We start from the raw sequence: 72,089 nt of genomic DNA on the forward strand, positions 1-72,089 counted from the left end.
TTGTACGATGTTATTACACTTGTGTGCATGGTTGGTTTGGAGCCCGAGGAGCTCGGGTGAGTTTCAGATGAGTTTTTCTAGTGTGAAGATTGCTGGTGCAATACTAGCTCTAGTGTTTGCTGCAGATCTCGTATTTGCAAGGTCTGGCTCGCAATTGTGAGCCTCACGTTTGCGAACAAGAGTCTCATTTGCGAGCAGGTCCTGGGATTGGGTAACCTCGTATTTGCGAGGAAATGGTTTGCAATTGCGACAAACTCAGGATTGCATTGTGATCACTTGGTTGCATTTACGATGCCTGGCAAAACAGTATTCCTTCGCAATTGGGAGGATGCTGGTCACATTTGCGAAGGTGGGAACTTCGTATTTGCGATCCTTGTCTCACATTTGTGGTGTTCACAATTGCTAACATGACTTCGCAATTGCAACACCTGCAGCTGGGTAAAAGAGGAAAAAAATGGGACTTAGCTTATTTTATACCATTTCTCAATCCTAAACACTCTAGAGACTATTTTTCAAGAGACTTGTCACGACCCAATTTCACCTAAAGGTCATGATGACGCCCAACACTACAGCTAGGCAAGCCAATTTAATAAATTAAACATATAGCAATCATTCTTTAATAATTTTCTAGATAATTTATTATTTTTCTAGCAATATTAATGAAAGTAGAAAAGGTACTGATTGATTTGAATCCAAGGAAAATAATACAAATCCAAATTCAACCAGTGTATGTGCCAAGACTTGGTGTCACGAGTGTATGAACATCTAGTAAGTTATACAAAACTCCAAATACTGTCTAAAATAAAATAGACAGAATGCAAATACAAGAAGAGGTACTGGTAGCTGTAGAACGGTTAAGAAAGACAGCTCACCACTACGCCTCTGGATAACGTGGTTGTGCGATAATAGGTCCTCCACAAGTGTTTGTCTCAGATCCTGCACAAAAAGTGCAGCAAGTGTAGCATGAGTACGTAAGCAACGTGTACCCAATAAGTGTCAAGTCTAATCTCGAATAGGTAGAGACGAGAGGTCGACTTTGATACTCACTAAGGGGTCAATAAGAATAATTAAAATAAAAATAAAATATTTAAATCAACATGATTCATAGAATTTACGATAATTTTTATTTAACCAACAGAAATAAATAAATTCCTTCAAATGCAATAAATTCCAATCTATTAATTAAATTCACAAGTTGTCATTAAAACATCAAAGTATCGTGTAATTATTATTATTATTAGGCATGATTTCTGTCGAGGTCGTACGGCCCATTCCAGAGTGTCGCGTACACTGCCGAGGTACGTACAGCGCGATCCATAGATGTATTTATACTGCCGAGGTGTTCGGCCCGCTCCACAAGAAAGGAGGGTATTTTCTTATGTACCTACAGAATGAGAGTGTATTTATTATATGATTAATTCGAGAGGATGAACAATTCCTTTTAAAAATTAATTAATTTAAACAGAAAATTTAAGTATATGAGATTCCCTTCTTTTACTATATTTTCCTAACAATTCACAATATATTTCAAATAATTTAATTAAATAAAGAATAAAATTTGCATACATAATTCATGCTTTGAGCCCGAAACTACCTGTACTTAGCATAGATAGTAGCTACGTACGGACTCTCGTCACCTCGTGCGTACGTAGCCCCCACAATTAGTAACAATTATTAGTTTAATCACCTATGGGGTAATTTCTCCCTCACAAGATTAAACAAGAGACTTACCTTGTCTTGCTCCAATTTAATTTACTAGTAGACCCTTTCCTCAATTATCCAACTCTGAATGGCTCGAATCTAACCAAAAATAATTCGATACAGTCACCAAAAATTATAGAATCAATTTCATAAGAAAATACTACATTTTCAATAAAAATCCGAAATTAACTAAACATTCGTCCATTGGGCCCACGTCTCGAAATCAGGCAAAAGTTACGAAATCTGACAACTCATTCAATTACGAGTCCAACCATACCAGTTTCACTCAAATCCGACTCAGAATCGACACCGAAATCTCAAAAATTCGTTTCTATGAGATTTCTAAAATTTTCCAAAATTTCAATCTCAAAACACTAATTAAATGGTGAAAACAATGATATATTCGTATATATTGACCAAATCCGAGTTAGAATCACTTACCCTAATGTCTTTCCTTGAAAATCTATCAAACATCGCCTCTGCTCAAGCTCCAATTTGTCAAAAATGGAGAATGGGACGAAGTCCCCTCCTTTATAGTTCTTCCCAGGCAGCCCTCGGTCCTGCCTCGGTCATGGCCTCGATCGTGGCTTCGATCATGGCCCTTGAGCCTGGTCCTTCAATCATGACCCTCGAGCTTGGGCCTTCGATCGTGACCCTCGAGCCCTGCCTTCGATCATGACCCTCGAGCATGGGCCTTCGATCATGACCCTCGATCATGGGCCTTCGATCATGACCCTCGAGTATGGCCTCGATCTTGGGTCTCGATCCTAAGCTCGACCATGACTTCGATTTCAGCCCCGAATTTCCAGCAGAAAAGAAAAATTGCAACAACTGTTTTAAGTCCAACTTTTGATCCGTTAACCATCTGAAACTCACCCGAGGCCCTTGGGACCTCAGCCAAATATATCAGCAAGTCCTAAAATATTATACGAACTTATTTGAAACCTCAAATCACATAAAACGACACTAAAACCACGAATCATGCTCCAATTCAAGCTTAATGAAACATAAAATTTCCAACTTCTACATTCGATGTCGAAACCTATTAAATCAAGTCCGATTGACCTCAAATTTTGCACACAAGTCATAAATGACTTAACGGAGCTATGAAAATTTTCAGAACTATATTCCGACTCCGATATCAAAAATCAACTCCACGGTCAAACTTCCAAACTTAAATTCATATTTTAGCCATTTCAAGCCTAATTTAACTACGGACTTCCAAATAAAAAATCAAACACGCTCCTAAGTCCAAAATCACCATGCTGAGCTCTTAGAATCATCAAAATTCTTTTCCGGGGTCATTTTCTAAAAATGTTGACCGAAATCAAACTTAGCATTTTAAGGCCAACTTAAGGAACCAAGTGTTCTGATTTCAACCCCGAACACTTCCATATCCTGAATCCACCATCCCTGCAAGTCATAAATTAATGAAAGCACATAAAACGAGTTTTATTTAGGGGAACGGGATTCTAAAAGTCAAAATGACCGGTTGGGTCATTACATTCTCCACCTCTTAAACAAACGTTTGTCCTTGAACGAGCTTAGAATTGTACCTGGAGTGCTGAATAAGTGTGGATATCTGGTCTGCATGTTTTCCTCGGCCTCCCAAGTCGCTTCTTCGACTGGTTGGCCTCTCCACTGAACGTTTACTGCAGAAATCCTCTTGGACCTCAACTGGCAAACCTGTTTATCAACAATGGCAACCGGTTCTTCTTCATAGCCCAAACTATTATCTAGCTGAACTGTGCTGAAGTCTAACACATGTGATAGGTCGGTATGTTACATCCGAAACATAGATACATGGAAAACTGGATGAACTCTTGATAGACTGTGAGGCAAAGCAAGCTCGTAAGCAATCTCCCTAACTCGTCTCAACACCTCAAATGGGCCTATAAACCTTGGGCTCAACTTCCCCTTTTCCCCAAATCTAATGATTCCCTTCATCGGCGAAACTTTCACGAGAACTTTTTCACCCACCATAAACGATAAATCATGCATTTTTTGATCTGCGTATGAAAGGCTGTACTGAGCTCTACACGGGTCCCCAATTTACTCTGTACTTCTCTCTAGAAATGTGAAGTAAACTGAGGGCCTCTATCTGATATGATGGAAATTGGCACACCGTGCAACCGAACTATCTCCTGAATATAAATCTAGGCTAACCTCTCTGAAGTATATGTAGTGACAAACGGAATAAAGTGTGCCGACTTGGTCCACCTATCAACAATCACCCAAACTACATCAAACTTCCACAAGGTCCACGACAACCCAACTACAAAGTCCATAGTAATGCATTCCCATTTCTACTATGGTATAGTCATCTACTAAAGTAGGCCACCTGGCCTCTGGTGCTCATATTTAACTTGCTCGCAATTTAGACACCTATCTACATAGTTAACTATGTCCTTTTTCATTCGTCGCCACCAAAAATGCTGCCTCAGGTCACGGTACATCTTCGTATCACTTGGGTGAATAGAATACCGAAAACTGTGTGCTTCCTCTAGGATCGTTTTCCTCAGTACATCCACATTAGGAACACATAGACGATCCTGGAGTCGCAGAATACCATCCGCGCCAATAGCAACTTCCTTGGCACCACCCCATAGAATCGTTTCTCGAAGAACCATTAAGTGTGGATCATCATACTAGAGAGCCTTGATCTGCTCAAAAAGTGAAGACTGGGCCACAACACAATGCAAGAACTCGGCTGGGCTCTGAAATATCCAGTCGCACAAATCTGTTAGCCAAGGACTGAATATCCAAAGCTAATGGCCTCTCCTCTACTGAAATGAAAGCCAAACTAGCCATACTCTCCGCTTTCCTACTCAAGCGTCTGCAACCACGTTTGATATTCTCGGATGATACATGATAGTAATATCATATTCTTTTAGTGACTCAAGTCATCTGCATTGCCTCAAATTTAGGTATCTATGCTTGAACAAATGCTGCAAACTACGATGATCAGTTTAAACTTCACAAGACACCCCATAAAGATAATGCCTCCAAATCTTAAGAGAGTGAACAATCGCAGCTAACTCCAAATCATGCGCCGGATAATTCTTCTCGTGGGGCTTCAGCTGACGTCAAGAATATGCAATAACTCGCCCTTCCTGCATCGATACACAACCCAAGCCAACACGTGAAGCGTCACAATATACTATATACATTCCTGAACCGGAAGGCAACGCTAACACTGGTGTTGTAGTCAATACTGTCTTGAGCTTCTGAAAGCTCACTTCACAATCATCGGATCATCAGAACGGAGTACCCTTCTGGATTAATTTGGTCAAAGATGCTGCAATAGATGAAAATCCCTCCATGAACCGACGATAATAACCTGCTAAACTTAGGAAACTCCTGATCTCAGTCGCCGAAGTGGGACGATGCCAATTCTGAACTACTTCAATATATTTGGGATCAACCTTAATACCCTTGCCCGATACAATATTCCCCAAAAATGCTACAGACTCTAGCCAGAATTCACATTAGGAGAACTTAGCATATAGCTTTTGTTCCCGCAACGTCTGAAGTACCACTCTCATATGTTGCTCGTGTTCCTTGTTGCGCGAGTAAATCAAAACATCATCAATGAAGAGAATGACAAATGAATCAATATATGGTCTGAATACCCTATTCATCCAATCCATAAATGTTGTCGGGGCGTTAGTTAAATCGAATGACATCACCAGAAACTCATAATGACCATATCTAGTCCGAAAAGCAGTCTTCAGAACATCCGAATCCCGAATCTTCAACTGATGGTACCCCGACCTCAAGTCGATCTTAGAGAACACCCTAGCACCCTGCAACTGGTCAAAAAGATCATCAATACGCGACAACGAGTACTTGTTCTTAATAGTGACTTTGTTCAATTGAAGATAATCAATACACATTCGCATCGTTCCATCCTTCTTCTTCACAAATAATATCGGTGCACCCCAAGGCGATACACTCGGTCTGACGAACCCTTTGGCTAGCAACTCCTCAAGCTACTCTTTCAACTCCTTCAATTCTTTTGGAGCCATGCGATACAGTGGGATAGATATAGGCTGGGTATCCGGAGCCAAATCAATATAGAAATTAATATCACGATCAGGTTGAATGCCTGGAAGATCAGAAGGAAATACATCGGAGAACTCCCGAACTACAGGCACTGAATCAATAGTCGGAGTCTCTACATTAGTATCCCAAACATAGGATATATAAGCTAAACAACCCTTCTCAACCATGTGTTGAGCCTTCATAAAAGAAATAACTCGATTAGATGCACTAACAGACGAACCTTTCCACTCCAACCTAGGAAATTCTGGAATAGCCAAGGTAACAATCTTGGCATGGCAATCTAGGATTTCATGATATGGAAATAACCAGTCCATGCCCAGGATGATTTCAAAGTTGGTCATCTCAAGCAATAGGAGATCTGCTCTAGTTTCATTACCACAGAATGTAATAATACAGGACCGGAAGATCCAATTCACAACAACAGAATCACCCACGGGAGTGGACACATAAACATGAGTACTCAAGGACTCATGAGAAACACCCAGGAAATGAGCAAATAGAGATGACACATAGGAATATGTAGACCCTGGATCAAATAATACGGAGGCATCTTTGCCACAAACAGAAATAATACCTGTAATCATGGCATCTGTGGCCTCTGCATCTGGTCTGGCCGAAAAAGCATAGAACCGAGATGGAGCGCCAATTGGCTGACCTCCACCTCTAGGATGACCCCTACCCACCTGTCCTTCACCTCTTGGTGGTCAAACGACTGGTGGAGCAACTGGTGCGGTAATCATAGGCAGCTGACCCTGCTGCACTGGTCTACCCCGAAGCCTGGGGCAGAATCTCTGCATGTGACTAGGATCCCCGCACTCGTAACAACTCTTCGGTGCAATGGGCTGTTGACTAAGAATCTGGTCCTGGTGACCTGAATACCCACTGGAAGAACCGTAAATAGCTGGTGGGCGATAAGAACTCTCTAGTATAACACTGAAATAAGTCGCGTTGGAGCACCCCGAGGAGGCGGTGGTGCTGGATATGGGGGTCTGCTGGACTGCCATCTCACGAACTGACCTCTGCCCCTAGAAGGAGCACCTCTGAACTCTCCAGAATATCTAAACCGCTTATCTCTCATAATCTGCTCTCGGCTATGCTGACGCACACCCTCAATCCTCCGTTCTATCTCCACGACTAGCTCATAAGAAGTACCCATCTCAACCTCTCGAGCCATAGTGGCCTGAATGCCAGTATGTAAACCCGCAAAAAACCTCCGCACTCTTTCCGCCTCAGTAGGGAGTATCATAAGTGCATAGCGAGATAACTCAGAGAACCTCGCCTCGTAATCGGTCACTGACATCTGACCCTGCTGGAGCTGCTCAAACTAAAACCGCAACTCTTCCATCTGGGAGGGTGGAATATACCTGTCCAAGAAAATACGGGTGAATCTGTCCCAAGTCATGGGAGGAGAATCTGTTGGTCTGCCAAGAAGATAAGACTTCCACCATCTACGGGCCTTGCCCTCTAGCTGAAAAGTAGCAAAGTCTATTCCATGAGACTCCAATATTCTCATTTTGTGCAGTCTGTCCCTACACCGATCAATTAAGTCCTGGGGATCCTTATGTCGCTCACCCCCAAAGACGGGAGGATGTAGTATAGTCCATCTGTCCAATAGAGTCTGTTGATCAGCGGTTGCAGCTGGCCTGGGCTCAGGTGTCGCTGCTGCCACTGGCATACAGCAACTGCCTGCCCATGAGCCTGTGCGGTAGGGGTCTGTGCTCCCCCGTCCCGCCTGAGATGTGGCTGGGTCTGCCGGAAATAAACTGGCCTGAGTCATAGTGTCTATGAACCGCAGCATACAACCCATGACATCCTAGAATCCCGGTGCAGATGTGAAATCCACCGGAGCTGGTTCTGCCACAGGCACCTCACCCTATACCTCAATGATGGGATCCTCTGCTGGACCCACTGGCGGCCTAATTGGAAGAGTCTTGGGACGTCCTCGTCCCCTACCACAGGCTGGAGTCCTCCCTCAGCCTCAGCCTCTGCCTCTAAAAACTGGGGGAGTAACTCTTCCCTGGTCTGGAGCCTCGTTAGAGTGCGTTCTCGCCATCTGTGAGAGAATAAGAGAAAGATATTTAGTACTACATAAATCGCACGATGGAATATGAAGAAAGATAGTTTCCTAACATCATATAGCCTCTCGATAATAAGTACAGATATCTCTGTACCGATCCGCAAGACTTTATTAGGTCTGCTCATAACTTGTGAGACATACGTGAACCTAGTGCTCTGATACCATGTTGTCACGATCCAATTTCACCTAAAGGTCGTGATAGCACCCAACACTACAGCTAGGCAAGCCAAACTAATAAATTAAACATATACCAATCATTCTTTAATAATTTTCTAGATAATTTATTCTTTTTCCTAGCAATATTAATGAAAGTGGAAAAGGTACTGATTAATTTGAATCCAAGGAAAATAATACAAATCCAAATTCTACCAGTGTGTGTGCCAAGACCTAGTGTCACAAGTATATGAGCATCTAGTAAGTTATACAAAACTCCAAATACTGTCTGAAATAAAATAGACATAGTGCAAATACAAGAAGAAGCATGGGTAGCTGCAAAACGGCTCAGAAAGACAGCCCACCACTACGCCTCTGGATAACGTGGGTGTGCGATAATAGGTCCTCCACTAGTGCATGTCTCAGATCCTGCACAAAAAGTGCAGCAAGTGTAGTATGAGTACGTAAGCAACGTGTACCCAGTAAGTATCAAGCCTAATCTCGAAGAGGTAGAGACGAGAGGTCGACTTTGACACTCACTAAGGGGTCAATAATAATAATTGAAATAAAAATAGAATATTTAAATCAACATGATTCATAGAATTTACGATAATTCTCATTTAACCAACAGAAATAAATAAATTCCATCAAATGCAACAAATTCCAATCTATTAATTAAATTCACAAGCTACCAATAAAACATCAAGGTATCGTATAATTATTATTTTTATTAAGCACGATTTCTGCCGCGGTCGTACGGCCCCTTCCAAAGTATCTTGTACACTGTCGAGGGACGTGCGGCGCGATCCATAGATGTATCTATACTGCCAAGGTGTTCAGCCCGCTCCACAAGAAAGGAGGACATTTTGTTATGTACCTTCGGAATGAGAGTGTATTTATTATAAGATTAATTCGAGAGGATGAACATTCCTTTTAACAATTAATTAATTTAAACGGAAAATTTAAGTGTATGAGATTCCCTTCTTTTAATATCTTTCCATAACAATTAACAATATATTTCAAATAATTTAATTAAATAAAGAATACAATTTACACACATAATTCATGCTTTGATTCCTAAACTACCCGGACTTAGCATAGATAGTAGCTACGTACGGACTTTCGTCACCTCGTGCGTACAAAGCCCCCACAATTAGCAATAATTATTAATTTAATCACCTATGGGATAATTTTTCCCTCACAAGATTAGGCAAGAGACTTACCTCGTCTTGCTCCAATTTAGTCTACTAGTAGACCCTTTCCTCAATTATCCAACTTTGAATGGCTCGAATCTAACCAAAAATAATTCGATACAGTCACCAAAAATTATAGAATCAATTTCATAAGAAAATACTACATTTTCAATAAAAATCCTAAATTAATTAAAAATTCGTTCGTGTGGCCCACATCTCGAATTCGGGGAAAGTTACAAAATCCGACAACTCATTCAATTACGAGTCTAACCATACCAGTTTCACTCAAATCCAACTCAGAATCGATACCGAAATCTCAAAATTTCGTTTCTATGAGATTACTAAATTTTTTTAAAATTTCAATCTCAAAACACTAATTAAATGGTGAAAACAATGATATATTCGTGTATATTGACCAAATCCGAGTTAGAATCACTTACCCCAATGTCTTTCTTTGAAAATCTATCAAACATCGCCTCTGCTCAAACTCCAATTTGTCAAAAATGGAGAATGGGACGAAGTCCCCTCCTTTATAGTTCTGCCTAGGAAGCCCTCGGTCCTGCTTCGGTCATGGCCTCGACCGTGGCCCTCGAGCCTGGGCCTTCGATCGTGACCCTCGAGCTTGGGCCGTGACCCTCGAGCCCTGCCTTCGATCATGACCCTCGAGCATGGGCCTTCGATCATGACCCTCGATCATGGGCCTTCGATCATGACCCTCGAGTATGGCCTCGATCTTGGGTCTCGATCCTAAGCTCGACCATGACTTCGATTTCAGCCCCGAATTTTCAGCATAAAAGAAAAAATGCAGCAATTGTTTTAAGTCCAACTTTTAATCCATTAACCATCTGAAACTCACCCGAGGCCCTCGGGACATCACCCAAATATACCAACAAATCCTAAAATATCATACGAACTTATTTGAAACCTTAAATAATATAAAATCACGCTAAAACCATGAATCATGCTGCAATTCTAGCTTAATGAAACTTAAAATTTCCAACTTCTACATTCGATGTCGAAACCTATCAAATCAAGTCTGATTGACCTCAAATTTTGTACACAAGTCATAAATGACATAACAGAGCTAGAAAAATTTTCAGAAGTGGATTCCGACTCCGATATCAAAATGTCAACTCCCCAGTCAAACTTCCAAACTTAAATTCATATTTTAGCCATTTCAAGCCTAATTTAACTACGGACTTTTAAATAAAATTTCGAACACGCTCCTATGTCCAAAATTACCATACAAAGCTGTTGGAATCATCAAAATTCTTTTCTGGTGTCGTTTTCTAAAAAAATTGACCGAAGTTAAACTTAGCATTTTAAGGCCAACTTAAGGAACCAAGTGTTCCGATTTCAATCCGAACACTTTCAAATCCCGAACCCACCATCCCCGCAAGTCATAAATTAATGAAAGTACATACAAGGAGTTTTATTTAGGGGAACGAGGTTCTAAAAGTCAAATAACCGATTGGGTTATTACAAGACTTTTCTTCCCAAATTCATTGGTTAGTGACTTTAATCCATTTCCTTTCAATTACCATTACATTTTATGAGATTCAACATCAAATTTAAGATTTTCATGGTTGAAATTAGGGATTTGGGTAGAATTGAGAGTTTTTGTAAAATTGAGATTTAGACCTCGAATTGAGGTCGGATTTTTAAACAAATCACATCAACGGGCTCAGGGTTAAATGGGTAATCGGGTTTTGGTTCTAACTCGAGTTTTGGCCAAGTGGGCCCACGATTGACCTTTGTTGACTTTTTTCAAAAATAATCAAAATTGAACCTCTTTCATTTGTGGGTAGTTTCTAAAGTTTATTTTGAATTATTTGGTCAATAATTTGCTAGATTTGGTTTGTTTAAAGGCTTATTCAAAAGGCAATGTCATGGTTAATTAATTGCTTGAGTTACGGAGGGAGGTAATGTCAGTGTTGGGTCTAACCTTGATTTGAAAGAATTTGGAAACCTTGAATTACGCGTTATATGAATTATATGGGAAACAAAATATATGCGAGGTGACAAGTATATATACGCCGTTATGATACTTGCTTCCACGTTTTCATTACTTTATGATATATCTTGTTTCATGCCTTAATCGCAACATGATTTATTGACTTCTATGCCATAATGGTTACTTGTCATTTAGCTATTCTTGTATTAAATTGTCCATCCATGATTCCATGCTTGTTTGCTACTTGTCTCTACTTGCTTTACTTGCATATCTAAATTGTCATATCTCTTACTTGCCTTATAGTTTTATAATATTTGTTGTTTTCGGGAATGTGGTTTCACTTGTACAAGTTGTCTAATTGATAGATACCGATGAATTGGTAAGGTTGAGACAATCGAGTTGTTAGAGATTCTTTGATTATTATGTGATTCTCCATTGCCTCGTACACTTACTCTCTTAACGTAGAAATTCTTGTAAATTTTGGTTGTTGAATTGCTATTGTTGATTGAAATTATTTGGGGAGCGGGTTGCACGCCGCAACGAAAATGGAAAGGTCATGAATTGAAATGGAGAATAAGGACGGATTATGATATTGACAGATGATGATTTGGTGGGATCAGGTTGCGCTCCGCAATGGATTGTATATGTTGTAATTGTTTGTGACTTTTGGATCTGCCTCGATATTTTGAGATTAGTTTATGAGACTTGGGCTTTCTAGTAGTTGGATTTCGAGTTTGTTTTTATGATTTAACGTATTTACTTCCATTTCCTACCTTTCATATTATAATTAATACTAGTTCCTTTGCAAGTGTGTTGTACGTGTATTCTCATTTCTTACATAATATATACATACATTCAAAAAATATTTGATTTAGCTGTAAACTACAACAAATATCAACATTGTGGCCTAACCATAAGAACCTTGATAAATAAAGTCAAAAGACATACTCTCCGACCAATTCTATCTTGATATGTTCTTCTAGTCATCACGCTATCAAGTAAACTTCGGTAATATCTCATTTTGAAATTTGAATGCTCCAGTAGACAATGCAACAAGAAGCACTCTTTGATCTACTTTATTTTTTTTTATCTTCGACCATAACAATATCAATTGTGCCTCAGTATAATTGTCTTCTCAAGGTTGATTGCTCTTTTCTAAAATATTCTAGCCTTGCTTTTACTATTTTAATGTACATGCCCATGCACAGAATCTTCAGCTACATCATATACACCGATAAGTAATATTTATACATCATTAAGTGTTAAGAATTCAAATGTGATTGGTGATTATGAAAGGTTGAATTGCATAATGCATCCTTTTAATATACTAATATATAAATTCGGTAATCAAGATAAAATAAAGAAAAAGGGTCCAAATGTACCCATGTACTATTAAAAATTACTTGATGTCTTATGTTAATAAGATCTTAGAGCTTGATATCTTCCTCGGATGACCATGGCCCTTTTTCACATTAACATTATCACAACAATGAGCTCTTCTTTCTCTTTCCATTTTACTAAATAGAACTTAGATAAATGGAACTGAAATTTAATAATGAAACATTTATAAGATGCGGGAACAAATTAAGATATGACTTAAATAAAGAGAAGGAGTAGAAATAACTGATACATTCATCAAAATGATATACTTTATTGTTGCGTTGTCTCTCTAGTTTCCTGAAAAGGTAGAGATGTAGTAAAAATATATTACCACAATTTGTAGCAAGTAATATTGCCAATATGTAACTTAAAATTGCAATAAAATAAAGGAATGCAGTAGAACGACGACTTATATATATATATATAGGATCTTGTTCGCCAGAGCAAGAAGCAGATAATAGGACAGTTATAAAAGTAAAATAGAACTCTATAGCTGCAATCGGACTCAAAGTTTTAAATAGAATAAAGGCACATAGACTACAACATGAGCAAAGTACAAAAACGATTCTATCATAATAGCCGCAAAACTTTAAGAATAATACAAACCAAATAATTCATAAAAAACATTCATATTTTCGTGATAACGAATAAAAAAAAGTTATTCACTCTTCAACATATCAATGCCATGCGTAATAGGATTATTCTATGCTAAGAGTAGATGCTATAAATATCTGAAATAATATCATAAAACATGATTCTTGGTAGTTCTTAGTCACATGGTTTAAAGAATAAAGAAGGAAGAAGAAAGAAAAAAAGGAGAAGAAGAAAAATTACCTGGAGGAAGTTGAAACCCTAGCAGCAGCAATGGTCGATCAATTTGGGAAGAAGATAGAAATGGTCAATTTGGTCTTAGGGGTCTGTTTTGTATAATAAAAAAAATAGAACCAAACTTTTTTTTAAAAAAAAGGCCCCTCTGAACAGAAGCGAGCGCTTCTGCGCTTCACGATCGCTTCGTCGCTTTGCGCTTCTTCGACTGAAGCGAGCGCTTTATCTGGTCGAGTCGCCTCAGGCATGGAAAAGTGAGAAACCATCGCTTCGCGTTGCTTTTCGCTTAAAGTGACGAAGCGATCGCCTTTTAAAACACTGGTATCACAGAGTGATTTTGTTGTGAAACTTGTGTTAGAACGGCTTGATTAATTGGTTGTTCTTTGTGTTCCTTGTTTGGTTTTAATGATACTTCACGGTGTTCTTATTGCTTTACTATTTATATCACTTGTTGATTCTTGTTGCCATTTACTGATTTCTGCTTTCATTATTAGCTTTATACTTCTATACTGCATATGTTATTTTGTCTAGTGAGTGTCTTGACTTGTACCTCGTCACTATCGAGGTGATGATTTCTATTATACATCCATCTACGATGCACAAATTCCATCTACACAAATAAAATCCTTACTTATCAACTCCCTCAAACTTAAGCTTTTGCTTGTCCTCGAGCAAATAAGGTAATTCCCACCTCCACTAGAAAAAAGGATATTTCAGCTGGCCTAAGGTGAATCAAACATACATCAATTGGGACTAACAATTACCCTCAACACAAATGAATTATCAATAACACCATGTTTTGACCTTTTGAGTACCATAGTTCTAATGTGACACTAGAGCATCAAGAGTTGACTTAATTCACCAAGGAAGATCGCTCTATCACGTAGGTCATTGTGGAACCCAAACTCCTCCTCCTCTACTCCCCATGAGCAAATCTCACTTTAGAATGTAACACTCAGAATCAGGATTGTGAAGAAGTGCGCTCATCTATCTCAAAAGAATGCCACAAGTCCGGCTCTAAGTACCATAAGCTTGTCCCTTATGTAAATCACCACTAAGGTAAGCTCACTCAACTTGAATCATGTATGGATTTTGTGGGAATGTAATGAAGGCTTTTGGATCAAGGTAGGACTTATCGGCATATGATGGTTTCATCTTTCCTTAAGCGCTTCATTTCCTCTTTTTGGCTCATACTTTCTTGAATCTTTGAGTCATTTTCTTCTTCCTTAGGGGAACTAGAGAGACGTAATGTCACTCTTTCTTGCTCATGACAATCATTTTTCTCCTTTTCTAATCACTCCATGCCTTTCATCATTGCTTTCTTTGAATCCCTTCAACTTTCTACTTTATTCACTTTCTTTTTGACATATTTCTTTTTGGCCTTTCTTTCTTTTCTTTGCCTTCCCTTTTCTTTATTTCCTTTTTTTTGTTCTTTGTACATTTTATCACTTTCACATTCCTTTTCTCTCCCCCAAACTTATGCTTTTGCCAATTGTAAAGATCGGGTACCAAGAGAGGGTCATTATAAAACGGATAAAGGCTTGTAATATGGCTATTGAATGAAAAAAGGCTTCGACTCAAAGGGGTTGACTAGGGATATCACATTGGTAGGTTACGGAAGCTTTCAAGTTTCAAATTGGATCAAGGAGAGCCTACAATTATTTCTCAAGTCGAGCTACACTTAGAATTTCACCTAGACAAACATTCAGGGCAAGTTCTAGACTTATTGGCATGGAACTTGGACTTGCAACTCAATACCTCACCTCTCAAGCTGCTGGATTGTTAAAGAGAACAGAGTCAAGGGCCCACAACAACCCTAGCTAAGATTGAAAATCACAAATGGCTCAAAGAAACCACTCGATTCTTTGCCAATCAACTTGTTTCTAACCATAAGGTCGAAGGTCAATGTGTTAGTACCAAGTGAAGCCTGCTTGAGATACTTTTATTCATTACTATTATATATACAAAAACATAAAAAACCGGACTCAATCCCTTAAGAAGGTTGTCACGCCATCTATCGTTGGAAAATGTAAAAAGAAGCTAACAACTTAAAAGGAAGTTACTAAAGTAAATAAGAAGCTATGCTACTAAGAAAAAACAACGAAAGAAGTTATGAAGTAAACCACGAAAAGTAGACTGAATATGTACAAAATGAATTAAAGCGAATATATACATAATGGAAATGAATATATACATCGAATGGGAAGAATATATACATACCAAAAGTGAAAATAAAGATAAATAAAGATAAAGAAAAATAGTATAATGGTTATTACATACCAAATGTCATCAAATCAAAATGGATCACCCCCCAAATGAAAAATAGCATTGTCCTCAATGCTCATAACAAATAAGAACAGGGAAAAGGGGTAGAGAGTATAGAAAACTCCCTATGTGGTCTCTATTTGCATCAGGTCCTCAACATGGACGGGGTCCTCAGCATGCATGGGATCATCAGCATCCTCCGTATCCTCTAACTGGATCTCCACATCCTCTGACTGGGGGACTACGGGGTTGCTGAGCATCTGAATCAGCTCCTCAGCAGTGCGTGAAGTGGCAGTCGGCTCCTTAGAATGGCCGGTCGCTGCCTCTGATGCCTCGGGCACTGCTGCATGTGCTACTGGGACTGTCTCCTCCATGAGCAGGTCTAGTAGAATATCACCAGTCGAAGCAATCTTCTCAACCTCTTTACCCAACTTCTCCACCGACTCCTTAGATGCCTGAGTCTTCCGCATCTTCTTCACCTGCTTCCCTAAATCGTTGATAATCCTCTCATCTGTATCAAGAGTCTCCCGAATCTTCTTCTGGTCATCTAGAATCTTCTTCTGGTTGTCCAAAATCTTCTTCAAAGAGTCCTTCACTGATGGAGTTATCTGAAGCTCTGATGGGGATGAAGACTGTGCTGCCACTGCACTGGATATGGCAGTCAACTTTTTAGTAGCTGCATGCATCCAGTTGTTGAGACTGGATAGCGTCTGTGAAACCCACAATACAGTCTGAGGGTAGGTAGGAGATACGGGCACTGACAGTGGCACTGAGAGGGTTGGTCCGGAGGAAGGAGGAAGCATGGCAGCAGCTCCGGTAGAAGTACCGACTGCTGTGGAGGGCTCGGCAACTGACCTGGTGGCCACTACCCCTGGCTCTTCAGACTGGCCAGTAGAGGTAGTGGCTTTACCCTTGAATTTAGGGTTGTCCTCTCCCTATAGGTGGTACCATAAGAAAGGCTTTTTAGTCTTCACCTCCACGTCAAAATGTCTCATCTCTACCCCTTGGTCTTGGAAATACTATGTGAGGAAGTTGGGGTAGGGATACGATCTTTCTTCTTTCTGGACTGCATTGGAGATGTTGTAGGAAATCAAGTTTCCTACATTAATAGGATAGCCTGCCATGATGGAAGCTACCACTACTGCCCGGGGGAGTGGAAGTATATTCTCATGCTGGCACGAGTCAAGAAGGTTGCACACGAATGTTTGCCACCCTTTTGCTTCAAAGTTAAGGGTGGCTCTAACAATTTGAACTCCTGTTGTGAGCCATGCAGGTGTTGTCCCCGGAATAGTAGGTATCTCAGCTAGCCATGGACGAACTGCATCACCCAAGGCTAGCTTTTCCAGGCATTGCACTGCCTCGACCTTCTCAAACCCTACATATATGCTCAGTTCGTGGCCATCAAACCGTATTTTCAAGTTCCAGACCTTCATCACCTTTGTACCCTTTTTTATGTGGGCAACATTGGCATAAAATTCCTTGACGAGGTATTCATTGGCATCTTGCAACCGGTCGGTGGACCATTTCCATCCATCCTTGTCTCTCCGTAAATTGCTTTAGGACATTCGGATTATGCTGGCTTAGGTCTTTGGTTATGAATTGTCGCTCAAGAGTGAGCGACCTTTGGGGCCACCATTCCCGAAATTTTGCATATGCATTCTCACTTACAAATCTATCAGCCCACACCTTCGACTTCCTTGATCTATCCTGGCCTCCCACAATTGTGTCACTCCATCTCTCGTCATCCAGGACCTCATCATCATCATCATCTAAATTGATTGGGGTAGTTGTTGTGGCAGGTGTTGTAGCAGGTGGGGAAGATGGTTCAGATACCTGACTACCTCCCTCTGAGCTATCAGAAGAACTAGAGGAGGAGGTAGGTTCATTGATTAAATGGAGTCTATCGGGGAATTGTTGTGATTGTACCCCCGGTTGTGGTTGTACAGAATCCCCCTCAGAAGTTTCCCGGGATGGGAGGTATTCACTGGTGTCTGAGGAGTCCAGAGGTGGTCTACTGAGAGTAGTCTTTTTGCCCAAGACTTTCTGGACTAATAGTGGCATGTTAGGTTTTCCTCTACCCCGGCCTCGGGAGGATTCTGCCCTCCCTTTGGAAGTATCACCTCGACCACGAGAACGCACCATTGTCTGCAACACACAAGAAGTGAAAATCAGTTTAGAATTGGGGTTCAACATGTGTTATTGAATTACAATTGAAAAGAAAGACACTGCTTCTCAGAACAGGGCAACACAGACAACACAAAAGTGAGTGCGGCCACAGACTGCCCATCGCGGACCGCACAAAAATAAGTGCGACCGCATAATACCCATCGCGAACCACATAAAATTGAGTGTGGTCGCGGAGATACCAGGTTCAGACTACTGGTTCTCTGAAGTTACCTCAGTGCGGACCGCATACTTTTGAGTGCGGCCGCTGCAAAAACCCATCACGGACCGCACAAAATTGAGTGCGGCCGCATAATCGATTCGTTGGGTCTCTGAAATTTAATTGTGCGGACCGCACAAAATTGAGTGCGGACGCACAAACTTAGCAATGACAAGTGTTTTCAGCCTGGGGTATCACGTACCGCACAATTTTGTATGCGGCTGCATACCCTAGCGCGGACCGCACAAAAATGTGTGCGACCGCGAAATTCAAATCAGAGCGGCACCGAAGTACGATTAATACTAGGGTTTTCACTAATTAGGCATGATTTGTGGCAATTAAACAATAAAGGCTACTAACCCCAGCCCCCATTATGCATTCAAACACTACCCACATGCTTCTAAGCAAGAATTAAGCATCAATTTGACATTTTTGGCATGAATCTAACCCTAGATAAAAAGAAAACAAAAACAAAGAGAAAACAAAAAAGAAAAAGATGAAATTAATTCATAGAAATCAACATACTAGTAATGAAATGTAGTAGGAAATCAATACTTGATGAATATGGGATGAGATTGAAAACAAGAAACAGTGCATTGTGACTTAGCCTAGCTTGAGAGGTCAGAGTGTGTAAAGCGTCAATAGTCTCAAAAAGTCCTATTTATACTCTAACCATGTTGGCCCACGGACTTACCTGAGCGCGACCGCACAATTTTGGTGCGGTCTGCACTTTTTACCTTTTCTAACTCAGCAGTTGATTCAGTGATGCGGTCCGCATAAAAATGGCTGCGGCCGCACAATCTGTGCGGTCCGCAAAATTTTGATCGCGGCCACGAATCCTTAAGGGATTTTGTCAGGCCAAACATCAGAGAGTTGGCATTTTTCATCTTTCAGCTGTGCGACCACACACAGAATTGTGCGGCCGCGAAGGGCTTGTGCGGTCTGCATAATTCTATCGCGTTCTGCACAATTACACCACTTGGTCAATTTTTGTCTTGTCAATTTTTTGCACTGCACACCCAATTTCTGCATACACTTCACAACTAGTTTGTCTAAAACAATGCCTAATCTAACAAGAAAATCAAAAGAAAGAAAAACACATGGGTTGCCTCCCAAGAAGTGCCTTATTTAACGTCGCGGCACGACGCATGGTACCATCATTCATTTGAAATGGAGCAATGCCACAACATGGCCATCATCAACCTTACCAAGGTAGTGCTTCACCCGGTGCCCGTTGACTCTAAAGATCTCACCATTCTTATTTTTCAAATCAAGAGCACCGAAAGGAGTCACATATACCACTTCAAAAGGACCACTCCACTTTGATTTAAGCTTTCCCGGAAACATCCGTAATCGAGAGTTGAATAAAAGAACAAGGTCGCCTTCTTTGAATTCTTTGTTCTGGATATACTTATCATGTAGGTACTTCATCTTGTCCTTATACAAAGACGAACTGGAGTAAGCATGGAACCGGAACTCATCAAGTTCATTCAATTACTCCACCCGAAGATTGGCAGCTACATCCCACTCAAGGTTCAATTTCTTTAATGCCCACATGGCCTTATGCTCTAATTTCATCGAAAGGTGACATGCTTTCCCAAACACTAACTTATACGGAGACATACCAATTGGAGTCTTGTAAGCTGTTCTATAGGCCCAAAGAGCATCGTCAAATTTCCTTGACCAATCAGTCTGATTTGCATTGACAGTCTTAGATAGAATACTCTTGATCTCCATGTTGGAGACTTCAACCTGTCCACTTGCCTGGGGTGATAGGGGGTCGACACTTTGTGAGTGACACCATACTTGGAGAGTAAAGTATCAAAAGCTTTGTTGCAAAAGTGTGATCCCCTATCACTAATGATGGCCCTTGGAGTACCAAACCTTGTGAATATGTTCTTCTTTAAGAAAGCTAACACACTCCGAGCTTCATTGTTGGGAAAAGACACGGCTTCAACCCATTTGGACACGTAATCCACAGCTACCAATATATAGGTGTTCCCACATGATCTCACAAACGGACCCATAAAATCAATGCCCCAAACATCAAAAATATCAATCTCCGGGATGGTGGTAAGAGGCATCTCATTTTCTTGGAGATCCCACCGGCCCTTTGACATTCATCGCAACGCTTAACGAGATAGCTAGCGTCCTTGTAAAGGGTAGGCAATAGAATCCATAGCTTAGAACCTTTGTAGCAGCTCTCGCTTCACCATGGTGACCACCATATGGCGAAGAGTGGAAAGCTTCAAGAATACCCAATTGTTCTTCTTCTGGTACACATCTTTGGATAACACCATCAGTACAAGTTTTGAAGAGATATGGCTCATCCCAATAATAGTCCAGGAAGTCCCGTTTGAGCTTCTTCCTCTGGTTTGAGGAGAACTCATTTGGAACAATGCCACTCATAAGATAGTTGGCCACATCGGCATATCACGGCATCCCAGTCATAGAAATGGAAAGGAGTTGTTCGTCAGGAAATGAATCATTGATTTCAAGGCCATCATGTGGCCTCCCCTCCTCCTCCAATCGGGACAAGTGGTCCGCCACTTGATTCTCACTACCCTTTTGGTCTTGAATCTCTAGATCAATCTCTTGCAATAGAAGCACCCACCGCATCAACCTTGCCTTAGAGTCTTTCTTGCTCATAAAATAACGAAGTGTCATATGGTCGGTGTGAACAATCACCTTTGTACCCATTAGGTACGGGCGAAACTTCTCCATAGCAAAGACAATGACTAGGAGTTCTTTCTCGGTCACCGTATAGTTGACTTAGGCCTCGTTCATGGTCTTGCTAGCATAGTAGACTGGATAAAAGATCTTATTAATTCATTGCCCCAATACCGCACCAACTGCCACATCGCTTGCATCACACATGAGCTCAAATAGTAAGCTCCAATTTGGCGCTGTGATAATAGGAGTGGTAGTCAACTTATACTTGAGTAGTTCAAATGCCTTCATACAATCTTCATTGAAAATGAACTTCACATCTTTCTCCAAGAGTTTGCACAAGGGGTTTACCACCTTAGAAAAGTCCTTGATGAATCGGCGGTAAAACCCCGAATGACATAGAAAGCTTCTCACTCCCTTTACGGAAGTAGGGGGAGGGAGTTTGGATATCACTTAAATTTTTGATTTATCAACCTAAATACCATTCTTGAAAATCATGTGACCAAGGATAATGCCCTCTTTGACCATAAAGTGACACTTCTCCCAATTCAGCACCAAGTTAGTTTCTTCACAACGTGCCAATACCTTATCCAAGTTATCCAAGAACTCTTCAAAAGAATCCCCCACGACAAAGAAATCATCCATGAAAACCTCGAGAAAGTCCTCCACCATATCGGTGAAGATGGACATCATATACCGCTGAAAAGTTGGCGGTGCATTGCATAACCCGAATGGCATCCGCGAGAATACGAAAGCGCCATATGGACAAGTGAAGGTGGTCTTCTCTTGGTCTTCAGGTGCAATAAGAATCTGGTTATATCCAGAATATCCATCCAAGAAGTAATAATAAGCACGTCCGGCTAACCTATCCAATATTTGATCAAGAAATGGAAGAGGAAAATGGTCTTTCCGCATAACTTTGTTGAGCTTTCTATAATCCATGCACACTCTCCACCCAGTAAAAGTTCTTGTGGGGATAAATTCATTTTTGTCATTTGTGATCACAGTCATGCCCCCTTTCTTTGGGACACATTGCACTGGCGAGGTCCACGAACTATCGGAAATGGGTTAAACCATTCCGGCATCCAACCACTTGATGATCTCTTTATTTACTACCTCTTGCATGGCCTCATTCAATCGTCTTTGATGTTCCACGGAGGGTTTGGCATCCTCCTCCAAAATAATTTTGTGCATGCAAAAGGCGGGGCTTATACCCTGAATATCCGCCAATGTCCAACCTATTGCTTTCTTCCTCCTTTGAAGCACCGCAAGGGTGGCATCTACCTGCACGTTAGTTAAGCACGAGGAAAGAATAACATGTAAAGTGGAACAAGGGCCTAGAAACTCATACCTGAGGTGTGAAGGGAAAGGCTATAACTCCAACGTGGGAGTCTCCTCGGTTGAGGGCTTTGTTGGTGGAGTCTTTCGATTTTCGAGATCCAAGGAAAGTTTTCGGGGCTTATAAGTATATGATCCCATTCCTTGAAAAGCATTGACACATTCTACAAAGCCTTCCTTCTCATCCTCATCATGATTCAACAACACAATTCCCAAGGTATCTTCCACATTTATCACAACACTTGTGTCATCAACAATTACTTCGGTCACAAGATCCATGAATGAACACACTTCGTTGCTATTTGGCTGCCTCATTGATTTACAAACATGGAACACTACTTTTTCATCGCCCACCCGGAAGGTGAGCTCTCCAGCTTCCACATCAACTAAGGCCTTCAATGTAGCGAGGAAAGGTCTCCCCATAATTATTGGCACCTCGTAGTCAACCTCACAGTCAAGTATCACAAAATCTGCGGGAAGGATAAACTTGTCGACCCTAACTAACGCATCATCAATTATCCCCAATGGCCTTTTCATTGTTCGATCCGCCATTTGCATCCTTATGGATATGGATCTTGGTTGCCCAATCCCCAACGTTTTGAACACAGAATAGGGCATCAAGTTAATTCTTTCCCCCAAATCACATAAAGCTTTGGGGAAATCGACACTCCCAATAGTGCACGGGATTGTGAAAGCACCGGGGTCTTCCAACTTTGGAGCCACAGAGTGCACCATAGCACTCACTTGATGTGTCATTTTGATCGTTTCATAGTTCATTGATCTCTTCTTTGTTACCAAATCCTTCATGAACTTGGCATGTCCCGGTATTTGTTCTAAGGCTTCCACCAACGGCACATTTATGGACAAACTTTTCATCATATCAATGAATTTCTTGAATTGATTCTCATTGTTTTGCGTTTCAAGTCTTTGAGGGTATGAAGGAGGAGGCCTTGGCATTGGTACCTTAGCCTTTGGCACTACCGGTTCCGGCATGTCAGTCATGTGCTCCCTAGACGGGTTCACTTCTTCTTGCGTCTCCTCCACATTTTCATCAATACTAATTCTTGCTTCTTCATTAGATTGAACATCATTGCTTGGCTCATCATCATCTTGCACCAACACATCATCACCCACATGTCTTCTTTAGTTTGAGGTACTAGTAACCCCACCTCTCCCACTTTTTGTTGTCACGGCCATTGCATGCCCCGTATTCCCACCTTTCGGGTTCACCACCATATCACTAGGTAGTGCCCTCTTTGGGCGAGTATTTAAAGCTGGAGAAATTTGGCCAAGTTGAACCTCCAAGTTGCGGATAGAAGTGTTATGGGAGGCTAATTGGGCATCAGAGTCGGCGTTTTTCTCCATCATTTGCTTAAACATATTTTCAATCCGTCCCATTTCACTATTGGTAGAACTAGGACTTTGCGACGGATATGGAGGCGTGTTGTTTGGTTGTTGATACATCGGGGACCTCTGAAATCCCAACCCCCGATTTCCTTGATTGCTATTGTTCCAACCCCCTTGATTATTGTTGTTCCCCCAATTGCTTTGATTGTTTCCACCCCAATTACCTTGATTATTTCCTCTCCAATTGCCTTGATTACCCCAATTTCTTTGATTATTGTTGTTGCCACCACTCCAATTTCCTTGGTGGCCTTGGTTGTTCCAGTTTCTTTGGTTTCCTTGTGATCTCCATTGTTATTGATTTGGAGCATTGCTTCTTTGACCTTGATAATTGTTGACATATTGAACCTCTTCATCTTTCTCATCATATGAATCATCTTGATTATACCCACTATTACTTTTCTCAAATTGTTCCGGATGGTTTTGTACTTGTTAACCTCGTTGTTGTCTCTTGTTTACCGTCATGTTCACCCCTTCCATAGCATTCACTTATTTAGACCCTTGAACCGGTTGAAGTTGAGCCTTGGACAATTGGTTCATGGTGGTTATCAACTCCGCAATAGCTTGCCCATGATCATGTAGCTCCTTGTGTAGGTGAATAACATTTGGGTCACCCTGAGGAACATTGGCTCTACTTTGCCACACCGAAGAGGTGTCCACCATCTCATCCAAGATTTCACAAGCTTCAGAATAAGGCATGTTCATGAAGTTACCCCCAGCGAGTTGATTTACCACACACTGATTTGTTGTGTTGATCCCCCTGTAGAAGGTCTGTTGGATCATGGCCTCGGTCATATTATTGTTCGGGCATTCTTTTACCATGGTACGATATCTTTCCCAAATCTCGTACAATGTCTCATTGGGCTCTTGTTTGAAAGCTAAAATTTCATCCCTTAGTGTAGCCATGTGCCCCGGAGAGAAGAATTTGGCAATGGGCTTCTCGGCCAACTCATCCCAAGTGTGGATGGAATGATTGGGCAATCTCTCTATCCAGTCCAAAGCCTTTCCCCGTAGAGAAAAGATAAACAACCTTAACCGCAGTGCATCCTCGGTGACATTTGTTTGCTTGCTCCCCCAACAAGTATCAATGAAACCCTTGAGATTCTTGTAGGCATTTTGGTGTGGAGATCCGGTGAAGAAACCCCACCTGCTCAAGCAGTGTAAGCATCACGTTGGTAATTTGAAAGTTGCCCGCCCCAATCCGGGGAGGAACTATTGCACTTACATAGCCCTCATTCGGCAATACCCGGTGCACTGCTCTTGAAGGAAGCGGTCGGCCTCGACTGTTTACTTGAGGCTCGGGATAAACCTCATCCACTTGATCTTCATCTACCTCCTCTCCCAATGGTAAATTTTTGAGGGGCTCGTTGTTAAGGGCCATTTTGTACTTCAAAGCAATTCACAAACAAAATTTGTGACTCGGAAGGAAAGAAAGACAAAACATACAAATACCTAGATATATAGATAAATCCGTTTAACTCCCCGACAACGGCGCCAAAAATTGATCGGGTCCAACCCTATACTACTATTGAGTAGTGAGGGTGGTCAATGCAGTTTTAACCCAACTAGATCGGGATCAAATCCACAGGGAGTTAATGTTTGGAATTAAGTTTATTTCTAAGCTAGATGCGGGTTTTGAATCTAATTACACTTTCACAAGTTTGGGTTTGATTTCTACTTCTAGCTTTACTCTAAAGATTGCAATAATCGAAACTGAGGACAATATTTTTGTTGTTGTTTTTCACATGTCTAAAGAGCCTAGATAGTGACTTCTACCTAGGTGGATATCTAACGGGTAGCAAAATCTAGGGCAAGCTTGATTAGTTGGGATTATAATATAGCTATCACACCCGGGTACTCATTCTATACCTCTCGATAGTTTGAGTAATTTTGCCCAATTTGGCTTTCTCAAGTCCAAATGGGTATTCATGCAAATCAAGTGATATTAGCTCAAGTTGGGTATTACTATCTCTAGGTTTAACCCTTTAATTGGGGCTATCAATTTCTTGAATTCACTCTAATTCCTTGTTAGCCTAGTTTTTCTAGACTTAGTCCCTATTTCTCAAGTAGATACTAAGTTATAAAGGCATGAATCAATATTTACAACCATTAATTCTTGAGTTCTAGCAAGAACTAGGCTAAATATCACTAACTCATTCACATTCAAGCCCTAAAATCAAATACCCACACTAGGATTGGGTTACAACCCTAGCTATGGGTTTAGCTACTCATGGAAATAATAGAAATTAAAGATGAATTGAAGATAAAATCTATAATATTAATTTATGGAATGAAAATCTAATGTTAAGCAGTGAATCTAGTACAAAATTTTTGAAAACAGAAAAGTCAGCCGTCTTAGGTGCTCATACCAAAAAATAACCCCCCTAAAAATGACAAAAAGTTCTATTTATACTAAGCTGGAAATATCTGACAAAAATACCCTTGCAAAGGTTGTGCGGCTGCGTAATTCTGAGTGTGGCCGCACTCTTGCTTTCGCGGCCGCATAATTCTAATGCGGTCCGTGTTCTTCTCTTTTGGATCTGGGTTGAGCTGAACTTTCGCGGACCGCATAATTTTAAGTGCGGTCGCGCTCCAGATTATGCAGCCGTATAAAAGTGATGCGGTCCGCATTGCTTGAGTTTGGCTTGAAATCAACTCTCTGATTCTTCATCTTGCGGACTGCATAATTTCGATCGCGGCCGCACTAGGGACTTCCGCGGCCGCACAATTCTGGTACGGTCTGAACTTCTCTCTTTTGCTCAAGTTGTCACCTCTCTGAATCTTAGTCATTACGGTCTGCATAATTTCAATTGCGGCCGCACAGGGACTTTCGCGGCCGCATATTAGTGGTGCGGTCCGTGCTCATCATTTAGCCCAAAATCATACTCTCTGAATCTCCCTCTTGCGGACCGCATAATTATGATCGCGGCCACATCATGGCTTTCGCGGCCACACAATATTTGTGCGGTCCGTACTTCAGACCTCTTTGCCCAGCCTTGGTTTTTTGTTCAACTTTTGACTTCTTTGTGAATTGATTTTGATTTTTTTGGCTCATTTTGAACAATTCCTGCAAGCAAGCATATTTTATTAGTTTCTGGGAATACCTTCAAGCATTTTTGGCCTAAAACACAAGTAAAAGAGAGCAAATAAAAGGTTAAAATCCCTACTTATCAAAAGGCTTCAAAAGGTCAAGCTTCTCAAAATCTCTAATCATGTTTAAGTCCTTATATTGGAATATAAGAAGCATCAAATCTAATGGTGCCCTTGAAAGACTTAAACAATTAGTCATAGGAGAAAAACTTCCTATATCTAATGGTGCCCTTGAAAGACTTAAATAATTAGTCATAGGAGAAAAACTTCCTATCATTGCTTTAGGTGAACCTTTTCACAAAGCAAATAAACTGGATAAGTTCAAAAGAAGTTTGGGGTACCAACGTGCCTTTTCAAATTGTAACAGCCAGATTTGGGTCTTCTGGGAAGATCAACTGGATTGTGATATTATTGATGAGGATGAGAAACAAGTCACTTATAGTATAAAGATTGATGGAGTCTCTCTACTACTTTCTTTTGTTTATGCAAAATGTGAGGATCATTTGCGAGAGCATCTTTGGGATATACTCAGGCTTATTTGAGGGAATTACAGCATGCCTTGGTTAGTGTCTGGTGACTTCAATTGTATTATTGGTCCGGCTGAAAAAAAAGGAGGTACCCCACATAGAATGTCACAGAGCATGTCTTTCATAGAATGCATTATGTATTGTGAATTAGTGGATGCTGGGTACACTGGGTCAAGCTTTACATGGTGTAATGGTTGGGCTCCATAGAGAAGAGTTTGGCAGCGATTAGATAGGGTTCTCTTAAATCATGAGTGGCTGAATCTCTTTTCCAATACCAGTGTTAACCATTTGATTAGAACTGGGTCTGATCACTCTTCTCTTTTGATCTCTTCTAACTCTAATAATGATGATTATGTTACATATTTTAGGTTCTTGGATTTCTAGATAGAAGAACCTGGTTTCATGGATATTGTTGAGCAAGCTTGGAGTATTGATGTCTCTGGTTCACCACTCTGGAAGTTCCATTTAAAACTTAAAAATACCTGCAAAATGCTTTCACAATGGTCCAGAATATCTGTTGGAAATATTTTTACAACTGTAAAATCCTTAGAGGATAATATTGCAATGTTGGAACTTAATCTACCAATGACAACTCAAGCTAATAGAGTTGCCCATAATCAAAGTAATGTTAAGATAATAAGGGCATACAAGAAGGAAAAGGCTTTTTGGAGACAAAACTTTGGAATCAAGTGGTTTGTGGATGGAGAAGTCAACACCAGATTCTTTCACTCTGTGGTCAAGGGCAAGAAGAGGAGGTTAATTTTATCTAGACTGCAAGATGATAATGGCAACCGGATTGAAGGAAATCAGTGTATTGCTTAGGAGGCTATAAAATTTTTCGAGAAGCAATTCACAAAGGAGAACACCCAGAAGAACTTTTCTATTATGAGCTGCATTCCAAGGATTGTTAATCAGGAGGATAACAAAAAACTGCTAGCACCACCTTCACTTGATGAATTGAAAGAGATCATCTTCTCTATGAGCACACACAATTCTCCTGGACCTGATGGGGTCTATGGAAAATTCTACCAATCATGTTGGGAGATAATAAAGGAGAATTTACTACTAATTATACTTGGTGTTTTTGCAGGTACTTCTTTACCAAGATCTTTTACTCACGCATGCCTTATCATGATTCCGAAGGTGAAGAATCCCCAACGATTCACTGAGCTAAGACCAATCAGTCTTAGCAACTTCTCTAGCAAGATTATTTCCACACTTATGAACCTGAGACTTGGCCCTGTTATGAAGAAATTGATCTCTCCATATCAGACTGGTTTTATCAAAGGAAAGTCTATAACTGAGAATATCATGCTTATTCAGGAAATGGTGCACAACATTAATCAGTCTCCACAACTTGGAAATGTTGTCATGAAATTGGATATGACCAAGTCATATGATAGAGTCGATTGGGACTACTTATGCCAAGTTTTGAGGCAAATGGGATTTTCAGAAGTATGGATTGATAGAGTCTGGAGGCTAATCTCGAATGTCTGGTATTTAATCAACCTAAATGGTTCAAGAAAAGGTTTCTTCAAATCTATCAGGTGTATTAAACAAAGGGATCCTCTTTCCCCATCTTTGTTTGTCATTGGAGCAGAGTTATTATCCATAATGATGAACAGACTACCTGAAGAAGGTTTTATTCCATATTCATCTGAGAGAAGAGGGCCCTTGATTACTCATTTATGTTATACGGATGACACCATTTTATTTTCCTCTGGAGATCCAACATCCTTGAAGGTGATGATGAATAAACTGGAGTCATATGAAACCATCTCAGGACAGATGATCAACAAGAGTAAATCTGATTTCTATGTGTCAACAAACTTTCCTCAATCTGAGCTCAATAAAGTGGAAGATATTACTGATTTTTCTCAACTTCAGTTCCCGATGCAGTACTTGGGGTGCCCCATATATTTGGAGAGGAAAAAGAGTAGTTCACTTTAACAACATGGTAGCTAAAGTTTCCAATAGACTGCAAGGATGGCAAGGGAAGCTCTTATCTTATGGTGAAAAATCAGTGCTCATTAAATCAGTATTGTAATCTCTTCCTCCTCACTTGCTTTCTGTTCTTTATCCTCCTAAAATAGTTTTTTCACAAATAGAGAAGATCATAGCTAACTTTTTTCTGGGGAAAGTATGACATCAAAAATAAATTCTACTGAAAAAAATGGAGTGATCTCGGTTTCCTTGTTCTTGAAGGTGGGGTTGGCTTTAGATCACTATCGGATTTCGCAAATGTCTTTTCTGCTAAGGCATGGTAGAACTTCAGAACTAATCAGAGTCTCTTGAATGATTTTTTGAGTGTTAAGTACTGTAAAAGGCTACATCATGTTGCCAGGAAGTGGTCATACGGCCAATCTCACAACTGGAAAAGGTTAATGGAGATTAAAGAAGATGCTGAAAAACATATCCTTTGGAAGATTAGGGTAGGTAGGATATCCTTCTGGTGGGATAATTGGTCTGGTAAGGGAGTCATAGCCAAGGTCACCCAATTCCATAATACCCCTAGGAAACTCCAGGTGAACTATTTCTTTGAGGGTGGGAAGTGGAATTCCAATAAGCTCAGGAATGTCCTTCCTCACAATATTGTTAATGATATTTTGGAGATTGGTATCAATATTGGAAGGGAGGATAAGCCAATATGGATGATTTAATCCAAGGGACACTTCACTTGCTATTCTGCTTGGCAGATGTTGAGGAGACAGAGGAATACTTCATTCGCTACTACCATGATTTGGTAGAAGAAACTTCCTTTCAAAATTTCTTTCTTCATGCTAAGAATGATACAGAATAGAATCCCAACTGATGAAGGCCTCAAGAGATTCAAATTGATCCTACCATCAAAGTGCTCGTGTTGTAATAGTCACAAGGAAGAGACCATCATGCACCTATTTTGTGAGAGTTATATTGCAAAACAGGTGTGGTCCTTTTTTGCTCAGAGTTGTGGTATTATAACAAGACAAGGAGACATTAGGCAATTGATCATGTCTTGGTGGCTAACTAAGGCAAATAATGGAATCCATGTAATGATCCTACAATGTCTACCATCCATTGTATGCTGGGAGATATGAAAAAGTAGGTGTGCAGCCAGATTTGAGAATTTACATATGTCCGGAAGAGCTATAATTATACAGATTTACAGGTCAATGATTATGCTACTGAACAGCCAATTTCCTAGAGTACAATTCCCCTTGCATTGGAATAATATATTCATAGCGGTGGAGAATGCAAAACAGTTAATTAGTAGCCAACTGATTAAATAGTGCAAACCTGATTTTGGCTGGCAAAAGCTGAACATTGATGGCTACTGTAAAAGAAACCCAAGAAGTGTCGGAGGTGGTGGTGTTATTAGAGATCATCAGGGATCCTTTATTGTAGCTTTTGTTGAGTATTATGGCCAATGCACCAATAATTTTGAAGAGGCAAATGCAATGCTACATGGGTTGAAATTATATTTCAGCGGAGGTTTTTTGAATGTAATTGTCGAGTCTAATTCTCGGGTGATCATTAACATGATTAACAACAAAATGAAGGTTTCTTAGCAGATACATCATATCATTGAGCAGATTATTCAAATCTCTAGCAAGGGTAATTTTACTTTTGTCCATGCATATGGAGAAGGTAATAGTGTTGCTGACCAACTTGTTAATCTGGGGGAAAGCTTAAAAGTTAAGGTCACATTTGATACTACTAGTTCTTTGTCGGACATAGTGAGATCTTCACCGAGACTTGATCACGTCGGTTTCCCAAACTTCAGATTCAAACCAAGGAAGAACCATTTTACTATTAACGATGTTTCTAGATATAGCTGAATTTTGTATAGTAGTGCTAACTATATGTATATCACCTATTAGTAAAGTTCATATATCTCAAAGTGTAATGGAGGAAATCTCACAAAGTAGGCAGACTCGTTTGATGCTTTTATATTGGAGGATGAGATATATTATTCTTCATAATGTTTTGGAGCTATGGTTTATGTCTTGCTAAGTGTACTTATTCTTTTTGATGATATACTAAAAAACAAAATGCACCGAGAATGTTTGACAATTTGCTTAAATCAACTGATTTTCTTTTACTTTTATCAGTTGCCTCCGTTATCTCTCCCTTTAGTTAAATGTTTTATGGAAATATCATAAATATATATATTAGCACTACAATTTGTAGTCCTTTACAACTAATATTAACGACTCTATAAAATTATCTCCAAAATGACTGAGAAAAGAGATTACTTTTGGTAGTTATAGGCTTATAGATTTAACTTTATTAGTGCATAGACATACATTAAAAATTTCGTCGTGGTATTGGTTGTTTATATTATATACGCTTTTATGCATTCTCTCTTATGTACTTTTGTGCAACATCAGTTTCATATAAATGACTTTTATTATTGACTCACTGTGCACATCCAAGATGTTTGATCGTGTCAATCCCCTAACAAATTTTGATGTATTTCTTTTTTCAATAGGTTTACTACAACATTCTGATCCATCATTCAACAACTCAAAATTTACGTCTGTTTACCCGAAAAATGGATAGAGCTAAATTTGTACGTAGTTCTAAGGGTATGTGGTGTAACTTGACACAAATCGTAAGAATGAATAGAAATATCGAGTGTTGACTGTGGAGAATGATAAAATAGGCAAAGTTGGAAAGAAGATGATTTATAGATTAAGCAAGATAGAATCAATCTATGAAGCTAAAAAAGGATAACTCTTCAATATAGGAGTGCATGATATCTCAGTTACAATGTATGGCCAAAACTTGTTCCTTACAGAAATAATAATCATCCCTTTTATAGTGGAGAGATCTTACTTTAGATATAATTAAAAATACATAGTGGGAGACCCATGATAAATCAGTTTTTCCATAATTCCTGCCAGGATTCTCTCCTCTAGTGCGATTCCAACGGCTCTTGTCTATGAGCTCGATATTGACGCGAGCTTGATATCGACTCGAGCTCTCGATCTTGACTCAAGCTCGATTCTGACTCGGATCCTTGTATTGATTCGGGGTCAGTGTTGGCCGGTCTCTGCCTCATAAGCTCGATAACTTCACTTTGCATCATAGTTCGATTTGGATTCGAGCTCGATAATAATATCGAGCTCGACATTGATCGGTCCCTAGGGCTCGAAGTTTGGTGACCTGACTTCGGACCTCAACCTGATATCATGAAGACGCTCTTCGCTCTAATGCATTACCATTTCGATCAGTTCGTACGAAGGACTAACCGATTTTGACCGTATACAACGTTATTTACTTTGGCCGGATATCATCATTCAATATCATATATCTATCATTTATAGTCGTGTTAAATAAATATGTTGTAAATGTATGCCATTTGTTCTCATCTTTCTTTCTGTTAGAGTATTTACCCTTTTTCTAACTTTGTGTTAACTAAAATATTCGATCTAAAGTATGATTTTCAGATTATACTATTCTATAAAATTATTTAACAAAAGTATAAACTGTTTTTAGCGGGAATGTCCGGAAACATAGATATTGTGAATTTACGTTGGAGAGCTAAACAGAAGAACAAATTACTGGTAGAAATTTGCGCCATCGAAATAACAATTATTTTTGTCCCAACAATGAGATAAAAGAGTTAGAATCGAAATAACAAAAACTCCTTCATCATTCAAGTAATACAGTTTCATCTCTGAAAGTTGATAGCCGACCTCAAAAAAGAAGTGATCATTACACCTTGAACTTGAAGAAGGTTGGCAAACCGCATTGTTATCTTCCTTTTCCGAAATATTTCTATATAAATTATACTCCCTTAATTTCAATTTATGTGAACTTATTTGATTGAGTACGGAATTTAAGAAAAGAGAAGACTTTTAAACTTGTGGTGTAAAATGAGGCACATATATTTTGTGTGGTTATAAATTATTGCATAAAGGTAAATTGTTTTCAAATAGGGAAAGGGATCATTTTTTTTTTTGAAATGGACTAAAAGGAAAATAGATTCACATAAATTGAAACGCATGGAGTATTTGTTTACACGCATGATGTCTTGTGGATATCTGCAGATAGACTTAGATGTTTAAATTAATCTACTCTCATCGAAGTTATTTTTCATTTGATAGGTCATGCTTCTCCAGCTACAAGTGTATCAGCTACTTCCAACAAAGGAAAATATATAGTTGATAGCTTCTCTATCTTTGAAGTAGGTGAGTCCATAAATATCAAGATATGTATTCCGACAATATTACTTTTGTTATTGCTTACCCATATCTAAACATTGACTATTCTATGCTAGGATCAACATCAAGTACATGTGATGCAGAAAAGAATTTAACTTCAGAATTTACTTCAAAGAGAGATATGTATCTATCTACTAAAGTAATAATTCACATATTAATGCCTCTCTATGTAACATAATTATTACTTACCATGCACATGTAAAAAAAAAAATTAGCTAGAAGTCAAGTTACAAAATAACTATCTATTGCCAAAAAATAACATAAAGTTCCAAATTGTAAATTTTATGGAGCAAAACAGTTTCAAAATAAATCACTGGGTTTTTGTTGTGATAATGGATCAATTAAACTGATTTCCCATCAAATTCTTGAAGAAATACGAAATTTATTTTTTGGTGACAACAAAGAATCTAAATATTTTCGTACTCACAGTAGAACCTCTTATAATATGTTTGCATTTATTTTACTTGGAATAAATTATGATAGAGAATTAGCAAAGAGAAAATATGGCATCTATATATTTAGAGTTTAGGGACAAATATATCACTTCATTGACGATTTGGTACCTTTAGGAGCGAAAGAGAAACATTTACAGCTGTATTTTTATGATAATGAAAATGAGATAACAAATGGAATGGCCTTATCGGATAAAATTAATGAAATAGTTGTTAGGAAGCTCATTGATATACAAAAGGTCAATCCTTATTCTTAAGCTGATCAATTCAGTCAATGATAACTAGCTAGAATTGTTATTAGGGGAATTGCCTATGCAGGTCAATATTTGAATGTGTTACATTCAATGTGGGGCCTATGCAGGTCAACCGTTGAAGGTGTTACCTTCAATGTGGGTGATGGTTCTTTAGAAGTGGCTATGTTTCCTTTTGATATGTTTAAGCATATTTTTTCGATTCTAGCTTGCAGTGAGAGTTAGGTGCTGAACCTTACTATTATATTCAAGGATGATTTGTTTTGTTGAGGTCACAAGTCTTCTATTATAAGTGATTTTATCTTAATTCACATTATCTAATTATTGTACTGATAATGATGTCTACTGTTGTAGCATCCATGAAGATATTTTTGACATCTATATGATTAACTCAATTCTTTATTCATTCTATTTCTTCAAACGTTTGGTGTATCCTTAAAGTGAATAATTGTCACGACCCAAAATCTCACATGTCTTGATGGCGCTTATCGTATTACTAGGCAAGCCGATAATCACAAATAATCACGCATCTTTGAATTGAAAACATAATAAAATAAGCTTAATAGTGAAAATCTCATAAATAACTGATAAAAAAATATCGCGACTCAATACAAAATACCCCAAAATTCGGGTGTCACTGAGTACATGAGCATCTAAATGACAATACAGTCTAACTGCTAAAGAACTATCTAGGAAGATAGAACAATGCTAATAAACTGAAAAGAAGGAGAGCCGAGGTTTGCAGACACCAAGGCAGCTACCTCAATAGTCTCCAAACGGATGAAGCTCCAAATCTAGCAACCGTCGTGCCAAGAAGTACTTGGATCTGTACACGAAGTCCAAAGTGTAGTATGAGTACAACTGACCCGATGTACTCAATAGGTAACAAGACAAACCTTGGGCTGAAAGCAGTGACGAGCTCAGACAGATACAGTCCAAATCCAGATTATAACAGTATAGAAATGTAGGCATACTTTCAAGTTTAACAGTTTAAGTTCAGCACGGATAAAATATACCAAGTGTGACTGATATGATGAATGCTATATCTCTATATCTACATGTCAATTATAAATGTCAATTGTAATGCAACACAGTGATAAAGTCATATACATACTCTCGGAGTATTCAATCTCACTCAGCACGCTTAATCACTCAGTACTCCCAGTCACACAATACTCCCAGTCACTCAGCACTCTCAATCTCTCAGCGCCCTCAATCACTTGGAACTTGCACTCAATAGGTATCTGCGCTCACTGCTGGTATATCAGACTCCGGAGGGGCGGATCCTGCCCAAGCGCTAATATAAGCCAATCATGGCATGAATCAATAAAGCTTGATGAGGCGTGCAGCCCGGTCCCATAAATATCACTCACAATCAAGCCCTGGGCCTCACTCAGTCATTAATCTCTACAGCCTCTTGGGCTTACAAATCTCATGACAATGAGCCCAAACAATAATAATGTGGTGTAACAAAAAAGAGCAACAAAGACTAATATATGATATGCAAATGATAGATGTGACTGAGTATATAATTATAATTTAAGAAAATAATCCAACAACAGAAGTGACCTCCGTGGGTCCCAACAGAACAAGCATATAGTCTAAGCATGATTTTTAGCATGGATTGTAGCTCAATTACTCTAACAAGTAGGAGTTTCATGGATAGCAACAAGGTTTGATAACTATACAGTACCACATAATCAACCGAGTCACAATTACTACGGTGCACGGCCACATGCCCATCACCTAACATATGTGTCACTTCAACACCAATCACATAATACGTATTTCAGGGATCCAAACCTTCAGAATCAAGTTTAGAAGTGTTACTTATCTCAAACCGCGTAAATCTCTACTTCAACAAGCCCTTGCCTTGTGAATCGGCCTCCAAACGACTCGAATCTAGCCACAAACAACTTAATACAATCAACACGAGCTATAGGAATAAATTCCATATGTTAAGCTAGGTTCTTTAACAAAAGTCAAAAAGTCAACCCTGGGTCAATGTCTCGGAATCCGATAATTAACAAAATCCGAAAACTCATTCAACAACGAGTCGACCCATATCAAAATTACTTAATTCCGATCTCAACTCGACCTTCAAATCCTCTAATTATAGTTTATGAAGTTTCTATAATTTTTCCAAACCCAAAACACTAATTTAATGGTAAAAACAATGATAGATTCATGTATATTAACCAAATCCGAGTTAGAATCACTTACCCCAATCAATTCCTTGAAAATCCCTCCAAGAATCGCCCCAATCCGAGCTCCCAAAGTCCAAATGTAAAATAATGAAATCTTATATTCTGCCGAGATGCTCCTCTTTGCGATCGCGGAAAATGCTTTGCGATCGCGAAGCACAAAAATACAAGCTGCCAAAATAACTTTTGCGATCGCATAACTCCAATCGCGAACGCGCTGACTAACTCCCCCAAAGGTACGTGATTGCGGACACACTCATGCGATCGCATAGAGCAATGCACCTGACCTCATAGGCCTCCTCTTTCTTCATCGCGAACGCGGCACCTACTACGTGTTTGCGTAGTATTGACTCCCCAAGCTTCGCGATCGCACACCCATTCTTGCAAACGTGTAGAACAAATTCCCAATCACCTAAACTACCCTTCGTGATTGCATACTTACACTCGTGATCACGTATAAGGAAACCAACAACAGTCATGACAGTAATCCAACAAGTCCAAAAATGAGCCGAACATGATCAAAATCACACCCGAGGCCCCCGGGACCCCTTCCAAAGATGCTAACATATAAAACATCATACAAACTCACTTGAAGCCTCAAATCACATCAAACAACACTAAAACCATGAATCACACATCGATTCAAGCCTAATGAACTTATGGACTTCTAACTTCCGAAACTAATGCGGAAACATACCAAACAAACTCTGATTGATCTCAAATTTTGCACACAAGTCTTAAATTAACAAAGACCTATTCCAACTTCCGGAACCAAAATCCGAGCCCGATAACCACAAAGTCAACTCTGGGTCAAACTTCTCAACTCTCCAAACTTTAACTTTTTCAACTTTTCCCAATTCAAGCCGAAATCATCTACGGACCTCCAAAGCATCGAAAATGCGAACTAGCCCAGCCCAAGACCCCATGCAAATGCAGCCCAGGTATTGCAATTGTGATACCTGTGGGTTCCCTGCTAAGGTAGCAAATGCGACCGTGGTGTTCGCAATTGCGACACCAGAGGCACCAGACACCAGATTTTGCAAATTTCAGTCCAAAACACTCAGGAACATATCTGAAACTCATCTGAGCCCTCGAAGCTCCAAACTAAACCTCCACACAAGTCTAAAAATATCATACGAACTCACTCGCGTGATCAAAACGCAAAAATAACATCTAAAACTACAAATCGAACACTAAAACGCATGAATTTCAAAGCAAAGTTCAAGAATTTCTAAGCAAAGTTCAAGAATTTCTAAGATTACAACTAAACGTCTGAATCCTATCAAATCAACAATGACATCAAATTTTTCAGACAAGTTCTAAATACCATAACGGGCCTATTCCAAGTCCCAAAATCAAATTCGGAGCTCGATAGCTAAGAGTCAACCTACAGTAAAACCTTTCAACTTCAAATTGCAAAACTTTTGGCAAATCAACACAAATCGACCTACGGACTTCCGAAATTGATTTCGGGCATACGCCCAAGTCCGAAATCACGATACAAAGCTATCGGAGCCATCAAAACACAGTTCCGGGGTCATTTTCATAAAAGTCAAAGTTTGGTCAACATTTCTAATTCAAACCTCTAAGTCATGAATCAAAGGCTCCAAATCAAAGCTTCCTGGAACGTAACTAACCAACCCCGCAAGTCATAAAATCATAAACACAGATGTATGAAGCATAAAAAGGGGTAACGAGGCAAGATTACACAAAACGACTGATCGGGTTGTTATATGTCCCGACCATGCGCACTTGCGGGACCGCTTCTGCGATCCAAAGTCCACATCTGCTAATTCCCAGGCCTCTGCCCAGTTTCTCTTTCACGCTCACTCCTCCGCAACTACGGGCTCACAGATGCGGAATTACCTTCGCACCTGCGTCCCCTGCCAACTCCACCTCAATTTTTATCTGTGCACAAGGGCCCGCACCTGTGGCTCCGCATCTGCGGCCAAGCCCTCCACAGATGCGACAACACCAGAACCTGCAACGATCTGAAATTCTTCCAAGTCAGCAATTGATTCGATCTCAACCCGAAACATACCCAAGGTCCCCGGTACCTTAATCAAACATACCAGCAAGTCCTTAAATACAAGATGAACCTAATTGAAGCCTCAAATCACATCAAACAACACCAAAACCACGAATCGTACCCCAATTCAAGCCTAATGAAACTAATGAATTTCCAACTTCCAAAACACTTGCTGAATCATATCAAACCAACCCGGAATGACCTCAAATTTTGCATGAATGTCCCAAATGACACAACGTACATATTCCAATTTCCGAAACCAAAATTTGAACTCGATATCAGCATAATCAACTCTCGGTCAAACTTCTCAACCTTCCAAACCTTCAACTTTCCAACTTTCACCAAAAAGTACCAAATCAACCTATGGACCTCCAAATCGACATCTGGACATACGCCTAGGTCCAAAGTTACCTTACAAGCCTATTGAAATCATCAAAATACCATTCTAGAGTCATTTACATAAAAGTCAAACTCCGATCAACTCTTACAACCTAAGCTTCCAACCTTGGAACTAAGTATCCTAATTTATTCGGAAACTTCTTAGAAACCAAACTAACCATCCCGGCAAGTCACATAATCATAAATGAACATAGAAAAGGAAATAAATAAGGAATGAGGCTACAATATACAAAATAACTGGCAGGGTCATTACAAATGCGAACAACTGATCGCAATTGCGGACATGTCTCTGAGCCTACAGTTATTGCAAATGCGATAAAATCATCGCAAATGTGATCCCTGGTCAACCGCAAATACGATCAAAACTTCGCAAATGTGAATTTTCCCCCAAAGTTTACTCTGTCGCAAATGCGACTTACCCATCGTAAATACGGAGCTCCCTTGTCCGCAAATGCGATACAAACTTTGCAAATATGAAGTTCTGATATCCAGCCCATTTTTGCCAATGCGAGCCACCCCTTGCAAATGCGAGATCTGCTGGTTCATCACACTAGTTGTTCGTCAGCTTTACCAAAATCATACACAACACATCTGACACTCACCCAAACCCCTCGGACTCAATTCCGAACATCTACAAAAGTGTAACAACATCATGAAAACTCGCTCGCTATCTCAAATTATCAAAATAATGTCACATATCAAGAATCGATTATTAAAACTCAAGATTTTCTAATTTAAAACTCATTTTTTAAATTTTTTACATAATGCCGTGAAACGCCCTCGGGTCACCCAAGATCCCAACCAAATATGCGTACAACTTCAAAATTATCATACGAACATGCCGGAATTGTCAAAATACTGATCCGAAGTCATTTACTAGAAATGTTAACCGTGGTCAACTCTAGTCACTTTTAAAGTAAAAAATCACATTTTCTTAAGAAATTCACATTTAAATTTTTCGAAAATCGATACGGATCATGCACGCAAGTTATAAGTCATCAAATATATCTGTGAAAAGTCTTGGAAAACATAAAGGAAAATTAGTATTTAAGACGACCGGTCGGATCGTTAAAACAACCCACATTGCTAAAACTGGACCAACCATGCATCTTGAGATGCGGTTGATTTATAATTAGTGAACCACATAGTAGAGCTTTCAATTGGCTGCAACTTTAATTTTCAAGGGTCCATAAGCAAAATTAATATTCTTGTGGCTATTAAGATTTTTGCACTAGTCAATGTTTTAATGCAAAAAACATATTTTAAAGGAGAAATAAGAAGAAAGTTATGGGTTCTATGTAACACATAGAGCAACCTAAGAAACAAAAAAAAAGACACAACAACTAAAATAAATAATACCAATTTAGATTTTCCAAATCTTCGAAAAACTCAAAATAATATAGGAAAAATAAGAGCCTAGATACAATGATGCACAAAGGATATAAAATTGTCATCTTTCATATTATTCCTCCAAGAATATTTTAGTGGGCATAAAAGATAAAATTGAACCATAACAAAAGATCTACCCTGTCTTATAATACAATACCATGGACATCACACCTTTCTCTAGGCAAAAAGTCAAGCAATGGTAATGATCACTAATTTACCATATTAAGTAAGGTATAGAGCATCGAGTTGAAAACCTGATAAAGAAAGAGCTTTGCCTTCCATATCATTACTAGACCTCCAAAGAGTCCCACTGCTGGGAACTGGATGAGCATGTCGAATTGAAGTTCCTCAGTTAGCTTCTTGTGGTCAGTCATCCTTGTTTTCAGTAGTACTAGCATAGCTGATTTGTGGAGCTGAACCATAGCTGAGCAATGTCTTCTGAACTCCGCATTGTTCCCCCCTCTAACATTCCATATGATGTAATTCATTAGAGGGGTGGGTTAGTTGGGGAGTCCATCTTTTGTGCCTTCTCTTTCCCCTGAGTAGGCATCACAGCTTTCTTCTTCCCCGGGTTCTTCATGCTCAGTACATGAGTCAGAGTTAGTAGTGGCTTGAGCATACCCTAATTCTGGTGGGATCCCAATCCCATTCCACACTTTGATAGGGCTCTGGGACACAACATGACAAGTATCTCGCTGCACTCCACACTGAACTCTATTGCTCTGACTGATTCTAGTAGGAGGGACTCCGTCTGGAGTGGTCCAAAGTCTTCCTTTGTCATCTCCACTTCTTCGGCTGGTTTCCCCTTGAGCAGATCTAGTGCTCTGTCGATTTCCTTTGTTATATTCCCCAGTGGTAGGGTCTGTATCTTCTCCACTTGAGTTGAAGATGAAGGCACTTGTTGAAATGGTGGTTTGATAACCACAAACTGAGGCGTTGCCACTGGGTCCTCTGTTGCTGGGTCTGGGAACTAGGGAATCAATTGAAAAGTTTGGTGCAATAGGTTTTAGACCATCGATGGGTCCAGGTTGGTGTGCATGCTGCTAATGCAGCTTGTGAGGATCATCCATTACCATAGATGCGGACCAAAGGTTGCCAAGGCCTTGATCGGAGCCTCCATGGTAACTCTCGCTAGATGCATTGGGTTCTTGATGATTAGGGTAACCGATTTATTCCCTAAGAGGAAATTATATGCTAAGCCCTGGCCCTGCAAAGTCAGTTCCATCCAAGATGCCAGTGTGTGGTCTGGCGGCACTGAGGTGGAGGTTACGAAGATGGGTGGCTGTTGTGGGTGTTCCATTTTTGGATATTTTGATTTGCCTCTTTGGGTAAAACTAGAGGTTGGAATGGACTGTGGCTGCATAATAGAGTGTTTAGTGCTCCTTGTCAAATCATTTTCGATCTTCTGAACTTTGGTATTTGCATCTAATACTGGGGATTGAAAATTAATTGTGTATCCACTTGAGTGGACCGAGGTTGTCATATCACCTGAGTTTGGGTGATTTCTCTAGTGATGCACTTAAGTATCCATGGATTATGGTGAGATTGTTTTTGCAGGTTGCTCTGGTAGGGGATGATTAGGGGTCGAGTAGGTATTGGGGTAGGGTGTTTAATTTGGGTGGGCGCTTACCAATTGGGGATGGTCCCCGGTAGTGGGCTATGTGGAGAGTTGATGGCCCAACCTACTATGGCTTGTCGGGCCCAAGCGTGATCTTTGGTTTGTGATGGGGGGCGCATTGTTTGTGTTTTGGGTTTGTGTAGGGCATGCGTTGGTACCCGTACTTATTTTCTCATACCCCCGTCCCGCTTTTCTCTTTGCATAGGATTTGGGTTGCTCTTGCGTGGAATGGGCTTGCGGGGAAGGGATATTGAATTTTTGTTTGTTAGTCAAATTAATAGGTCGTTGATGGTTATTGGCCTTACTAGTATTATTCTTAGTATTATATTTAAGGTTTTAGTCTTCAGTTTGGTTAGTAGTTCTCGTCATGTTGATTTGAAATTGCGTGGGCCTTTGAATTGGTTTCCTTCTCCTTGGGAAGGTTAACCTTTTCCATTCATCTTTGATATCCTGCTTATTGCACGCTTCAAAGTATTTTGGTACTTCTTCATAGCATTCTAGTACTTCTTGTGGTGGTATTACCGCTCTTTGTATGTGGGTACACGATTACAAGGTGTGTCCTATTCTGCCACAACCTTTACACAGTATTCCCTCCCCTTGGTAGATCACTGCTTGTCTGTGATCTCCAATAACGATTGTTTTTCTACCGAAGTTTTGAGAGTCACTTGGATACATATGCGTGCATACCTACATTTAATGGTAGAGGATGTGAATGTGTCTATTTTGAGTAGTTTGCCTTGTTTCCTTCCAACGTTTTCTAAAATTTCTATATCGTAGAACTCGGTTGGAAATTGAGACACATGAATCCAAAAGGCAGTGAAGGATAGAGTTGCGTCTTGTGAAATGAATTTGGGTTCCCATTTCCGGATATGAACCAAGGACCTAGGTGTAGTGTTTTAGCCATATTCTCCTCCAATCCAAATTGACTATGAAAAAATCCCATCCTAGATTAATCAAGATTAATTATTTAGAATGGATTTCAAAGTTCAATTAGTTTGGATCGGAGAAAATGGTGAGGCATTCTATGACCAAAGACTTTTATGATGACGGAAAAGCGCCATGGATGGTACAAACATTTTTTGTCTTCCTGGGATAGGGCTATTGGGCCATCATTTTCTTTTCCTTTATCGTCATTATTGTTTATATGGGGTTCTTCTCCATAGTATTTGGATTGATTTATTTCTTGTTTGTCTAAGAGTATTTCCTTGTAGGAGTGAGATAGGGTATTTTCTACCTCTAGGGAATTATTTTGGTCCAATGGTTCCGATGGGATATTTGGTAGTTTGGTGGTTGTGTCGATTCCAACTATTCTAGAGGGAAGTCAGAGATTCTCTCTCTTAGTATTTTCTATCACTACAATGGTCAAAGTATCATCCTCTCATACCTCCTGGCCTTTTTATGTAATTTATGCCAGTAACCTTTTATCTGATAGAAAAGTGCTTTGGGATTGTTTATTTGATATCTTTATAAATTTCAAAGGTAAATAGTTTGTAGGGATGATTTTAATAAAGTTCTGAAAACTAGGGATAAGTTTGGGGGTAACTGCATAAATCCTAACAAAAGTAAGTTATTTTGGAACTGTGTTAATCAATGCAAGCTAGTAGACCTAGGGTACACAGGTTGTAAATACACCTGTACCAACAAAAGATATAAGAATAGAAGTAGCCTGATTCTAGAGAGAATTTATAGATGTTTTGCTAATGACTGCTGGATCTCTGAGTACCCTAAAGCTAATGTTACCCACTTACCTAGGACCCACTCTGACCATTGTCCTTGCTCATTAGATTGAAGGGTGAGCCTGTTACTACTGCCAACATACCACTTTAGATTTGAGTCATTATGGTGTAGCCGCCATTTCTTCCCCAATCATATCTTGGATTCCTTTCCCCCTAATTCATCTCTTATCCAGTTAACACTTCTCTTTAAGGCTAGAGTCACTCAATGGAATAGGCATATTTTTGATAATATTTTCATAAAAAGAGGAGGCTTATGGTCAGAATAGATGGCATCCAAAAATTCCCTAACTACCAGCTCAGTGATTTCCTCATAAATCTTGAAAATAGTCTAATTGAGGAGCTTGACTCAATCCTTAAGAATGAGGAAGATTTCTGGAACTGAAATCATGAATTAACTGGATAACTGATGGTGATGCTAACATTAGATTCTTCCATACTTTCACTTCCAATAGGAGAAGAAGAAAAATAATCCTCTCTCTGAAGGATAAGCTGGAAATTAGCAACATGACTAGCAGGAAATTAATGCTTCTATCCTAAACTACTTCAGATCCTCGTACACCTCTTCACACACACAATCACCTATACACACTAGCTACCCAAATGGCCAAACACATACACTATCTAACTCTCAAAGGGACATCCTGAGCACGCCTCTTAGGGATAGTGAAATAATGAGGGCCATCTTCTCCTTCAAGCCTTTCAAAGCTTTTGGGCCGATGGTTTGCACCCTTTCTTCTATCAAAAATACTGGAACATAGTAGGAAAGTATGTTATTGACTTCTACAAGAGGAGCTTTTAATCCCACACAATGCATCACGCTATGAATGTAACCTTGTTATTTATCATCCCCAAGTGGCCTCAGGCCTCAATGCTCAAGAACTTGAGATCCATAGGGCTTTGTAACACCATCTACAAAACTGTAACTAAGATTGTTAATAAGATCAAACCTTTCCTCCCAGATATAATTAATAGGTCCTAGACAAGTTGGTTTTCTATCCAATAGGAGAACCTCTGATAATGTTATAATTGTTCAGGAATATATCACTCATTTTGAGAAAATGAGAGGGAAACATGCTAACATAATTTTAAAGATTGATATAGAAAAGGTTTTTGATAGGATTGAGTGGTCTTTCATTAGAGACACACTCCAAGCCTTCAATTTTTCTCCTGAACTTATCAAGCTCATCCTCTCATGTGTCACTTCCTCTTTAATTTCTATCCTAGTGAATGGTGGAAAAACATACTCCTTCCGCCCAGGAAGGGAAATCAGACAAGGAGACCCCACTTCACCATACCTATTTATCATGTGCATGGATAGACTTTCCAGGCTCATTGACAATGTAGTCTATACCAAACAGTGGCTACCAATCAGTATCAGCATGTCTGGCCCTAAGATCTCCCATTTTTTCTTTGTTGATGACCTAACTCTATTTGCAAGAGCTGACTCCAGGAACTCTAACACAATCATCCATATTTGGAACTCCTTCAATGATGCATCAGGGGAAAAATTAAACTCACTAAGTCCAGGGTCTTCTCCTCCTCTAACTGTAAACTTGATCACATAGAGGCACTTACTGTATACCTCTCCATCCAAGCCACCTCCTCCTTTTGTAAATACTTGGGCTTTTCCATATTCCATAAGAGACCAACCAATAGTGACTTTCAATTCATCATTGACAATATGCAATCTAAACTGGCTGGGTAAAAAATAAGCTACATGAACATGACTAGCAGAACTACCCTGGATAAAGCATCACTATGCAGCATCTCAAGTCATGTCATGCAGTTCATCAAACTACCTTCCAAAACATCCAAACTGATTGACAGGGTCCAAAGAAATTTTATTTTGGAAAGAGAACCACACCCAATAGAAAAGAAATGCATGTGTGGGCTAGGAAAGGGTTACAACACCAAAGAGTTAGGGGGGATTGGGTCTGCAAAAAGTGGAATCCAAGAATAGGGTATTTCATGTTGGCTTATCTTGGAGGATATTCCACAATACCTCATCACTCTGGGCAAGAGTCCTCAAATCCAAACACTGTAATTGGAACCATATTCCAAAAAATCTAAATCTCCAATTTGGCAGTGTATTCTTATATGATGGGATATATGCATGCATGTTAGTAGGTGGGTCGTTAACAAAAGGGGAAAGGGTAGGTTTCTTTAATGATGTTTGTATACCAAATAATACATCAATCAGAAATATGATTGGGGGTCCTCTAACCTTAAATGACCTAACTGTCAAGGTGGCCACCATCTACAATAATGGGAATGGAATACCTCTTCCCTTTCCTTTGGTCTCCTTGACAAGATCATGAATTTGATTACATCTACATCCACTCTTACTAATTCAGTCAAGGAGGATAAGATGATTTGGGGTCTGACTCCTAATGACATCTTTACCACAAAATCAGCCTACACCTTCCTTAGCAGTAAAGTTGATCCAAAATTTTCTAGGAATGAAAATAACTTCAACTAGATGTGGAAGTTAAAAGTTCCCAGTAAGGTCAAAACCTTCATTTGGTTGTTTTATCATGGAATACTGCTTACTGGAGCTCTCCTCCATATGATTGGGGTTAACTGTAACCCTGCATGTTATTTTTGCTCCTCTACTCCTGAAACATGTGCCCATATCTTCTTCGATTGACTCAATGCTAAGTTGTTCTGGCATAATCTCTCCATACAAAGTACAACTGCCATCCAACAACAGAATCCTAACTTTATATCCCAATCATGGTCCAACACATGGACCAACCTAAAGAAAAAGCCATTCAATAACATCATATCCTGGGAGGTTATCCTTCCCTTCTGCTTTTGGCACATATAGTTTACAAGGAACCACAACCTCTTACAGAAAAGTAAGGATCTCATCTCTACTTCTAACACCATTGTAAAGGTCATTGAATACTACATAGTAACAGGCAGGGAGAAATTGAGGAATGTAGTTACTATAAGTGTTAAATGGGAACCTCCACCTAGGGGTCATTATAAACTTAACACTAATGGGGCAGCTCTAGGTAACCTAGGGATAGGTGGCATTGGGGGTGTCTTTAGGACCTCCAGTGGAGACTGGATCCTAGACTACCTGGAAAATATACCTAACACCACCAATACCCTGACCGAGTTAACTGCCCTTTTAAGGAACTTCAAATTGCAAAAAAAAAGGGGGAGCCTAACACCACTGGAAATAGCTACCGACTACACAGAGGTAAAAAGAATGCTAATAACCGGCAATAACACTTACGACTCTATTGTTTCTGAATGCAAGTTGTTGATCCAAAGGATGGGCAGAACAATGGTAAAACACAGCTACAGAGAACGGAATAGGGTGACTGACATGCTAGCAAAGGAATGAGAAAAAATAAATTTTTTGGGAAGAACAACAATACTGGCAGTTCTTTCGGTATTTGCAAATGAATTCTTTTGGACAGACATCCTAGTTACTACAATGTCCTAACATGGGGGGGACTAGTACCCCCTAACAATCCTAACTTTGCTAACTAATTATTAATATATTCTAATCCCTTTCACCAAAAAAAAAAAAAAAGATAAAGCAAGAGCTTTTAGAAGAGCCAAAGGTATAGCTCAAAAAAATCAATAGCCAAATGGGTCACCCGGAACTTCAAAGGTTGGAGCAAAATATCTGTTATAGAAGAGGGTTCAAATAAACATCACAAAAAGTCCCTGATGATTAATAGTGGGTGTTGGTATTCCTCATTCTTTTCAAAAATACTACATACTTTGTTTAAAAATACATTGTATGTTTATATATTTCAAGAAAAAACACATATAACTCTCTAAAATGACAATGTAAAACATAGTCCGAATTTAATATGAAAAAGCTATACAGAGAAATTATACTCATTAAAATAAAGTTGATCTAGAAAATACTTAGATATTCATTATCAGCTATGCTCATCTTTTCATACTTAGTTTTTGTTTCAAAATATATTGGGAAATTTTTTAAAAAAAAATATATTTTAAAAAATAAATAAGTTATTTCATTCTTCTAGATAATTAAAATATTCCTAGGAATTTATCTGCAGTGTCAATGTAATTTAATGAGAATTAATAGAAGCGTTAATTAAGTATACTGCAATTAGTACATTCAACTCCTTGTAAAATCTAAGCAAGGGAATAAAAATATTTATGTTCACAGGTATTGTTGAAATTTTCTTTACTTGTTTTTGGATTAGAAATGAATTTATTCACACTAACAATTCAAGCGTTAATTAAATATATTGAAATTTGAAGGACTAATGCATGATTAAAATTTCTTTACTTTTGTTTTTAGTGATTAGATGTTTCAGTCTTGAGTTTTAACGCACTTTTAATAGATTGGCCTTATTAAAAGCTGGCCATCTGAATAGGTTTCACATAGAGCAATTATCACTTATAGCCGGCCAAAAAAATTTAATAAGAATCGGTAGCCACAAAATAAACCATAGAATTAATAGCTCAAAATCAAGTACAAAGGCTAGCCCAAATTCACTGTCACTCTTTCCCTTCAAATTTCAAATTTTTCAACTCTGTAACTACTAGATGCACCCCAGTTAAAAAACAAATCAACAACATTTCCCTATTTCTACTCCTTTTTAGATAGTTTTTAGATAAAAGATAATTGGATTGATACTGATTTGCCTGAAACAAAATTTTGAGAGCAATATGAAGCATTTGAGTGAACAGCCGCTGATAACATTCCGAAAATATTTTTATAGGGTGAAAAATATGGTCACGCCTCAGGCAGATAATCCGGTTCTGTGTTTAAAACCGGTAACGAACCGGATTCATCCATATGCAAGATTGTTTATAATATCAAAAGCCCAAAAAACATTAAATAAAAGGAGAAGAAAGAGTCGCCGGATTTAATGGAGGGCCGCCAGTGTTTGAGTTTTCGTCCAGATCTAAAGCCAACGAGATCGAGCACAGTGAGTTAGACTGACTGGGTCTTGATTTCGATTTCACGATTTGCGGAGAGGTCGAAGATGGAGCCTGGACACCATTAGTATTAATACTACGAGATTTGACAAATCTTGTATTCAATTCTTGAAACCTTCAACTTAAAGACAAGAAAAACAATCACTCCAAATCAAGTAGTAGTCCCAAAAGTTTGACTAATGTAGAGGTAGACCCCACATATTACATTTTTAGACTATGTATTAGACTAGAGAGCATTTCTTTTGAATATTAGTATATTATAAAATATATACAAAATAGACTGTCACTATACAATTTATATACAATAGACTATCATTGTACAAAATATATACAAAAATAGAATGTCATTATACAAAACATATATTAAATAGTCTGTCACTATACAAAATATATACAAAATAGATTGTCACTATATAAAAATATACTAAATAGAATACCACTATACAATTTATATACAATAGACTATCACTACACAAAATATATACAAAATAGATTGTCACTATACAAAAAATATGCAAAATAGACTGTTACTATACAAAAAATATATAAAATAAACTGTCACAATACAAACTAGATATTTCGGGCTATTAGATATAATATGTTTGGGCCGAAAGACCATTTCGTGTCAATAGAAAAAAATATGGGCTATTAAAATTTTGATAGCATATATTGGGTCATTTTCTCTTTCACATATGTGGTCATCTAAACGGCCCACGTCTCACATACTTTGTTTTTTATGCGCACGTTTTACATACTTTGTATTTTATTTTATTTGTTATCTTTTTTAAAGTGTTTCATTTGTATTATATTTATAGAATGTATATTTACATTTTTGTATAAAAAAAGGTTCCTTAAATAATGCTTGCTTGAAGGGTAAAATAGTCCTCCAGCATTTGTGATGGTTATTTTAGTCTTTTGATTTTTACTGTGAGACTTCACACTTATAATATAGTACTAATAATCTTAGTGTACGTACGATGCACGTATATTTTGCATCTTCAAAAATGCACACAATATAGAACAAAATAAATAATGTGAAATAACAGTTGATGTCGAAATAGATGCAATAATATTTTAAATAAAAATATAAATACTTTTATGTTAACACAATAGATAAATTCAAACAATTGAATATTTTCTAAATCTTCAAAGATGAGGGATTTAGATGAGTTAGTTATTTATTACTAACTGTGATTATATATATATTTTATTGTATGAAATAATGATATGTTATGTTGTATCTGACCTAATTTATCGTATTTGAGTTTTTGTTTTTTTGAAGCAAGGGAAAAATATTTACCACAATTATTTTGTTACTTTTCTTAAAAGAAAAATATAAATCTCTTCCTTATTGGCTAATCCTTTTTTGGAGGAAAAGGTTTGTGTAGTATTTTGTTTAGTGAATTGCTCATATATAGGTCAAGTAACCAAATCATATTATTGTATCTCTTTTTATATATTTCTATTTGCCACGTGATTAATTATATTTTAAAGTTTGTTTTGTGAACTTTTGTATAAGACATAGTTAATTTAATTTCAACAAATTAAAGTTAATAAATTTGACAATGACCATAAGGTTTGAACTCCACAATGACTAACATTCATTCTAAACTAAACGTAGCTCTACCCACGGGTAGTGCACCCGGGGTCTGATACATGACAGCAGCATGCCCTGGAGCCAGAGCGATAGGGGTCTATGCTCCCCCTCCCGCCTCATATGTGGCTGGGTCTGCTTGAAATAAACTAGCCTGAGTCATAGAATCCATGAACCGCAGCCCATGACCTCCCGGAATCCCGCTGCAGACATGAAATCCACTAGGATTGGCTCTGCTGCAGGCACCACGTCCTGCTCCTCAATAATAGGGTCCTCTACTGGATCTACTAGCGGCACAACTGGAACCACTCTAGGACGTCCTCTCCCTCTACCACGAGCTGGAGCCCTCCCTCGGTCTCTGCCATGGCCTCTAGCAACAGGGGGAGCAACTCCTCTATGATCGGGTCACAAGTGTCATAAGTGTATGAGCAACTAGTAGAATATACAAAACACTAACTATTGTCTGAAATAGAAGTAGACAGAAAATAGATGCAAAAGAGAGACTCTAGGTACTGCAGAACGACTCAGGAAGTATCTCACCACTAGGCCTATGGGTAACGGGGGTGCGCGCCAATATGACCGCCAGATGCACCTGCCTCAGATCCTGCATGATTAGTGCAGAAGTGTAGTTTGAGTACATAAACAATATATACCCAATAAGTATCTAGTCTAACCTCGAAGAAGTAGTGATGAGGGGTCGACACCGACACTTTCTATGGGCTAACAATAGAATACAAAAATTCTAAATAAGCATGGGTTATGTAAATAGTAATAATAACTCAATAACAATCAATGAATAAATAATTCTTTCACTAATAGTAAATCCCAAGTCAATTTCTGTCATTAAATAACTATAACCTCTCAAACCAAAAAATAATATCAAATATAATTAGGCTTAGAGTATTATCACTCAGAATTTATGCTAAAGTCGTACGACCCGATCCATAATAATGTGTCCACTGCCAAGGTTCGAGCAAAACAAACCATAGATGCATCTATTCTACTGCCGAGGCGTTTGGCCAACTCTACAAGAAGAGAGGATACTTTATGAACATACATTTTAAAATCTATCGAAGGCTAATACACAAAGAAGCACAATTTCTATTAACGGTCAAGTAACCCGTCAAAACTCAAATAAGTGAAATTCGGTCTTTTACAATTCCTCTATTAAGATCCAATATAATTTAGGCACTTCAATTAACAAGTAGGGTGCAAATATTTTACGTATTTCATGATTTGGGGCCTAAACTACCCGTACATAAGCATAATTAGTAGCTACGCACGGGCTCTCGTCACCTCGTGCGTACGTAGCCCCCACAATTTGAAGCAAATAGTAATTTAAATCACCTATGGGGAAAATTCCCTCTTATAAGGTTAGGCAAGAGACTTACCTCGTCTCAAAGCTCACTTTCCGGCTCACAATTCGTTCTAAAGCCTCAACTCTTTGCCGAAAAATCTGAAACTAGTCAAATGTTATATAAATTAATCAATACATGTTCAAAATTTCATAATATAACTATTAGATTAATTACCCAACCCAAATGGGAAGATTTCTAAAATTCACCCCCGAGCCCACGTACCCAGATTCCGAAAATTTTTGACGATAAATGTTACCCATAACCTCACAAAATCAAATATATAATTTTCACCCAATTCCATACTCATTTTTATGGTTAAATCCCATTTTTATCAAAACCTAAGTTTTTCAACTAAACCCATAATTTTCATATTTTTTCATGTTAAAATTTACCCATAATCTATGTATTTAACTTACATTGGATAGAAATTACTTGTCTTCAATAGCTAGGTGAAACCCCTCTCTAAGAAACTCCAAAACTCGCCCAAGAAGTGAAATAAATGAGCCAAAATAGCCTAAGTCTTGTATTAAATGGACCCTTATACCTCCAACGATTTCCGCTTCTGCGGAGGATCGGCCACTTTTGCGGCTCTGCATCTGCGGAAAAAGCATCGCAGATGCGGCTCTCCCCCAGCTGGAATACTTCTGCATCTGCGGACTATGGCCCGCTTCTGCGAGCCCGCGTCTACGGCGCACGTGCCGCACTCGCGACCTTGCCCGCTCCTGCGCTTGCCTTCTTCGCAACTGCGCATTCGCAGGTGCGGTCCTTGCTCCGCTTCTGCGATCCCTGGGCAGCCCACGCCAGGACGTTTCTATGGTCGTTGGCTCTCTTCTGTGAGCTCGCACCTGCGGCTAACTCCTCACATGTGCGATTGCACCAGAAGCTCTGCTGCTTCAGCCATTTTCTCCAAGTCCACACGACTTCCGCGCATCATCCGAATTGCATCCGGGGCCCCCAAGGCCTCGTCCAAACATACCAACAAGTTCAAAATCATAAAACAGACCTGCTCGACCTCACGAAACATGGAAAACAACACCAAAACTAAGAATCACACTCCAAACTAAATCGAATCAACTTATGAACTTCAAGTTCTTCAACCTTGCTCCGAATGCGCAGAATCATACTTAAACTACTCGGAATGATACTAAATTTTGCGTGCAAGTCTTAAATCACCATACGGAACTATTCTCGATCTCGGAATCTCAAACGGACCTCAATAACACCAAAACCTACTCCAAACCAAATTTAAAGAACTTTAAAACCTTTAATAAGCCAACTTTCAACTTTAGGCGCCGAAACGCTCCTGGGTTATCCAAAACCCGATTCGAACATACGTCCAAGTTCAAAATCACCATACGAATATATTGGGACTGTCAAATCCCAGTTTAAAGGTTGTTTACTAGGAATGTTGACCCAAGTCAAACTTACCCCTTTAAAACTAATATTAAGGAACTAAGTGTTCCGATTTCAACCTGAACCCTTCCAAACCCAAACTAACTATTCCCGCAAGTCATAAAACAGTAAAAGCACATACCGCGGGGGGGGGGGGGGGTCTTATTTAGCGGAACGGGGACTTACAAAGCAAAACGACCGGTTGGGTCATTACATTCTCCACCTCTTAAACAAATGGTCATCCTCGAACAGGTCTAGAATCATACCTGGAGTGTCGAATAAGTATGGGTATCTACTTCGCATATCCTCCTCGGCCTCCCAAGTCACGTCCTCGACTGGTTGGCCCTTTCACTGAACTTTTACGACAAAAATCTTCTTGGAGCTCAACTGGCGAACCTGCCTGTCAACAATGGCAATTGGCTCCTCCTCATAACCCAGGCTCTCATCTAACTGAACCGTGGTGTAGTCTAACACATGCGACATGATACTTCCGGAGCATAGACACGTGGAAGACCGGATGAACTCCCGATAGACTGGGAGGCAAAGCAAGCTCATAAACTACCTCTGCAACTCGTCTCAACACCTCAAATGGACCTATAAACCTTGGGCTCAACTTTCCCTTCTTCTCGAACCCTATGATTCCCTTCATCGGCGAGACTTTCAAGAGAACCTTCTCGCCCAACATAAATGATAAATCATGTGCCTTCTGATCCACGTAACTCTTCTATCTGGATTGTGATGTGCAAAGTCGCTCCTGAATCAACTTTACCTTTTCCAAGGTATCCTTTACCAAATTAGCACCGTATAACTTACCCTCACCGGGATCAAACCATCCGATGGGCGAACGACATCTCGACCATATAAAGCCTCAAATGGAGCCATCTCGATGCTGGACTGATAACTGTTGTTGTAAGAAAACTCGGCCAAAGTTAAGAATCGATCCCACTGCCCTCCGAAGTCAATCACACATGCTTTGAGCATATCCTCCAAGATCTGAACCGTCCGCTCTGACTATCCGTCGGTCTGCGGATGAATGGTTGTGCTGAGCTCTATCCGGGTCCCCAGTTCACTCTGTATTGCCCTCCAGAAATGCGAAGTAAACTGAGGGCTTCTATCTGATATAATGGAGACAGGCACACCATGCAATCGAACAATCTCCTGAATGTAAATCTGGGCCAATCTCTCTGAAGAATACATGGTCACCACCGGAATGAAGTGTGCCGACTTGGTTAACCTGTCGACAATGTCCCAAACTACATCAAACTTCCGCAAGGTCTGCGGCAACCCAACTACGAAATTCATAGTAATGCGCTCCCATTTCTACTCAGGTATAACCATCTGCTAGGGTAGGCCACCTGGCCTCGGATGCTCGTACTTAACCTGCTGGCAATTAAGGCACCTCGCTACATACTCAACTATGTCCTTCATCTGCCGCAACCAATAATGCTGCCTCAGGTCGCGATACATCTTCGTAGCACCTGGATAAATAGAATACAGAGAATTGTGTGCCTCCTCTAGAATATGTTCCCTCAATCCATCAACATTAGGGACATATAGACGACCCTGGAGTCGCAAAACACCATCCTCATCGATAGTAACCTCCTTGGTACCACCCTGTAGTACCTTCTCTCTGAGAACCAATAAGTGTAGATCGTCGTACTGGCGAGCCTTGATCTGCTTGAATAGTGAAGATTGGGCGATGTCGAATGCAATAACTCGGATGGGCTCTGAAATATCCAACCTCACAAGTCTGTTAGCCAAGGACTGAATGTCCAAAGCTAATGGCCTCTCATTTGTTGAAATGAATGCCAAACTACCCATACTCTCCTTCTTTCTGCTCAAGGCATCCGCAACCATATTTGCCTTGCCCGGATGATAAAGGATGGTAATATCATAATTATTTAGCAACTCAAGCCACATGTGCTACCACAAATTGAGATCCCTCTGCTTGAACAAATACTGCAAGCTGCAATGGTCAGTGTAAACCTCACAGGACACCCCATAAAGATAATGCCTCAGATCTTGAGAGCATGAATAATCGCGACCAACTCCAAATCATGTACGGGGAAATTCTTCTCATGGGGTTTAAGCTGACGTGAAGCATATTCATTAACTCGCCCCTCCTGCATCAATACGCATACTAGGCCAACGCGTAAAGTGTCACAATACACAGTGTACATCCCTGAACCGGAAGACAATACTAACACTAGTGGTAAAGTCAAGGCGGTCTTGAGCTTCTGAAATCTCGCCTCACAATCATTAGACCATTGGGACGGAGCATCCTTCTGGGTCAATCTAGTCAAAGGTGCTGCAATAGATGAGAAACCCTCCACAAACCGACGATAATAACTTGCTAACCCCAAGAAGCTCCTGATCTCAGTCGCCGTGGTAGGACGAGGCCAACTCTGAACTGCCTCGATCTTCTTGGGATCTACCTTAATACCCTCGCCTGATACAACACGCCCCAAGAATGCAAAAAAATCTAACCAAAACTCACACTTAGAGAACTTAGCATATACCTTTTGTTCTCGCAAGGTTTGAAGCATCACTCTCAATTGTTGCTCGTGCTCCTCCATGCTATGCGAGTAGATCAAAATGTCATCAATGAAGATAATGAAAATTGAGTCAATATATGGCCTGAACACTCGGTTCATCAAATCCATAAACGCCATCGGGGCATTAGTCAAACCGAAAGACATCACTAGAAACTCATAGTGGCCATATCTAGTCCGTAAAGCCGTCTTTGGAACATCCAAATCAAAAATCTTCAACTGATGATACCCCTATCTCAAGTCAATCTTAGAGAATACCCCGGCACCTTACAACTGGTCGAACAAATCATCAATACGTGGTAACAGGTACATGTTCTTAATGGTAACTTTGTTCAGCTGGCGGTAGTCAATGCACATCCGCATAGTCCTGTCTTTCTTCCTCACGAACAACACCGGTGCACCCTAAGGTGACACACTCGGTCTAAAAAAAACCTTTGTTAGCAACTTCTCGAGCTATTCCTTCAACTCCTTCGGAGCCATGCGGTGTGGAGGAATAGAGATAGGCTGAGTACCTGGAGCCAAATCAATGCAGAATTCGATATCACGATCTGGTGGCATGCCTGGAAAATCAAAAGGAAACACATCGGAGAACCTCCGGGCCACGTGCACTGAATCAATCATTGGAGTCTTTGTGGTAGTATCCCGAACATAGGCTAGATAAGCCAAACAACCCTTCTCGACCATGTGTCGATCCTTCATAAAAGAGATAACCCGACTAGATGCACTGACAGATGAACCCTTCTATTCCAATCTAGGAAACTCTGGCATCGTCAAGGTAATAGTCTTAGAACGACAATCAAGAATGGCATGATATGGAGATAACCAGTCCATGCCCAGGATGATCTCAAAGTTGGTCATATCAAGCAACAAAAGATCTGCTCTAGTCTCAAAATCACAAACGGTAACAATGCATGACCGAAAGATTCGATCCATAACAACAGAATCGCCCACTGGCGTGGACACATATATAGAAGTACCCAGGGACTCACGAGGAACACCCAAGAAATGAGCAAACAGAGATGAAACATATGAATATGTAGACCCTGAATCAAATAGTACTGAAGCATCCCTACCGCAAATAGAAATAGTACATGTGATCACGGCATCTGAGGCCACTACATCTTGTCTGGCCAGAAAAGCATAGAACCTAGCTGGAGCGCCACCTGACTGGCCTACACCTGTCTGACCACTACCTCTAGGATGACCCCTACCCACTTACCCTCCGCCTCTGGGCGGCCGGACGGATAGTGTGGCAGCTGGTGCTGTAATCATAGGTTGCTGACCCTACTACACTACCTCGCCCCGAAGTCTAGGGCAGAACCTCCTCACATGGCCAAGATCCCCGCACTCGAAACAACCTTTCGATACGGTGGACTGCTGACCTGAAGTCTGATCCTGATGGACTAAAGGCCCACTGGAGGAACCTTGAATATCTGGTAGACGGTAGGAGCTCTCTGGAATGGCACTGAAATAAAGCCGTAATGGAGCACCCTGAAGAGGCAGCGGTGCTGGATATGCGGGCCTGCTAGACTGACCACTCACAAACTGACCCCTGCTCCCAACCGGGGCACCACTGAACTCTCCAGAATATCGAAACCGCTTATCCCTCGTCGCTTTCTCTCAGCTCCACTAACAGAAACCCTCGATCCTCTGAGCTATCTCCACAACTAGCTCGTAAGAAGTCCCCATCTCAACCTCTCGGGCCATAGTGTCCTGGATACCAAAGTGCAAACCCGCAACAAACCTCCATACTCTCTCTGCATCGGTAGGAAGTATCATAAGTACATGGCGAGACAACTCAGAGAATCTCGCCTCATAGTCGGTTACCGACATCTGGCCATACTGGAGCTGCTCGAACTGAAATCGCAACTTTTCCCTCTGAGAGGGTGGAATATATCTGTCCAGGAAGAGGCGTGTGAACTGGTCCCAAGTCATTGGAGGAGAACCCGCTGGTCTACCGAGAAGATAGGACAGCCACCATCTATGGACTCGACTCTTCAACTGAAAGGTGGTAAAGTCTACCCCGTGGGACTCCAATATCCAATTATTATGCAGTCTGTCCCTGCACCAATCAATAAAGTCGTGGGGGTCCTCATGTCGCTCACCTCCAAAGACAGGAGGATGTAACCTGGTCCATCTGTCTAATAGCATCTGCGGCTCGCTGGCCGCAACTGGTCTGGGCTCAGGTATAGCTGTTGCAACTGGATAAGCTCCGCCCACGAGTAGTGCGCCCGGGGTTTGATACACGACAGTTGCATGCCTTGGATCCTGAGCGGTAGGGGTCTGTGCTCCCCCCTTAAGATGTGACTGGGTCCGCTAGAAATAAACCAGCCTGAGTCATAGAATCCATGAACCGCAGCATACGGCCCATGACCTCCTAGAATCCCGGTGCAGACATGAAATCCACTAGGGCTGGCTCTGCTGCAGGCGCCTCATCCTGCTCCTTAATAATAGGGTCCTCTACTGGATCCACTAGTGGCACAACTGGAACAACTCTAGGACGTCATCTCCCTCTACCATGAGCTGGAGCCCTCCCTCGGCCTCTACCTCGGCCTCTAGCAACAGGGGAAGTAGCTCCTTCATGATCAGGTACATTTGCCGCGCGCGTCCTCACCATCTGGGAGAGAATAAGAGAAAGATACTTAACACAACATCAAATGCACGATAGGAGATGAAAAGAGAGTAGTTTCCTAACACCCTATAGCCTGTCGAAGATATGTAAGGACGTCTCCGTAATGATCTGCAAGACTCTATTAGGCCTGCTGTTAACTTGTGAGACATACGTGATCCTAGTGCTCTGATACCATGTTGTCATGACCCAGTTTCTCCTATAGGCCGTGATGGCGACCAACGTCGCCGCTAGGCAAGCCAACGGTTAACTAATCACGTGATTACCTTTTTAATAAAAATTTCATATAGTTGAATTCTATTTATTAAGAAAATGAGGAGTGGAACAATTTAATAAAGTAAAACGAAGGCTAATGAGTGAGCAAATACAGTGACATAAATATTCCAAAACCATAAAGTCTACTAGTAAGTATTCCAAGACCTGGTGTCACAAGTGGATGAGCAACTAGTAGAATATACAAAACTCTAACTAATGTCTAAATAGAAGTACACAGAAAATAGATGCAAAATAGAAACTCTAGGTGCAGCAGAACAGCTCAGGAAGCAGCTCACCATTAGGCCTCAGGGTAACAGGGGTGCGCGCCGATATAACCGCCAAATGCACCTGCCTCAGATCCTGCACGATTAGTGCAAAAGTGTAGCGTGAGTACATAAATAATATGTACCTAGTAAGTATCTAGTCTAACCTCAAATAAGTAGTGACGAGGTGTCGACATCGACACTTACTATGGGCTAACAATAGAATACAGGAATTTTAATTAAGCATGGGTTATGTAAATTGTAATAATAACTCAATAACAAGTAGTGAATAAATCATTCTTTCACTAATAGTAAATCCCAAGTCAATTTATGTCATTAAATAATTATAACCTCTCAAGCCATAAAATAATATCAAGTATAATTAGGCTCCGAGTATTATCACGCACGATTTATGCCAAGGTTGAACGGCACGATCTAGAATAATGTGTACATTGTTGAGGGTCGAGCGACACGATCTACAGATGCATCTATTCTACTACCGAGGTATTCGGCCCGCTCCACAAGAAGAGAGGATACTTTATGAACATTCGATTTAAAAGCAATCGCAAGGCTAATACACAAAGAAGCACAATTTCTATTAACGGTCAAGTAACCCGCCAAAACTCAAGTAAGTGAAATTCGGTCTTTTACAGTTCCTCTATTAAGTTCCGATATAATTTACGTACTTAATTAACAAGTAGGGTGCAAACATTTCACGTATTTCATGATTTGGGGCCTAAACTACCCGTACATAAGCATAATTAGTAGCTACGCACGGGCTCTCGTCACCTCGTGCGTACGTAGCCCCCACAATTTGAAACAAATAGTAATTTAAATCACCTATAGGGAAAATTCCCTCTTATAAGGTTAGGCAAGAGACTTACCTCATCTCAAAGCTCACTTTCCGGCCCACAATTCGTTCTAAAGCCTCAACTCTTTGCCGAACAATCCGAAATTAGCCAAAAGTTATATAAATTAATCAATACATATTCAAAAGTTCATAATTTAACTATTAGAGTAATTATCCAACCCAAATTTGAAGATTCCTAAAATTCACCCTCGGGCCCTCGTGCCCGGATTCCGGACATTTTTGTCGATAAATGTTACCCATAACATTACGAACTCAAATATATAATTTTCAACCAATTCCATAACCATTTTCGTGGTTAAATCCCATTTTTATCAAAACCTAGATTTTTCAACTAAACCCATGGTTTTCACAAATTTTCATGTTAAACTCTACCCATAATATATGTATTTAACTTACATTGGATAGAAATTACTTGCCTTCAATAGTTAGGTGAAACCCCTCTCTAAGAAGCTCCAAAAATCGCCCAAGAAGTGAAATAAATGAGCCAAAATGGCCTAAGTCCCGTATTAAATGGACCCTTATGCCTCCAGCGATTTTCGCTTCTTCGGAGGATCGGCCGCTTTTGCAGCTCTGCATCTGCGACAAAAGCATCCCAGATGTGGCTCTTCCCCAGCTGGCATACTTCCGTATATATGGATAATGGCTCGCTTCTGCGAGCCCGCGTCTGCAGCACACGTGCTGCATATGTGGCCTTGCCCACCTGCGATCCCTGAGCAGCCACACCAGGCCGGTTTTGCGGTCATTGAATCACTTCTGTGAGCTCGCACCTGCGGTTAACTCCTCGCAGGTGCGATTGCACCAGAAGCTCTGCCGCTTCAGCCATTTTCTCCAAGTCCACACGACATCTGCACATCATCTTAATGGCATCCGGGGCCTTCGAGGCCTCGTCCAAATATACCAACGAGTTCGAAATCATAAAATGGAGCTGCTCGACCTCACGAAACACGGAAAATAACTCCAAAACTAAGAATCACACTCCAAACCAAATCGAATCAACTTATGAACTTCAAGTTCTTCCAACTTGCTCCGAATGCGCCAAATCATACTTAAACTATTCGGAATGATACCAAATTTTGCGTGCAAGTCTTAAATCATCATTCGAAACTATTTCCGGGCTTGAAATCCCAAACGGACCTCGATAACATCAAAACCTACTCCAAACCACATTTAAAGAACTTTAAAACCTTCAATAAGCCAACTTTCAACTTTAGGTGCCGAAACGCTCATAGGTCATCTAAAACCCGATCCGAATATACGCCCAAGTCTAAAATTATTATACGAACCTATTGGGATACAAAATACCGCGACTCAATAAAAAATCCCCCAAAATCCTGGTGTCACTAAGTATATGAGCGTCTAAATGACCATACAGTCTAACTACTAAAAACAACTGTCTAGAAGGATAAAATAGTGCAAATAAACTTAAATGAAGGAGAGTCGAGGTCTGCGGATGCCAAAGCAGCTACCTCAATAGTCTCCAAGCAGATGGAGCTCCACAGCTAGCAATCGCCATGCCCTGAAGTACCTTGATCCGCACACAAAGTACAGAGTGTAGTATGAGTACAACCGACCCAATGTACTCAATAATTAATACGACTAACCTTGGGTTGAAAGCACTAACAAGCTCAAAAAGGTACAGTCCAAATCCATATTATAAAAGTACATGTATGACAGGGAAAATGACAGTAATATCTCTGAGAAAACTCATAATCAGTTGGTACACAGCATAAGAATGTAGACATGCTTTCAAATTAATAGTTTAAGCTCAACACGGATAAAATATGCCAAGTACGACTGATATGAGGGATGCTACATCTCTATATCTACATGTCAATGTGCACGTCACATGTAATGCATCACAATGATGGCCTCACGTACTCTCACTCTCACAGTACTTAATCTGACTGTCTCAACTCTCACGCATCACACTCAGTCACTCAGCACTGTACGGTACCTGCCCTCACTGCTAGTATGTCAAACTCCGGAGCGGCGGATCCTTCCCAAGCGGTAATAAACCTGCTGCAACGTGCAACCCGATCCCATCATGAATCATTAATACCTGTTGCAGCATGCAGCCCAATTCCATAATAAATCAATAAAACTTGTTGCGGTGTGCAGCCCGATCCCATCAATATCACTCACAATCAGGCCATCGGCCTTATTGAATCATCAATCTCTCGAGTCTCTCAGACTCACAACACTAATGCCAATCAACCTAAAACAATGATACATGATGAAATAATAAATGATAACAGAGACTGAGATATGATATGCAAATGATGAATGCGATTGAGTACATAACTGCAATTTCAGCAAATAAATCAACAACAAAAGAACGACCTCTATGGGTCCCAACAGTACCGGCATATAGCCTAAACATGATCTCTAACATGAATCACAGCTCAATTTCTCTAACACATGGAGCAAACATGAATAATAGCAAGATTAGATGACAACACAGTTCTACGAAATCAACCGAGTCACAATTACTACGGTGCACGCCTACATGCCCGTCACTTAATATGCGCGTCACCTCAACACCAACCACATAACACGTATTTCAGGGATTCATACCCTTAGAACCAAGTTTAGAAGTGTTACTTACCTCAAACTGCACAAATCGCTACTCCAACAAGCCCTTGCCTCGCGAATCGGCCTCCGAACGACTCGAATCTAGCCACAAACAACTCAATACAATCAACATAACTATAGAAATCAATTCCATATGATAAAGCTAGGTTCTTTAACAAAATACAAAAGTCAACCCCGGGCCCACGTCTCTCAATCCAACAAAATCCGAACACTCATTCAATAACGAGTCCAACCATACAAAAATTACTCAATTCCGACATCAAATCATCAATCAAATCCACAAATCCTACTCTCCAATCCATAGTCCAAAATTCCCCAAATTCCATCTTAAAATTATATAATCTAGGTGGGAAATTCAATGGACATTCAATATTAATTAATAAAAATAATCAAAAGTCGCTTATATTCTCCCCGAGCACCCAAAGTCCAAAAATAAAGAATTAACTCTAACCCTCGATTTTATATTCTTTCCAAGCATTTTTGCATCTGCGGACACCCCAGCCGCACCTGCGGCTCTGCTTCTACGGAATCCACTTAAGGACGCGACCAGCCGCACCTGCGACCCAACACTCGCACCTGCAATACCGCTTTTGCGGTCCACCCATCCCTTTTGCGCGTCCGCTTCTGCGCATTCCTCTCTGCTTCTGCGATCGCGAGCCACATCTACCAAACTCTGCATCTGCGAAGACTCGTCTCATCTGCGGGATCGCATATGCGGAATACCTCCCCGCACCTGCGACCACTGCCCAACTCCTACAAAACTGCACCTACGACCGCTGGCTCACTTCTGCGGTCACGCACCTGTGACCGATCCTCCGCAGGTGTGATGACACCAGACATCAGCAATATCAGAAATTCTTCTAAGTTCAATTCCAATCTGATTTCCATCTGAATCATCCCCGAGGCCTTTGGGACCCCATCCAAACATACCAACCCATCCTAAAACATCATACGAACTTAGTCGAGGCCTCAAAATCATATCAAATAATATAAAAAATACGAATCGTACCCCAATTCAAGCCTAATGAAACTAATGAATTTCCAACTTCTACAATCGATGCCGAAACCTATCAAACCAACTCCTATTGACCTCAAATTTTGCACACAAGTCATAAATGACACAATGGACCTATTCCAACTTCCGAAACCAAAATCTTAGCCCGGTAACCATATCAAACTTCTCAACTCTTCAAACTTCAACTTTTCCAACTTTCGCCAATTCAAGCCAAAATTACCTACGGGGCTATCGGAACCATCAAAACTCCATTCCGGAGTCATTTACACATAAGTCAATATCCGATCAACTCCTTCAACTTAGGCTTCCAACCTTGGGACTAAATGTCCCATTTTATTTTGAAACATCCCTGGAACCAAGCCAACCACCCCAGCAAGTTACATAACAACAAACAAACATAGAATAGGCAATAAATGGGGGAACGGGGCTATAATACTCAAAACGACCGGTCGAATTGTTATATAAACAACATTCGCCTAGACTTTTACAGCATGCAAGTACCAATATTTTAAAATTTAATTTTTTCAAACTTTTTATCAATTCTTTCATCCATCCCCAAAAGAGTAAACTTATGGCACTAAAATTCTAGTTTCACCTTTCCAAATAAGAAGAAAATCACTCTTAAACTTAAAAGAAGAACGAAAGTTAAAATAAGTTCACTCCCTCTAGGAAAACAAAAAGATATAATGAAAATTTTAAAAAATTACCCATCAATATAACATGAAAGCTGATTTTGATGGTCTTATCTTCTCCTACCAAAATCAAACTTTTATGGCACTTGATGGGGATTTTTTTATAGAAAGAACCATCTTTTGGTGACCTTCAAATGGATAAACACTAACATTAGTCTATAAAATATCATACGGCCTTCAATGCTAATGAATTAAAAAACATGATGAAACTAAAGAAGAATGACAATATTTTAATCAAAACAACGGATTCTCAAAATCATATATTTAATTTTAAAGATCTAAACATATTATTAGTCCTAAACGTGTACATATTTTACTATTGTTGTTTGCAAGGGAAAGATATTGTTTTACCAATATTAGAGAACCAATTTAACCTTATTTAAATTAAATAAGAAATCTGTCACTTTAACTTTCATAAATTGTTAGAACTTTATAACTAATTAAGGAAACTCTATTTCTTTTTGTCGTCATTATGTTAGAAAGCAATAAATTAGAATCCTTCAAGTTTTATTGTTTAAACACATAATTAACGTTAGAAATCCTATACTTAATGCAAATAAGAAAATATTTGATAAACTAAATTTTTGTATGATTTCAAAGTCCTAAATATAAGAAAAATTATTAAATGACAATGTTATCCCAATATAAATTTAGTTTTAAGGGGTAAAAAAGGCGAATGATATTTTATTTATAAGGACATTTCATGTGCTTTACTATAACTAGTCTTAGAGTATGCGTGTTGCGCCTGTACAAATATTAAGAAGTATAAATTTTTTAAAAATTACATAAATATTAATTAAAACAGTATATAGATCAAAGATATGACCAATAGCTCCTATAGTGCAAATTCTATTGTAGGAGTATTAATTTTAGAGTTGAGGTAAGGAGTATAAAATTTAAATAAAAATTACATTACATAAATATAGGTTTGAGTTTGAGTTTGCTCACCAATAAATTCACACCAAAAAGTTAGGTATTCTTTAATAATGCGGCCAACAACTACACTTCGATTTCCTTCAAAGGCCTTCTAAGAGATACTAGGGATTATCAGTAAATTCAGTGTACTTCCCAAATTTGAAACTATGGATGTTAAAGTTCTTTCCAAGGAAAACATCAAACCCTCTGTACCAACTCCTCAGCACCTAAGGAACTACAAAATCTCCTTCCTAGATCAGCTTGCTCCATCTTCTTACGTCCCAGTCATTCTCTTTTACAATAATGCCAACGTTGTTAATGACCACTTGAATAAAGAAAATACCTTGGCTTCAGATCTCCTTAAGAAATCTCTTGCTGAAACCCTAAGTTATTACTATCCTCTTGCTGGTAGATTCAAAGACTTAAACTCTATTGAGTGCAATGACGATGGAGTTCTATATATGGAAGCTCAAGCAAACTTCCATCTCTCTATGTTTCTTGAAAATCCTGATATTCCATTCCTTAACAAGTTCCTTCCATGCAAAGGAAACTGCCTAGAACAGAGTTGTCAACCTCTCCTTGCTGTACAAACCTCCACATTTGAATGCGGTGGAAGAGCAATTGGAGTTTGCATGCTTCACAAGGTTGACTTTTGCATAGTTTGTACTACTCCCTCCGTTTCAATTTATGTGACACACTTTCCTTATTAATTTGTTCCAAAAAAATGACACATTTCTATATTTGCAAAAAAATCAACTTCAAACTTTCTATCTAACTCATTTACTCTCGATGAGAAGTTTTTATAGTCGCACGAATTGAAAGCTCCTTTTACCCTTTAACCTTTTAAGACCACAAATTTTAAAAGTCTTTTTTTTTAAAACTCCATGTCAAGTCAAACTACGTCACATAAATAAAATAGAGGGAGCAAATATATGAAGATTGTAGTGGGTTTGTCTCACATCGAAAGTCAAAAATGACTTAGAATTTTTAGTTTTTATTTAAAACTTGAATTGAATTTAGGTTTAAATTTAAACGAACATGTTTGTTGATGAAAAAAATGAATGTTCTGAATAGCCTTCTTTCAACTCTATAAATTCGTGCTTTCTTGTGACTTTTTTTAATTTGATTTTCTACTAACAGGTTGTAGATGCTTCTGCGATGAGTTCTTTCTTGAAAACATGGGCCAAGCTTACCCATGGTGAAGGTGATAAAACACTGGATCCAGACTTCACCTCAGCAATCTCTCTATTCCCTCCAATAGAATCATTACCAATTAAGTTCATAAGGAATTTCGAGAACTTTTATTTCCAAGGCTCAAAATCGCCAATGAGAAGGTTCTTGTTCGACTCCAAAGCCATAAAAGCTCTCAAAGCTAACACATCTAGCCAAAGTGTTCCTTTTCCATCTAAGATTGAAGCATTGACAGCTTTTCTTTGCAAACGGATTGCATCAGCCTCTAAATTTCTTACGAATGCACCAATGACTTTGGTGATCACACATGTTGCAAATTTAAGGCCTCGCACTGAGCCACCCTTGCCCCAAAACTCTTTTGGAAACATTCTTTGGATACCATTTGCCTTTTATGACCCTTTGGATGCTAGCATGGAGTTGCCTGATTTAGCAATAATGCTAAGGGAGGTTTTTTCCCAATTAACCGCGGAGAACGTTAAAGGTACTTTTGAACTGCGTAATCATTTCATCTGAAAATGTAATTTTTTTCAGAGAAAGAGCATATTTTCATTTACTTAATTATGTTTTCAACAGAAATAGAGAGCGAGTCTACACTCACGACCCTCAACGAGTTGTTTAGTGTGTCAACAAATGAGAAGATAAAGATTTTCAGATTCACAAGCTGGTGCAATATGGGAATATATGATGTTAATTATGGTTGGCAAAAGCCGTAGATATGAACCCATAACTTTAAAAATATAATGGGTTCAATGTTAAAAATTTTAAAATTGAACCCACAAGATTTAAATCTTGGATCCGCCTCTGTATATATATATATTTAATTTACTTAATTATGTCTTCAACAGATATAGACAACGAGTCTACATTCACGACCCTCAACGAGTGGCTTGAAAGTGTGTCAACAAATGAGAACATAAAGATTTTTAGATTCACAAGCTGGTGCAATATGGGAATATATGATGTTAATTATGGTTGGGGAAAGCCTGTTTGGGTTGCTCATATGGGGGATTTGGATGCTGCTAATATTCGATCCAAACATCAGTTTGTCTTTTTAGAAAGTGCATGCAAAGAGGGTATAGAGTTGTGGATTGCATCTGATGATGAAGAGATTAGGGTTGTGGAAAAGGATCCAGAGTTTCTCGCATATGCCAAGCCAAATCCAAGTATTTGCACGAACTAATTAAATAGCTCATTTGGAGAAAGGTCCAAAGAATTTATTAACTTTCTACAAAATTTGTCTTGGAAGTGATAGAGAAATGTTATGCATCTTTCTAATTTGGCTGGCACAAACGTTCTCTCTCCATTGTATGTTTTCTTGCATTTTTCATTGTCTAGTGTGTGCCGAGTTTTTCAATACGTAATAGATTCAGGTGTTTCAAATGAAGTAAGCATTTCATTTAACCAGGCCCAAAATCCTTATTTTAGTACTGTTGCTGGTTTCTTTACTTAGTTGTAGCGTCCTATTAAATACCTATAATATAGTAAAAGTAAAAATAATTCATCGCCTAGGAAGTGAGTGAATTCGGAACATTTATATTACATCCGTCTCGGCTCATCCTGCTGGCAATAATATAATTTGCATGAAAAAAACAAAATAAGAACAAGTTAAACTAGCGCGCTCTAATCAAGCTTATTTTAAAAAGGATTTAAGTTGTACGCATGATAGTGTAATTAATGACTCTGTTATATGATCAGTGTAATTTAATATGTTATATCAAGTTATTAATTATTTATTCAAGAATATTAATTAATACTATTAAATTAGAGTTATGTGCAATTTCCGACCGAATCAATCGTAATAATATAAATAAAAATAAATATTTATTTAAAATTAAATAATAAAAACATATAATTTTCGACCGAATCAGTCGGAAATTAATAATTAAAAAATAAATAATTTCTGACGGAATCCGTCGAAAACTCTTAAAAATTAATTAATTTTTTCGTCATTTCCGACCAATTCGGTCAGAAATTTGGGTATTTTTGAAAAATAACTGGACAGCTGTTCGACCGTTTCCGTCCGAATTTTCTGTAAAACTTGGCAGAATACTGCTCAATTTTGAGCTACACCACCTGTCAAAAAATTACAATACAATAACGCCAATAACCAATCAACAAATATCAACAAATATAACATCTAAACCAACAAATTCAACCATTAATACAATATAAACCAACAAATCCATTAAACCTAATAAGTTTGGGCATAAAAACATCTACATAGTAGCCCACATTCAAGTTTAAAAACAAAACATAAACTTGTCTCTCACAATCAAGTTTACTAATCAACCGAAACCATACATCTAAACTACTACAAATCAGATTCAGTTTGTTCATCTTCATCATCAAATAGATCATGCCCATGTTTTCTCATGAATTTCTGCATCTTAACAAATGTTCCGAATTGTGAGTCCAACTGTTGCTTCAAATCACGAATTTTTTTTCTCATATCTTCCATTTGTTCTTGATTTTGAGAAGAAGAAGAATTGGGTAAGAGTGGGTTTGGATGACCTGTAGGTCGACATACTCCAAGTCCGTAGACTCTACTTTTGTTTACTCCACCCGCTGCCTCTGTCTACAATGAAGCCATATCATCAGGTGTTGGTTGAGTTCAAGGAGGCTGAGTTTGTTGTCAATCTTCTACCCTTTTATGATAATCTTCCTAAAATGAAAATATAATTATTATGTAAACAAACTAATATGAATAAACCATAAATAATTATGAAGTTAGTATTTTACATATGCGTATGACGCACGCGTCTGCGCCCAGTGTTCTCTTGTACCGTCCTTCTTCTTTTTCTCATGCGCCTCCTCGAAGACCTCAGCGTGACTCACATCTCACCCTCTTTCCTTTTCCTTCATAGGAAAAAGTATGAGTTAGACATTACAGTCATAAAATTTTATATGTAAAACTAAGAAAAAATTTATAACTAATTACCAATCTTAGTTTATGAGCTGCAAAACTAATCGAACCTCCTATGTGCAACGAGCCACCTTTACTGGAAGCACGGTTTGCCTTTCCTTGTTCACTATTCTTCTTCCATTCATCGGTATACCATTTCGCAAGAAGTTTATCCCAAACATCTTCTCTTAACTACTCTGGCATTTTACCAGCATTCCGACCAGTGAACATAGTATCTTTAATCCGCTTAGCAGCTTTCTTCTCGAAAATATTATTTAGTTAATTTTGATGTTGAGGATGCCATGTACACTTTGTCTGAAATATAAAAAAAGTAACATTAGATGAAGACGATAATTATTAAATAAATGTAATCAATTTTTATCCTAAATTGATTCCACATTTTCTCTCTGATGTTGTACGGTATCTGTCTCCAAGAATTCCACGGCAAATGATAAAATGGCTTCATAGAATCCACAACCAAATGTGTAGACTAAAAGGATGGCAAAAACCTGCATAAAGTTAACATATATAACTAATAACCATCTTAAAGTTTCAAAAGTTTTAATTATAAATAAATCTTCCATAATATTAACATATTTAAAAGTACATTCAAAACTTAAAAAATAGTATAAGAACTTTCTTACCCATCCTCGTAGGGGACGATTATCAATCGATTATAACTATCATATTGTACATCCCCTCCAAGATTCTGCATGCGTCTACTAGATGGTGTAGAAGCAACACTATATGTAACTGGGCGAGAGCCTTCAATATCTAACATAGATATGTTGGTAATGGATGATGATAATGGAGTGGAAGATGGTGGAGCAACAAAAGACGAACCATCATGCTGACTACCATAAAAATTCGGGGATGCAGCAGTTGGTGAGCCACCATGCTGACTACCATAAAAGCTCGGGGTTGCAGCAGCTGGTGAGCCAGTATGCTGACTACCATGAACGCTCGAGGGTGCAACAACTAGTGAGCCACCATGCTGACTACCATGAAAGCTCATTGAAGAAAATAATATACAAGGTGTGGGTACAAAGTTAAAAGCAGTGTTACTTTGACTTCCTTTGGCAGGCATAGAATAATACTGAACTAAATTATTAGATGGAGGGCAATGAAGTCAACTGAGAAGGATGTGGAAGAGGATGGCAAGGAAGAGGAGGACTCATATTTGGCATACTTGAGGTAGTTGGAACAGATTATTTTTTCTTCTTAGATTTCATCTTTTCCTTCCCCTTAGATGCCATATCTGTAATATAATCATAATAAAATACAAAATAAAAAATACAACAAGTGATAGTAAATATCAAAATAATTATTCTACACATTAAACGACTAAAGAAATAAATAAACAAACTAAGAAGTCATAAAAATATAAAATAATTTTACAACATAATAGATAATTAAAGGAATAACATAAAAACCCCAACATGTCATAAAAAACATACAAAAATTCTTCAAATATATTAAATGATTGAAGGAAGAACAACATAAAAAAGAATAACAAGTCAATCCCCATCGCTATCTTGATAGTAATCATCTAAGTCTTCATCATCATCTGTTTTACTTTCATCTAGTAATTCTTCCTCATCACTTGGTTCATGTTCAACACCTCTATCTTCGTCCTCATTTGGTCCAAGGTCAGAAGGATCAAATTCTTCATATATCCATTCATTATGCTGCAATTCATCTGCTAATTTATCATCCACTATTGATTCAACACTTGAAATATCATTCTGGTACGCCACATCTAATGCATCTTCGACTTCCACTCTACCCACGGGCTTTGTTTTCAAAACTACCCGTCATGCAGACTTATTCTTCCTTAAAGGAAAAGGAGCATAATACACTTGTGTTCACCTTTTGTGTAATGATAAAGGGATCATAAAATCTATATTGTCCCGTGTGTTTAATTCTAACTATTTTGTACTGAGCGTGCAATTTTGTACCTCTACTCGGTGTTGGATCATACCATTTACATCGAAAGAGTACCAACTTGTTTTTCCGGCCGGCCTACAGTATACTCCAGTTCCAAAATCTCTTGAAGTAAACCATAATAATTAATATCTCCATCACCTTTCACCCATACCCCACTATTGTTGGTTTTCTTTCCATTAGACCATTCTTCTGTATGAAACTTATACCCATTGACCAAGTATTTAGACATCATTCTGACTCTAGGATCAGGTCCCCAAGCTATATCACGTAAAAATGGGTCATTAATGCCATTAGCTGGATCATGAACCTATATATATAATTAAATATAATTTAGAATTTTAAAAATACATATAATTAATTTACATATAATAAGAATCATGTTAAATAATAAGTAATCCTTATAAATTTTTTAGACCACTCTGAAAATATGGGATAAACAACATCTTGCCCATATGTACCAATAAAGTAACTGTCATTATTACTTTCATTAATTAAATCAGTGGTAGATCTAATAAAAAAATATGTAATATATACAAATATGTACTTACCTATAATAAGGTTGGACCTCAGGGCAATTCAACAATACATGTGTTGTAGCTGACTTTAGCTCCATCTCAGACAACCTTCGCTTTGGATAATTTTTTGGACCTCCTTTACCTGATTGATTAAAAATAGAAAATAGTGGTGCATTTCATGTTCAAAATAGTATGAACAGAAATAAGATGTTTCTTTAGCCACATATGCCTCGCATATCGAACCCTCAATTCTTGATCTATTTTTTACCGTTCGTTTACATTTGCCAATAGTCCTACATAGTGTTATTTTTAGACGAAACAATCTTTAAAGCAAATACAAAAGGTAAATGATTAAATGGAATTACCTCTCGAAGGGATACATCCATCTACATTGAACTGGCCCTCCAAGTCGTGTCTCTTGTGCAAGGTGAATTGGAAGATGTTCCATTACATCCAAAACAACCAAGAGGGGAAATTTTTGCCAGCTTGTTTAAAGTTAAGATAATGTTACTCTCTATATTAATTAGGTTCTCCACCCTCAATGTTCTAGAACACAAATCCTTAAAAAATCAACTTATCTCTGTAATCGGTTTCCATATTCGATCAGGCAATGTATTGAATGCAATATGCATCAACGTTTTCATGAAAATATGAAAATTGTGGCTTTTCATTAACACCAACTTCCATTCTTTCATGTCAACACACATGGATAAATTTTATGCGTACCCATCAGGTATCCTCAAATTGTTAATCCAACTACAAATCTCTCTTCTCTCGTCCGAGGTGAACATGTAACTAGCTTTGGGCTTCTGAATCTTGTTGTTAAAGTATGTTAGAGACAACTCACTCCGCCTACAATATTTCTTTAGGTCCATCCTGGCCTTCAAGTTATCTTTGGTCTTGTTAGTAACATCCATAACAGTATTAAACAAGTTGCCAAAATAATTCTTCTCGATATGCATGATGTCTAGATTATGCCGAAGAAGATTGTGCTTCCAATAAGGCAACTCCCAAAATATGCTTTGTTTGGTCCAGATATGTGTGACACCATAACCTGGTATCTTATATGGTGGAGACTCTGTTACTTTAGGCAGATCCCTTACTCTGTTCCAAATTTTTTCTGAATACAAGCAAGCCGGTGGCTCCTCAAAATCAG

At 39.2% G+C, this 72,089-nt stretch overlaps 3 protein-coding genes across 3 annotated transcripts; all 3 read left to right on the plus strand.

Moving 5' to 3' along the window:
* The first annotated feature begins 27,427 nt into the window (after nt 1-27,427).
* LOC142175926 (uncharacterized) lies at nt 27,428-27,847 on the plus strand. The gene has a single exon (XM_075242937.1). The coding sequence runs from the start codon at nt 27,428-27,430 to the stop codon at nt 27,845-27,847; it is 420 nt and encodes a 139-aa protein (XP_075099038.1).
* A 1,825-nt stretch (nt 27,848-29,672) lies between these two features.
* LOC142175927 (uncharacterized) lies at nt 29,673-30,843 on the plus strand. Its single transcript, XM_075242938.1, has 3 exons — nt 29,673-29,768; nt 30,295-30,507; nt 30,598-30,843. The coding sequence occupies exons 1-3, from the start codon at nt 29,673-29,675 to the stop codon at nt 30,841-30,843; spliced, it is 555 nt and encodes a 184-aa protein (XP_075099039.1).
* A 33,629-nt stretch (nt 30,844-64,472) lies between these two features.
* LOC107823446 (akuammiline synthase 2-like) lies at nt 64,473-66,269 on the plus strand. The gene is made up of 2 exons (XM_016650088.2): nt 64,473-65,022; nt 65,519-66,269. Exons 1-2 carry the CDS (start codon nt 64,546-64,548, stop codon nt 66,080-66,082), a joined length of 1,041 nt encoding a protein of 346 aa, XP_016505574.2. The 5' UTR covers nt 64,473-64,545; the 3' UTR covers nt 66,083-66,269.
* Nucleotides 66,270-72,089: the final 5,820 nt, after the last annotated feature.

Source organism: Nicotiana tabacum, chromosome 22 (genome assembly GCF_000715075.1).
Source record: "Nicotiana tabacum cultivar K326 chromosome 22, ASM71507v2, whole genome shotgun sequence".
In the NCBI taxonomy this organism is placed as follows: domain Eukaryota; kingdom Viridiplantae; phylum Streptophyta; class Magnoliopsida; order Solanales; family Solanaceae; genus Nicotiana; species Nicotiana tabacum.

What these genes read in the sequence shown, in the direction of transcription:
- LOC142175926 (XM_075242937.1), top strand. Translation starts at nt 27,428, where the DNA reads ATGGATATTGTTGAGCAAGCTTGGAGTATTGATGTCTCTGGTTCACCA.
- LOC142175927 (XM_075242938.1), top strand. Translation starts at nt 29,673, where the DNA reads ATGGATGATTTAATCCAAGGGACACTTCACTTGCTATTCTGCTTGGCA. An exon ending in TTCGCTACTACCATGATTTG is followed by an intron (nt 29,769 to 30,294) that starts GTAGAAGAAACT and finishes CTGATTAAATAG; the next exon opens with TGCAAACCTGATTTTGGCTG. An exon ending in TCAGCGGAGGTTTTTTGAAT is followed by an intron (nt 30,508 to 30,597) that starts GTAATTGTCGAG and finishes ATCATTGAGCAG; the next exon opens with ATTATTCAAATCTCTAGCAA.
- LOC107823446 (XM_016650088.2), top strand. Translation starts at nt 64,546, where the DNA reads ATGGATGTTAAAGTTCTTTCCAAGGAAAACATCAAACCCTCTGTACCA. An exon ending in GAGTTTGCATGCTTCACAAG is followed by an intron (nt 65,023 to 65,518) that starts GTTGACTTTTGC and finishes TTCTACTAACAG; the next exon opens with GTTGTAGATGCTTCTGCGAT.